The sequence below is a fragment of the Peromyscus californicus genome, unplaced genomic scaffold, assembly GCF_007827085.1.
Source record: "Peromyscus californicus insignis strain IS unplaced genomic scaffold, ASM782708v3 Scaffold_22__1_contigs__length_63687245, whole genome shotgun sequence".
In the NCBI taxonomy this organism is placed as follows: domain Eukaryota; kingdom Metazoa; phylum Chordata; class Mammalia; order Rodentia; family Cricetidae; genus Peromyscus; species Peromyscus californicus.
In genome coordinates, this window is record NW_026294525.1 from 23,308,795 (window position 1) to 23,380,883 (window position 72,089).

Here is a 72,089-nt window from a genome sequence, read left to right on the forward strand (position 1 = left end):
GGAAATCTGGAATCATATTTTGAATGGCTGAGATGCAATGGATGTATTTAATTAATGAAATGCTTCTGGAATTGAACTTTGGTTTATGCAAGTAGTCTCATGTGCACAAGCTTCAGATTTCAGGATTAAAAATCTCATACTAAATTGTTGGGCTATCATTAGAGCTGTTCCTTGTTCCTTTGTGACATGTTACTAGGGAGAATTCACTCCGTTGAATAATAATGAACCTGAGACACATTTAGCTTTCAAAAGCTGATTAAAGCCTTTCCCTATTATGAACACCTAATTTATAAAATATTTTTGTCCTCTTTTGTAAAGAAAATTTAGTGTCAAATTTTCTACTCATTTCTACACATTATGCACTGGTATATGCTCAGTTTTCTTTATAATATTAATAGAGATCTTCTAATATAGATGCACAGGAGCTGATAGGATATGAAGCCATATGTGAGATGGTTATATTAATATCCTACCTACTTACTTAATTGTTTGAGGTTTCTGAGTATTATAAACTAAACAAATTAAAAGCATCTCATATTCTCTCACAGTTTTAGAGTGAACAGTTTCCCCAGATTTATATGCCAATGATACTTCTCAAGGTGCAATGAAAGGTTCTATAAGTATCCTATAGTGACTTATTCATAACAAATGTTGCTGTACATAGAATGAGTAAAGGCCAACTCCAGTATTCATGCTTGTAACTGGGGATCCATACAATTTAGTATATGAGTTTATGTGCAGCAAATTTCAAATAGCAATGTTACTATATAAAATGTACACATGCTTATGTGATTTATTCATTTATGAGGAGGCAGGTTGCTAATGATGTTAATCATAACAATGGTAGTAGAAGTTAATAACTGGTTAAAGGCCATTATGTGAAATACAATGATAACCAACAGAGTCTATTGAGATAAAATTTATGATAATAGTAAGCTGAAAGATTATTTATGCCAATTAATTCATTGGCGTTAAAAATATAACTCTAAACTCTTACTGGAAATGTGAATGGGCAGGAAACAAAAAAGAATGTCTTCTAATGTTGCTTGTCTAAAAATCTTCTCATTAGTTGTCAACTAATGTAGGGAGACCTTGACAAAAAGTGAGATCCTAGTGGAATGAACTACTTTGAATTAGTACACAGAACAATCTGGAATCAAATGCTGTCTCAGGTATAGCGTGGAGGATTTCCCTAGAGGAGTAACATTTCAGGAACTCAGGTGCAGCATCAAACTTGTAAGCTTTGAAGCCTGTTTCTCAGTTGATGAATGGTTCTGGTGATTTATCTTTCCTAAAAGAGTCAGAATATAGGACTACTTTCAAAACCTAGTCTGTGTTTTAATGAGACTTTAGTAACTACATATGCCCTTAGAGCCAAGTGTTCTGCAAGCAGCTGTTTGTGACTAAATTCAATAAGCACTTCTGTATAAATATGTGCTTGAATCGGATGTATATTTTTTTGTAAGACTAAAGGTGTGGAGGGAATTATCAAAGTTATTTCCTGACCAGCAAAGTGGCTTAGCAGGTAGAGGTGTCAAGCTTGATAGCCAGAGTTAGGTCCCCAAAACACACACGGAAGGTGGATACACTTCTTTCCATGTAAATACCCACATACATACACAGGCTCGCGCGCGCACACACCCACACACCCACACACCCACACACACCCTCATACAGAGTAAATCAATCGGTCAATAAATGTAGATTGCTATCTCCATGACTAACTTTATTATTGATCACTTGATCATTTGAGTGAAAAGCAAACATTTCTTTCTGAATGTTTGGAACATTTGGCAATACCCAGGATAATTACATGATATTGTATATTACACTTTTGTATAAATTGGGAAAATAAAAGCCAGAACACTTCAGTTGATAGAAAAATCCAAAAGACACACAGCTTAGTGAGCAAACATCTATGAATGGATCAGAAAAAAATTGTATCTTTTAAAATATGAAAAATTTAAAATAGACGTGTATAATTTTTGTTTGACAATAGGACTTCAGCAATGTGATATTTCAGTACTTGTATACAAAGTGTAACGATCATATTATGTTCACTTTCTGCCGCTAAAACTATATTCCTGCAGGTGAGCAACTTAGCAAAAAATGCTTATTTTGGTTCACAGCTCTGGAGGTTGCAGCCTGTGAATCATTTACTTGTATGTACTCTTATGATTGTCCTTTATTTTGCTTCTTATTCTCAAGACTAGTCTGTTTCTAATCCCTGAAATCCTTGATATGTAATTCAACATATTTATAGGCAGTTATACTTTTGGATTTAATGTTTACTGATACTCATTTATCAACTTGGTACCTTTAAAGGGAATGCCACTCAGACTACAATTTCTCAACTATTATGTCATTTTCTTTTGTTGCTGACAGCAACAAGACATGTACCTGATCACTACACTTTTCTATGTAGGTGCTGAAATATCAGGAAATTGAAATGTCATCCTGCACTCAATGAACCCAAAGGGTAGAAATAAATAGAATGAAGGATTAAGGCAGCACTCTGATTAATAGTCTGAGTTTGAGCTAGTTATGATGGATTTTAAGAAAGATATTTATCTGTATGATTTGTCATTCCTATTCTATTGAGAACAATTTCCATTGTTTGAAAGACATTTTTTGATAAAATATCAAGTTATTAACTAAAATGTCCAAACAATGTAGTTATCAGTAAAGAGAGGGGGGAAAAAGGATGAGAGATGATTACAATTCCAAAGGAAAAGGTCTTGGCCTTAACCAGTGGAGATTGTCTTCAAGGAACAAGGCAATTTATTTTTCCACCTGGGCTCATTCAAATTCTTGTCTTCTCTGGCAATACCATGTAGGTTATATGCAGTGGACCAAATTCATAACAGTCTTTTAACCTCTGCAGAATACTTTGTGACTGAGCATATTGGCTTTGAGGAGAGCTTTTCCTATTTCATAATGGAGATCTCCATGCTAACAAACCTCTGGAGAATCATGGGGGATGGCCTGGGAGAGAGAATGCAGCAGCGGGATTTTACCGCAGGATGATCTCCACTAAACAAGAATGCACACGCAATGGAGACAGGGTTCGATAACAGTAATTTGACCGTGTTTAAATTTGCAAGTATCAAAGCCTCTATGTGAAATGGTAACATTGTAGACAGTCATCTTTTATGTTTATGGTAATTCGTTCAGTCACGTATATTTTTATGCTCCCAAATTTGGCAGATGAGAAAAATTACAGTGTGGCTATTGTTTGACTCTTCAAACTGATGTTCTGCTTGTAATATAAGTGTGTGGTTAATAAGACACACAGAGTTATTTCATTACACTTTTTTCATACTGTTTTGTAATAATTAAGCCAGGTTTACAGAAGGATGGTAAAAGAGATTTGTGTGTGTGGAGTGTCAAGCTAGCTCCTTTTGTGATGTGACATTACTCCTCTGATGATTATACCTATACTTAGGAAGAGTGGATGAAATGTTGTACTGGCCACAGAACCGCCCCATTGTCCTTCTTTTGTTCCTCTGGTTTGGTTATGTTTTGCCTTTATGCTTGTCTTCTGAGAGTTAGGAAATGAAACCAGCACTCAGTAGGTGGCGCTAACGAGACACACACCATTTAACTGTCAAAGGCTGCAGCCAGCAATCTGTTTGCCAGTTAAATGATGAAGTTCAGTAATAAGGATGCTGAGGGTGAAGACAGATTGGTCGCGTTGTCTCTCATTTGGGGAATGCTTATGAGATACCAAGGGATTTCAGTGATTTGTCCAATTCCTGATATATATGGAATTTGAAGATGATGCCTATTCTTTGTGCCCGCTTCATATTTGTTGAAAATAAAACAATAATCATTTTATTTTGCTGAAAATCAGGGTGAGTGTTTTTTTAACCTATGAGCAGAACTTGGTAATCATACACTACAAGGGGGGAAAACTGGACTATACTGATGATTCCACTAAATATTTGCATAGGATTCACATGAGAGCCCTGACAGCTACAATAATGAAATTATTACCTTGTTCATCTTTGAGGCATATCTAGAAGGTTGCCTATCTAGGCTAAGTGCTCCAAGTTGGAAAATGACTCTCTTTCTCAACTCTATTGTACATTCAGGACAGAAACTGGATACAGAGTGACAATTTAGTGTACTTACGAAAAGCAAGCAAATACTAGTTAATGCTAATGGATTGAGGTATTTGCTTATGTTGTCTATTTTAGAATTAAACTTCAAAACAGCTTTGGCTTTGTGCTGGAAGGTACTATACTATTCCCAAGAAAGCTGAGAACTATTGCATCAGAAAGAGTTGTTTTTAAATGGAGAGTGAGAGTCATTTATTGAGTACGGGTTATCTGAAGTTACAATTCCACGTAGATTTCATCAACGCGGACATTTCTCTTATTCTAAGATTTTCACTGTTCTTTGGATGCAAGTCAGTCTCATCCTGGTCTATGCTCTGATTTGAATAAATCTACCCATTTCACATTTTTTTTGCAACTATTTGAAACAAGTGGTTGGATGAAACTATTTTAAAGTGGTTCCCTAGTATTACCAATCCTTAAGTAACAACCTGATTCATTTTCACAAGTAATATTTATATTTAAAAACACATAGAAACCTCACTGTATAGCCAAAGCATCTTTTCTCATTAAGAAATATTCAATGTGACTTTTAGCCATAAATAAAAAATTTGCCTGTTGAACTCCTTGCCTCTTTCTAACAGAAATGATCTCTTCTCAAGTGTGTGTTTTAATCGTATGTATTAACACAAACCAAAGGCCATTGCCCCAGTGAGTTCAAGACCCCAGCATTTTGTAAGCCTTGGTGCAGACCTATCTTTTATTGTTTTTTAGGATTAAATTGAAAATATTTTCCCAAAGGGAAAAGTCTTCTAAGGTAACCCCACCCACTTCTTAGTGGGGGTTACCTGAGAAACAATTTATGTGTTTCCTATTTCTATATGTTTCATAGTCAGTCATGTATTATTTTGAACTTATGGGTCAGAGCTGTCAAGGAGATTAATATAAAATCCATTCCCCACTTAGAAACTTCCATAACTTAAAGGGTCCAATAGATTTTCTATAAACGGTTTTGGAAGTAAACATGATGGGCTAAAGGGTCTGGGAAGTTCGCTCCCTCCCCTACTTCCTCCTTGTTTGTGTCTTAGAAACCTTACAGTGACACGGTCCATATATTATGCCATTCAGCCCCTTAAAGTGTACAATTTAATAGTTTGTACTACAGTCCCAGGAGTTTGCAACCATCACCACAATCCACGTAGAAATATTTTTCTCTTACCCCAAAGGAACCTTGCGTCATTACCACTTCTCCCATTTCCTTCCATTTCTTCTTAATTTCCCTGGTCCCGAGAAACTGATTTATTATCTGTTTTAAGATTTTCAATTTCTTTAATTTTTGTCCTATAGTCTTAGTGTTTGCTTTATGGATTATTATACGCATATCATTAGATCCACTTCAGATTCATATGAACAGTTTTGGCAAGTTATAAAATATTACTGTTTAATTTCAAATTACATCTCATGTGTGTGTGTGTATGCATGCACACACATGCGCCGAAAGGCACATGAGTGGTCAGAGGATAATCCATGGGAGTCTGTTCTACCTGTGAGTCCCAGGAATCAAATTCAAGTTGACAGACTGGGCAGCAAGTCACTGGACAATCTGAGCTGCCTCACTGGCCCCCAAACACTAGTCATATATAGCTCCTGTTTTTGGTGATAATATTATCAAAGACATTTCATTTGCATATGTTACCAGCCCAATAATACATTGTTGGAATTTTTATGTTGCGTAATTTATTTTAAAACAGAAGTGGTAGGAGTCAGGATAACTACATCATTATACAGTTTGTTATGCTAATTCATGTGGATTTGGATTGCTGTCAGTTGATTCCTGACTGAAGAAATTCCCTTAGTTTTTTTTCATATTCAAAGTATTTATTTAACAAAATTATTATATAATTAGAAATGTGTATAATTATATGATAAACAAAAACACTTACAATGAAAATATAATTCCCTATTAAGATTAAGGAGAAATGTAATTAAAAATCTAAGACATATTTCCTGTTTTATATTTCATTTTGCTTTGAGAATTTCATGCGTGAATACTGGATTTACACCATTTCCACTGCAGTGTCCCTTCTCCAGCTTCTCCTTTGTCCTCGGAATTCCATCTCAAATTTATGATCTCTCCATTATTATTGCTACACTCCCACACCCCCTCCACTTATATGTTTAAATACAACCTACCAAGTCCACTTAGCATTACTCATATGCATATGTGTTTAAAGATAATTTGTCAGTGGATCTATCCTTTGAGAAGACTGCTTCTTCCACTTTTACCAGCCAATTAACTTCCTATTACTCCTTATTTGTGGCGGGGCTCTGTAAGACACCCCACTTCCATAATGGGAATACAACTGGTAGTGTCATTGTGCAGGTCTTTTTTTAGGTGACAATATTGTTACTATTTTGTGGGTGTGGCTTCCCTACTATATTGTAGCAGATGCCCTGGCCCTCTGTCTCATACAATCTTTCTGTTCCCTTATCTTCAATATTTGGTGAGCCTTAGGTGAGTGAAGGGGTTATGCTGTATTTGTATCATTTGGGGATGGCACTTATATTTTGAAGGTAAACAGCAGCCATTTAATTAGACTTATGGCGCACTCAATAAGAGGAAATTTATGCCCAGTACTGTTAACCAAGCCAACTACCTGTGACTCGTTAGTTCATGTACTGTAGAGAGAACCTACTATTGCCTCTTCCTTAAGACATTGTACTTCCTAAATATATTCTAAAAACACATTCTGATACACACAGACAGGTGTAGCTCTCGCCCTTATCAAATAAGCAGCTTCTTTTTGCAGTAGAAATCACCACTGAAATGTCCTTAGTGTTCCTTTTCATTGATACTGCTGCCACAAAATACTGTTTTTGTCTTTGAATGTATTTGCCTTCATTTGAAAGGATAGCTTGGCTGATTATAAGATTCTTGTCTGGCAGGTGTTCATTCATTATTGTGAATATGACATCCCATTGGAGCGTAGACCTCCATCCTTTCAAGAGAAAAAATGAGCTGTTACCCTACAGATGTTCCCTTGTCTTTGACAAGCCATTTTTCTTTTGCTGCTTTCACTATTTTATCTTTGAATATTTTTATATCCTTAAAATGCCAGGGTATAAATATTTTTGTGCTGTCCAGTTGGAAGGCTATTGGGTTTTTTTTTTTAACGTGTTTTAAATATGTTTCACCAAATTTAAGAAATGTTCATCCACTATTTCTTTCAATATTTTATGCTTCCTTTTATCTGTCTGCTATTGTGATATGTATATACTGTAGTCTACTTAATGACATGCCACAAATTCTCCAAGTCTGTTCACTTTCATTTTGCCTTCTCTTGTCTCCAGATTATACATTCACTACAGTCTGTTCTCAGTGTTACTGACTTCTTGCCAGTTCAAACCCAGTGCTGAGGACAACAATGAATACGTTATGTTAATTGTTTCACTTTTCATCTCTGAAATTCACATGGGTTTTTTTTTTTGAAAGAATTACCTCCTTTTCAACATCCAATATTGGATGAGACATCCCATACCTTCTATTTTTAAACCATGGGTTGTTTAGTTATTTAAATATATTGAGTATTATATTCAGCTAGTATAGACAAACTCATTATGAAACTATTAACATGAACTTTTCATGTGTTACATTTGATGTTTCACTTCTCTCATCTGCTCTTTCCTATAGGTATGTCTTGTTTCTTTTCACATCTCACACTCTTTCATTGAAAACTAAACAGTTTACGTTGTATCCATTCTGTATTCTGACTACCTTTAAATCTATTGGCTTGTCTATATTTGTTAACTAGGTTGAACTGTTTGGGTGATGTCTCTATTCTTCACAGTGTGCAGTCGCTGATGTCACTCCTCAGAGATGGAAGCTGTGTATGTGGACAGTCATGCTAATATGAAGTGGTTTGAGCAGTGTTCTTTTGCTGTTCTTTGTCCCTGAACTCTTCAAAATTTATATTTTATTTAAAAAATTATATGTATGTGTATGGATACATTCACGTGAGTTCAGGTGCTTGCAGAGGCTAGAGTCATTAGACCCCCTTACAATGGGATGATGGGTGGTTTTGAGTACTGGATACCAAACTCTAGTCCTCAGCAAGAGTAATAAGCACTCGGAAGCTCTGGGCCATCTCTCCAGCCCCTCCATGAACTCTTTATTAATCTGTCTGCCTCAGTAAACATCATATCCAGCTGTTAGCTTCAACTAATTGCTGACTGTTGCTCTATTGTTTTTAATAGTACCTTGGGGGCATTAAATGCTTCACAGTATGATTCAATTAAATTCAGAACCCTATGCAAAAGATATACTCTGAGGTCAGTATTTCAGCTTTGTTCTGTCCTGTGTCTTTGGTTCTCTCTTCTTAAGTAAGTAGGTGGTTTATGATTTAGCTTATTGTTCTTAGAAGCTACAGGGCATCATAATCTTCACTGATTTGAACAATGTCCTTCATCTTATAATTTCCCAAGTCTTGTTCCAGTGTTAGTGTTTCCTTGAGTAGGACTACTGTTCTTTTTCTTTCTTTCTTCCTTCCTTCCTTTCTTTCTTTCTTTCTTTCTTTCTTTCTTTCTTTCTTTCTTTCTTTCTTTCTTTCTCTCTCTCTCTCTCTCTCTCTCTCTCTCTCTCTCTCTCTCTTTCTTTCTTTCTTTCTTTCTTCAACGCTCACATTTATCAAAAACTACTGTTTCATCTCTGAAAGCAGGGCATATGGCTTGTTTTTTTTTTTCTGAGTAATACCACTACCACTGCTTTACAGGCAGAACAATGGGCAAGGCAGATATTCTAATTTTCTTCACTTTGCCCCTCCCTCTTCAAGGGAACCAGAGTGAAGGTGAGTATGGTAGGGCCCCAGTATTTGTAGACTGCTACACTTGGAGCATCACTTCTGACATGCTAGTTGTAGATCATGGAGTAAGATTGCTCTGGACTACTCAGCTGCCCTTGGCTGGACTGGACCTCACATATGTGGGGATTGATAACCAGTGGTACTCTGATCCTCCTGGGAAGAAACTGTATGGTGTCTTCTGTTGTGGCTTCTGGGCGTCATGAGGACTAGAGGAGGTGGGTTAATTCTCAAATGCCACAGACTTATTCTGGTTTTACTTAGATTTTTCAGGTAGTTTGGACAATCTTCTCCTCTTCCTCCTCCTCTTCTTTTTTTTGCACTATGGATAATGTCAAAAGTTATTAATGTTTATGTGTATTAATAATGTTTACCAGTTCTGTTCTCCCCTGGGGGTAATAGGTCTATTGTGCTCTTGTTAGCAGTTTTCTGTTTGTGCTCTTATAGAAGGCTGCTTCAGTATCTTTCTAACCATTTGTCTGAAGGATTCCCTTCTTCCAATTCCTGTAATAAGCTACATAGCATTAACACCTCTATTTTTTTCTTCTTTTTATGAGGCACTGAGGGTTCAACCTAAGGCACCATGCACACTACTAGGCAAGTGGTGTACTGATGAGCTACATCTTCATCTGAACACTTTTTTCCTTTTGGGAAAGAAAAAAAAGACATTTATCAGAAACAAGAGCTTACAATCACTTCCATTCATTTTAGACTAACATAACCATGGGGTATCTTGTTCTCACAAGGCCTGTTCTTTCCCTGAATGTATCTCTTCACAGAAGCAAATTATGTTAGCTGTAATTTTTCTGTGCTAGATACTGTTTACACTAAGGTTTTCTTCAGCCTAGTAGTAGATTTCTTATTTGATCTAATATATATGTTATGTCCATTGTGTGATAACTTCTTGAAATTCAGAAGCAATTACACATAAGAAATGTGTTTCTCAAGACAAAATCATTAGACAGCGGTTAACCTTGACTGCTCTATTATCTATGTGTATTGGAGTGTTTCTCATAGATCACCTAGACTACAGATTCCATCTCTAGTACTTGAGTTTGTATGTGATCCCCAGGAATACTCTGGCTTCAGTTACCACCACATCATTTTCTTTCTTTCTTTTCTTTTTTTAAAGATTTATTTATTTATTATGTATACAGTATTCTGCCTGCATGTATGCCTGCATGCCAGAAGAGGGCACCAGATCTCATTGAGTTGTGAGCCACCATGTGGTTGCTGGGAATTGAACTCAGGACCTCTGGAAGAGCAGTCCATGTTCTTTACCTCTGAGTCATCTCTCCAGCCCACCACATCATTTTCTAAAAGGAAAAAAAAATTGTATGTATTATTGTCTGAATGTTTGTATGCCTCAAAAATTCATATGTGGAAACCTATGAAGAAGTATAGATAGGGGCTTGAAATGGTGATTAGGTCACTAGAAAAGAAGGAAGAGTGCCCTTACTGGAGAGGCCCAAGGAAGCTTGGCAGTCTCTAATAACCTGTGAGAATACAGAGAAATAATCCAGTATATAGTATTTTGTTATCATAGCCCAAACTGACTAATATATTTAGAGACTGTTGACAAGGCACAACTTAAAAGATGTACTGATTCCACACATATACCCCCAATATATTAATATAACACAGTTTATTAGTATACTCAGCCAGAGTGGTATATTTGTTACAATTAATGAACCTACTTTGAAATGTTATAAATCGCAAAAAGACCACTTTATATTAGGAGTCACCCTTAGCGGTGTATGTTATATGCATTGGACACGTAATTATGGTATCATACAGAGTATTTTTATTAACCCCAAATCCTCTGTACTTTGCATATTCAAATTTCCCCTCACTCAGCAACTGGCAGCCACTGGTTTCCTTATTGTCTGTAGCTTTGCCCTATACTTGGAATAATACAGTGTGCATCCTTTTCAGATTGCCTTTGTTCACCTAGTTATACATACCCATTTTCTGACTCTTTTTACAGTTTAGAACTTATTTTCAGAGTTTTGCTTGATCTATCATAGTTTGCTTTTTTTTTGTTGACTTGCAGAAAGACATCTTAATTGTTTCCAAAATTTTACAATAATAAGCCTGATGTAGGCATCCACAGGCTGATTTGTGTGTGTGTGTGTGTGTGTGTGTGTGTGTGTGTGTGTGTGTGTTCTGGATGCACTCATTCTAGTTGATAAGGACTGGCATTGAGGTGCTGTAAACTGGAATAAAGAGAGCCAGATTGATCTTGGATTGTAGAGAATATAATTTATTGGGAGACCAATTGATGGAAGTATGGTCCTAAGTATTAGTAAGACCAGCTGAGTTCCCATATTTTGGGTGGGTGAGAAAGAGGCGTATATATTTGGGTTAGAACAAAAGTAATGTTATCTTAGCTTGTGTGTTGGTACATGGTGTGTTATATCAAAGAATGAGGCACCCCTCTGCATGAGCAGTCTGGGTTGTAATGCTCACTATCCTGTTCTAACAGTTGGTTTGTTGGAAAACTATTCAGGGAAACTAGGTAGGGTTATTCTGGGGCAATCATGGCAGTTACAAGTCAAGATGGCAGCAGTCAGGTCAAGCAGAATCCATAGAGCACATGTTTTCAACTCCTTTGGATAAGCACCAAAGACAGTACTTGGACCATATGCTAAGAATATGTTCAGTTTTGCAAGTTAACTGCCAAGCTGTGTTCTATATTTTTGCATTCCTGCCATCCTTGAATGAGTGTTCATGTTGTCCCAAATTTTCATTATTTAGTGCTACAAGTCTTTTGGATTATAGCCATTCTAATATGTGTATAGAATCAATCATTGTTATTTTAATTTGCTATACCTTAAAATGTCATGCTGCAAAATAATTTGCTATACATTAAAATATTATGATGTTGGATATCTTTACATGTGGCATTTTTATCTGTTTATCTTCTTTTAATTTTTGTAAATAATGTTTTAATTTACCATTTGAAAATGTCCTACATGAATATAAGGTATTTTAATCTGATTTACTCCTCTCTACCACCTACCAACTGCCCCTAGGACTCAACATTCCATCTTACACTCAACTTACATCCTTTGTAAAAGATTATCACCATTATTAATAGCATTATGTCCTAGTAATTGTTCTATTGCTGTGAAGAGACACCATGACCATACCTGCTCTTATAAAGGGAAGCATTTAATTGAAGCTTGCTTACAGTTTCAGAGGTTTAGTCTGTTATCAGCATGGTGGGAAGCATGATGGCACACAGGTAGACATGGTGCTGTAGAGGAGGTGAGAGTTCTGCATCTGGATCTGCAGGCAGCAGGAAGAAAGAGAGCCACTGGGCCTGGCTTGGGCTTTTGAAACCTCAAAGCTCATGCCTAATAACACACTTCCTTCCGTAAAACCATACCTACTCCAACAAAGTCGCATCTTCTAATAGTGCCATTTCCTGGTGATCAAGCACTCAAATCTATGAGCCAATAGGGGCCATTCTTATTCTGATCACCATACCTCTGCCTGAATCAGATTAGTGCTGAACATGTGCAAACAGGCATGGTGCCATCCACTGGGGCATGAATAACCTATCAGAGGCCACATTGATGTAGCCGAATTTCTAAGCGGTCTTATAAAATAAAAAACATGGAGCCAAATATAGGGGTGAAAGCCTTAGAGATCAGGGAAATAGTGAGAGCCACCAACCAACCTTACCTCACCAGCTCTGCAGCTTCCAAAATGCCACGACTTCCTGTCTACCCAGGCTTTTATTGCCTTGCTGTTCTGCCCTCTCATTGGCTCTTAGCCCAGCTACCTCACTTCCTTGTCACTGCCTGTCTGTACCGACCTCCAGGTCTCTATGGTTGATACTAGGATTAAAGGCGTGTGTCACCACGCTTGGCTCTGTTCCCCAGTATGGCCTTGAACACACAGAGACCCTGCTTGCCTAGTGATCGGATTAAGGGTGTGTGCTACCCCTGCCTGACTTTTGTGTTTACTTAAAATGGCTTGCTATCTCCTCTGATCTCCAGGCAAACTTTATGTATTAACATAGAAATAGAATATCACCACATTTCAGCACAAATAAAACATTACCACACATTGGCAAAGTAACATTTCCTCCCTCAGCAGCCATCATCTGAAATAGCTCCTTAGCCAAGAGTAGAGCCTTGAGAGCCCTCCTCTTTTCATGCTGGAATTTTTTACTGGCTTCATCTTGTGAAGGTCTAGTGCAGGCAACCACAGGTGCTGTAAGCTAATGTGTGCACCAGCCATGCCATTTTGTGTAGCTATTTCATCTGAATTGAAATAGTCACTTCAGAAGGGAGGAAAAGACTCAGGAGACAAAGGAAGTAATCCAACTCTCATCTGGGACAGCTGAAACTTGGAAACTGCTCAAAGGCTCCTCCCTTCTCAGCATTATATAGAAGCAGTAAACAACTGTAGGTACGGTCAAGTGGGCTTGGGTCAGGAGGAGACTGACCAGCCAACCTGTTAAAATGATGTCTTTTGGAACTGTAGAGCCCCCTGTAAACTGTGCAGCAAACTCCAGGGATGCAACTTTTATGAGTCACCAACAGTGTTGAAGCGTAATCCCAGCTTCTGTGGGTCACCCTTCAACCAAACTCCTGTTGTTAACAACCTCAAACACACAGGCCTCAGGGTTCACCAACTTGGGTTTTGGAGCAAATCATTTCTTTTGTTTGTCCTGGGTTCCCTTTACAGAGTGTGTAGACATGTGTGTTATTTCTCCCGAGGAAAAGTCTGTCGCCCAATAGTCATGTCAAGAAGACAACATTGGACAGCTCGTCTCCTAATCCTCCAGCTCTTAAATTCTTTAAACCTCCTCTTCAGTGATATTCCTTTCAACTTGAATGGGGGAGGTTGATATAGATGAACTATTTATGACTGAGCAATTAGTCATTTATTTCATCACTTTAATCAGTTATAAGTCTGTGTTAATCATTACCCACAGCAAAAATAAGCTTCTCTGACCAAAGTTGAGAGCGGCACAAATATGAGGTATAGACAAATTTATTAAGAAAGAAGTCATATTGGACAATATGACCATTGAGTGAAACACCAGTAGATTTGCCATTGGGTCGTATCATAGCCCCAGTCACAAGCTTTTGATCAGGTTTCCAATACTCGAAATTAAATCCTTCCTGTGGATTGGAGGCTTCAAGTCCAATCAGAAAGTGGTTGGTTATACCCACAACCATCTTGCCATTATTGTTACAGTGGGTACAACTTGCCTGGCGTGTTGGTATTGTAGCATTTATGGTCCAGTGCTATGTGAATCAACTTTTCTTCCCAGCAGCTTACATTGTACCTTCCAACACTGTTAAAGCCACTAAAAATATGACAGCAAAGACAAGCATAACAATAGCCAGAATAAGAAATCTCATGATTTTTTGTTAATATTTTTGCTGTGAACAAAATGTCTAATGTGTAAGTCCTAATGTCTTCCCACGTTATCAGCTTACTCTCCCTCTTGGCACATATCTTTCTGATGGATTTGTTGTCTGTTTTTAGATGTTTTATTTGTCTGGTAGAATCTGGTTGTCCTGGACAGAGGCATCAGACCAGGAGCCATCTGGGAGTTTGTTCTTTTTCTGAAAAGACACAAGCATAACCTCACCTCAGTGTTAGGACATCAGGCTCTTTATTTTTATTTAGCACTTACTTTAGGTTGTGTTTCCTTTAGGGCAAATGCTTTTGGGCAGCAGAAAAACCATTATCCTTTAAAATGTAAAGAAATTTTTAAAATTTAAAGTTAACATAATATGTGAGGACTTAGCTTCCTACCCCCGCCCCTTAAATTTTTTTTTTAATTTGTTGATTAAGTATTTGATGGTGTCATTTCATAATAGTTTGACCCCCCCTCCTGTGGATAGTAAGGGACTTCAGTAACATGATTCATATTAAAAATTTTTAAACCATTTGTTAGCACATGCAGGATCATTACCCTTTTTTAATTGTAAGGGTCCTAGAAAGGAAATGGATAAGGAGCTATTTGACAAAGTTAGGTTTCAGACAAGATACAATGGTATTTTAGTAGAGTTTCTAGGGCCCTGGGTCATGCCTGATGCTGTGTTCCATAGCTGACGAGTTAGGGAGAGGCACTGTGTGTGCCTGAGGTGCACCTTGAGCACAGATCTTTACATACTCGACAGTAGAGAACGTCCAAAACACAGACAGTTGTATTGTCAGATATCAAGCTGTGTCCATTTATTACTAATGATGTATTAGAAACTTGGAGTATTGTATAAAATTAGTCTTTACACTGCATAAAATAATGCCATTAATAAAGAACATGCTCTCATGAGCTGCTTTTTACTATTTTTTTTTGCCAGAGTTTGATTTTTTGTTTTTGTTTTTTGTTGTTGTTTGTTTTTTGCTTTTTCTTTTTGTTTTTCTTTTGTTTTTGAGACAGGGTTACTCTGTTGCTTTGGAGCCTGTGCTGGAATATGCTCTGTAGACCAGGCTGGCCTCCAACTCACAGAGATCCTCTGCACCTCCCCACCCCGAGTGCTGGGATTCAAGGTGTGCGTCACTGCCCAGTTCAAGTCATATCATATCTGATATCTTTTATTAGACCAAAGGCAAGCATAAAACTAAAAAACAAACCAAATCCATTCAATTAACAATGGTCATTAACTTTTAAAGATTTAAACTTAAGAATTTTAATTAAAGATTTGGTATCTTTAAAATTCAGGACAATCTTAATTCTGAGGTTAAGAAGACTTTTTTGTTTTAAACTAGGTAACAGAATTTTTAGAAGTACCTAAGAAATAGTCATAGAAAACCCTAAAGTAGAAAAACAATTGAATTTTTTTTAACTGAAAATGAAACTAAACTGTGAATAACGTCAAAGCCAAAGAGTTCCATGGAGGAAGAGCTTGTTGGAATTCTTAGTTTTTACTACATTCTATAGGCAGTTTGATGTAACAGATTCTCAAGCTGTACCAAAAATAATTTTGGATGAAACCTTTAAAATAACCTATTTTTTTTGTTTTGTTTCTTTGAGACAGGGTTTCTCAGTAGCTTTGGAGCCTTTTCTGGAACTCACTCTGTAGACCAGGCTGGCCTCAAACTCACAGAGATCCACCTGCCTTGCCTTCCGAGTGCTGGGATTAAAGGCATGTATCACCACTGCCTGGCTAAAATAACCTAATTTTTATTGATGATTGTAGTTTTTGTTTAACTCCTTTTGGCCTCTAAGAAAATTTAAGAAAAAATGTAATTATATTTATATTGTTTGGCCACCATATTTTCCAGAAGGAATATTTTAAAACTTTACCTGATTTCAATTTACCTCCATTCTCCCTTTCAAATCCATCCCAAGCCTGTCTACATGGTCATATCCTTAAATTTTTTTTGTTATGTTGTACAAAAATAAGAATTCAAAAACTTGACCAGACAATCCACACCAAGCATACCTGATTCCAAACAAACCCTGTGACTATCTGCTGGCCCCAGGCCCAAATCTGAAAACATTCACAGAAGGTCAAAGCTTGTCTTTGTAAATGAATCAAATTTGTGCTTAGCATAACTACAAACTTAGTTCTGAACACGTTAAAGAATTTCATCATTTATAAGGTGATTGGTTGTAAACTTCTATGTCTTAATTATCTTTTAACAGTTTATAACAAGTTAGTAACTTTTATAAGATTAAAATTTTGCAATTTTAGACATGCGTCTCCAAGTCAATTTCTGTCAACTCAAATATACCTTTATAAACTTAGGTATTTATCATCACACAAAAATCCATTCTAATCCAAAAAAATAAGAAGCAGAGGGTTCGTTAGGACTAAGAAAACTTTTTAGGATGTTGCTTTTTTATCAAACACAGCCACAGTAGTTCTTGACTTTTCCTTCTAGGCAAGTTTTTCCTGCCAGTGTTTAAAGCAAATGACACTGAAGGAGCGTATTAAGCCTCTTTTTTCCATTTCTGTGTCTTTCTTTCATTTTTCATCTCCAAACTACTCATGTCCCATTTATGTTAACTTTCTGCTCACTAGACTCCTTCTCAAGTACCCAATTTCAATGTTTCCTTCCTCCATGTCCTTTCTGCATTCACAGTCTTTCTGCAGTATTCTTTTTCTCTCTTGTTAGATTGCTTTCTATTCTCAGTGCATCTCTGCCCTTCATGTGTTAATTTATATAGGAGGGCAGTTAATGTTCAGCCTCAGCCTTCCTTAAGGATATACACATGGGTGAGGATGTGCAAACTCGGGCTCCAAAGTTGTCTCTTGTGACCATAAGACTGATTCTTCTTAGTCCATCCAATAAGCTATTATCCAAATTTAAATAAACAGAAGAGTCAGTTAAAATATTTAATGGCTGGGAACATCTAATAAAAGCTGATTGATTACAGCAAGCTTAGATTTTTGAGCTGTATAACCCAGAGTGGGTACAATCTTTTTATGGAGCATGTGGAATTTTTGTGTAAACATGCTCTTTGTACTTGTCAGGAGCTATCTATAAAAGCATTAAAAACAATCTCTATAGAATTTTAAGAAGTAACTTTAGGCAATACCCAGGGAGTATTTTTATAAAATCTTAAAAAGAGGATCCTTTTTCATTTTTATAGATCCCAAGTAGCACGTTAATGTGACTTGCCAGATATTAACAGTGTGGAACAAATATTTTTCCTGCATTTTATTTAGTGGAAAAATAATTTTTGTAGGCTCTTTATCAGTAAGAGATTATTTGTTTGAGCTACTGCTTTAGCAGCCATATTGCTTAATAAGCTAATAACCTTCTCTGTGTCAGGCATTACATTTTTTAAAATAGAATTTAACCAAGAGTTTTCAGAAAGTAACTTAAAGAGCAGAGCCAAATCCTCAGTAATGATAAACAAATAAGAATGTTCCCAATGATATAGTTCAAAATTACAAAATTTACTTTTTTTAATTTATTTACCATGAAAATTGGACTTTCATTTAAGCATTAATTAGATGATCAAAAGAAAAGAGCATCCTCCATATAATAAATGCCTAATACCTCTGGAAATTTAAACAGTATTGACTTGGTATTTTATGCCTTGGTTGTGATTGTTTCTGTACTAGAATTTGGGCTTGTTTTAATTTTTTTCTCCTATAAAGGGACCTTTAATACTGAGTTATTCCCACTATGAAGGGAAAACAAACAAACAAACAAACAAAAACATTTAATCAAAAAGCAAGCAAGCAAACAAACAACGTGAGCTCTAGGACAGGCTAGCTCTAGTTCAGGTTGTGGTGGAAGATCTCCCCGCTGCCATTAAATCCTTGGAACTCAGGTGTGACTGCTCTGTGCTGAACAGCCCTTGGCAGAAGGCGGTGACAGGTATCTTGCAGCAAAAGCTCTGAGTTCCAGCTACCATTAATTTTTTTTAACCTTTTGAAATAATTCTATTCTGGGTAGGACAGTATTTAAAATCTGTCTCACATAGGGTGAATGCATTTCATATGTCTCCACTGCTTCTTTAAGTTGCTTCAGATCTGTCATCTTTGTAGGTTTCCAGTTAATCTGAACATAAATATTTCCCTTTTTTCTACAGGGGAGGTCCCCTTTCCTTTCCCTTTTTCTATCAGAAAAAGCCCTTTTCCTTTCTTTATTCTTTGTCTTTGGAGCTTTTGTATTTAATAACTGAACATATTGTCACTCCTGAGATGGCCATGTCCCTGCCAAATCCTCGAGTCTCACTTACCATGAGCGAATGTTACCTCCAGTCCTGGAGTGTCCGTATTCTCTTTTATTCAAGCCCCACATTGGGTGCCAAATGTCAGGTTTTCTGTGTTGTGCAGGATGACCAAAGAAAGAAGGTCATTACAGAGTGTAACTAAGGCTCTCTGGCAGCAGGGAGGAACAGTTTTGAAGAACTGAACCCGGAATAGCTGTGCAAAGGGGTATTTATCGATGGTTACACTAAAGTTCTGTTTTGGGCAAAACAAATTCTTCATATCAAAGTCACTGATCTATATGTTTTCTGAAGGAAATCATCACATCCCTGAAACTTCAATCCGTATTGTGCATTGTTTGCAAGTACCCAATAATGCAAGATGCTCCAGGTGTCCCAGGACCATCTTGCAACCACAGTCATGCAAAGGTTGTAACGCTCCTTCAGAAAAACAACTCTATAGATAACAGAAAACAATCACTGTTTTCCATAATTTCTTCAAGGTCTAAGTGCTTCTAGAAAACAACTATTCATTCTGATGTTTACCCTAGATACAGTGAAAACAACTATTTCATTCTAATGTTTACCCTAGAGACAATGATTCTACTATTTTTTTCTCTCAGTTCTCTTTAGTCTTTGTTAAAGATATTTGTTTTTCTGTGGGAATACTTTCAGGACCTATCTTTTATTCCACCAATGGACTTTTCATTCTTTTACCACCATCACACTATTTTTACTACTACAGATTTGTAATACGTCTTCAGGTAGAATCAATTCTCTGATTTTATCCTTTCCTCCAATTCTGTTTTCACTATTATTGGTCTTTGGGAAATCCATGGAAACCTTATTGTCATTTTGTTGATGCTCACATATTACCTTACTGGGCTATTAATTGGGTTGTATTGAATTTATAGATGAAGGTACAATTATGGATATATCATGTTGTTCTTCCTATCTATAATTATCAACAATTGTTTCCATTTATTTAATTTTCTGATTTCACTTGCTATATTTTTTCAGTTTTCCACAAATAGATATTATACATATTTTATTAGATTTGCATCTATGTATTTCTTTTTGGAGACTCAGTACAAAAGCTTTAGTGTTTTGAATTTAAAACCCACTTAATATTGATAGTACATAGGAAAACAATTGGCATCTGTACATTAATTTTAAGTCTTAAATCCTGCTGTAATTCTTTATTATTTGCAAGAAGCATTTTTTTCCTTGTCAGTTTTCATTATCCTGGATTTTCTACATCAACTTATATATCATCCATGAACAAAAGTATTTTTATTTCTTTCTTCCCAGTTTACTTTATTTCCTTTTCTTGTCTTATTGCATTATTGAGGACATTTAATACAGTGTTAAAAAGGAATGGTGAAAGGAGGAACATCTCTCCTTCATTACTGATCTTAGTGAGAAAATGACAGTGCATACTGTGACAAATATATCTTCATTTGTTCTATCTGGGATTTATTGAGCTTCCTGCATTACTAGGGATTTAAGCTTTTAATAAATACAAAAAATTGGGAGCAGTATTTCTTCAGTAATAATTTTTTCTGTTTCATTTTCATCCACTTCATCATTAAAGTGATATTAGGCTAACTAAATACCCTGTGGTACATTAACACTTGATTAAATTTTTGGTTTGCATTTCATTTTAGGTAGCATATTTTACTATATTGAAATTCACTATGTGTTTTCTCTTGCAAATTTTTTTTCTGTTGCTAATTGCATGAAGTTTATTTTTCATAGTAGACATTTTTTTTTTCTGAAATCAATATACATGTATGTTTTATTTTCTAGGTCTTTCCTGAGGATGCATTTTCCTTTTCTGACTAAATGAAACACAATTCATTTTTCTTATTATTAATCTAATATTATACCATCTGTATAATTATTGGTTTAACTTCAATGAGCTGAATTTCAGACCTTATTAAAAGTTTTCTGGTTGGAAGGATAGATAAGAAAAGCCTATATAGTTTTTTGTCTTAGTTAGGATTCCTATTGCTGTGAAGAAACACCATGGCAACTCTTACAAAGGAAAACATTTAATTGAGATGGCAACTTGCAGTTTCAGAGGTTCAGTCCACTATCACCATAGCAGGACACGGCAGAGTGCAGGCAGATGTGGTGCTGGCTACATCTTGATCAGAAGGCAACAGGGAGTCAACTGTGACACTGGGAGTAAGTAGCTTGAGCATCTATGAGACCTCAAAACCTACCCCCACAGTGACACACTTCCTCTAACCAGGCCACACCTCCTAATAGTACCACTCCCTTTGGGGGCCATTTTCTTTCCAACCACCAAATGTATCATTAATTTTTCCAACTTTGGACACAATAGTTTGCAGAGTAATATACCAGAGGCTCTGAGTATTCAAAAGCTTTTACACTGTAAACTGCTAAGAATGTAACATACTTAAAGTTCGTATTATCCCATGAGTTGTTAACTTACTATTTTTGGATAGTTATTTCATACATTTGATTAAGTATAAAGCGCTCGCTCCTCCAATGGAAATGAACATTTACTTTTAAGTTATTTTCTCATGTCTTTCCCTGACCATATTGACTTTAATTCACTGGAATTCTAACATATTTAGTGTTATGTAGAGACTCGTTCTCATAATGTGAACTGGTTTTCCAAGCATTGCCTATTAAGTAGTCTGTACTTCTCTGTGTTCATTTGTTGCAACACACTCTTTTTTTTTTTTTAAAGATTTTTTTTTTTTTATTTATTATGTGTACAGTGTTCTGCCTGCATGCCAGAAGAGGGCGCCAGATCTCATTACAGATGGTTGGGAGCCACCATGTGGTTGCTGGGAATTGAACTCAGGACCTCTGGAAGAGCAGCCAGTGCTCTTAACCTCTGAGCCATCTCTCCAGCCCCCCCTTTTTTTTTTTAAAGATTTATTTATTTATTCATTATATATACAGTGTTCTGTCTGCATATATGCCTGAATGCCAGAAGAGGGCACCAGATCTTATTATAGATGGTTGTGAGCCACCATGTGGTTGCTGGGAATTGAACTCAGGACCTCTGGAAGAGCAGCCAGGGCTCTTAACCTCTTGAGCCATCTCTCCAGCTCTGTTGCAACACACTTTTAAACACACGTTTCCATAGAGACAAAACTGTTTTTGAACTTTCTGTTGTCTTCCATTGACTTTAACTCTTACTCTACCTGTTTCACTGCTCTTTCAGGATTTTACATTGTGTTGCTCTCTCACTTCTCAAACTTCGTACATTTTCCTTTCTGTTACCATAACATTGGTTGCAAAGGCCTAAAATTATTAGATAGCAATGATAATTATAGATACGTTGTTTCCAATGTTCTTAAATGTGATACTGTAAAATGCTGTAATATATATATATATATATATATATATATATATATATATATATATATATATATAAAATATTTGACTTCTTCGTAATACTTTGAAGAAAAATACATTGGGAGAGATAAAGATTATCAGAGTACTATGAATTTCAAATTGTTCTAATTCACTTATAGAATAAATACGTTAACAAATTTGTAACAAGGACATGGTTCTTTACTTTTTTTGTATTAGAGACATAAAATTTATAATGCATATTTTATGAGCATTCACTACCTCACAGTCAAAACCCACCCTTTACTTAAATTGTAATTACATTTATTCATGCATTTTAGTTTTTAATCTTATTTAATTTTTAACCCATCATTTGTGTGTTATATTTACATGTGGTATGTGTGTCTACACTCTTGTCTATGAATATGTGGAGGCCTGCAATGATTTCATTTATCTTTCTTCATCACTCTCCACCAGTTTTTGAGACAGATTTCTCATTGAAACTAGAGTATTTAGCATGAATCCTAAAGAGTCTTATTAACAAAAACAAACCCTAAGCCAGGTATTGGGGTGAACACTGAAAGATCAGAGAAGCAGAACAAGCCACAGCTGCCTCACCTTGCCAGTTCCTCAGCTGATCCTGTTTGCTCAGACTGGAAGCCTCTGAGTCCTCATCCAGAATGAATCTCAGCTGAACTGCTGCTCAAAAGCCTAAAAACCAGTTTCTAGTTCCTGGTCCTCATGCCTTAAATACCTTTGTGCTTTCTGACATCACTTCCTAGGATTAAAGGCTCATGTTGCCATGCCTGGCTGTTTCCAATGTGGCTTTATATTCACAGAGATCCAGATGGATTTCTGCCTCTGGAATGCTAAGATTAAAGGTGTGTGTGCCACCATTTTCTGGCCTCTGTATCTAGTGGCTGTTCTGTTCTCTGACCCCAGATAAGTTTATTAGGGCACACAATATTTTGGGGAACACAATACCACCACAAGAGTATTCCATTTTGACCAAATTATTCCTTCAGAAAGGTCTGAGGATCTGCCTGTCCCTGTCATTCCACTGCTGGTGTTACAGATATGTACCTTTATGCCCAAGTTTTACGTAGTGCTGGTGTTCTGAATTCTTGTCCCCAGGCTTATACAGCAAAACATTTTACCCATGATCTTATTCATGTATTTGTTTTTCTTTAGGAACAAAGAAATGTAACAGACATTAGACTCATTAAAATAAGCTTTAGAATACAGTTTTATTGAGTTGTTTGTAAAATTAAGCAAGCCATCTTACCTCAATCATTTAGTTGTCTTATGTGAAATGTAAGACTTAAGTATGCCCAACAAAGAATATTTATAGCAATTAGTGAGATATGAATATCAGAAGATGGATGGTACATTGAATAAAATAAACAATTTGTTCCTTCAGTGCATGCCTGTTTCTGATGCGTGTTAAAAAGTAAAATAACATTCATATTCTATTTAAAATTTTGTGTTGCATCTAATAGTTGTTACATAGCCATAATCATTTAAAAGAATTTCATAATAGTCATTATTGACATGTTGTCTAAAATCACCATTACCGTGAACCTTAATCTCTAAGTAAATATACATAGAGATTTATTCAAAAATGAAAAATAAAACATCCAATAAAAATTCCTTCTTTCTATGAGTCCCATTACTTGAATATTTGCTATCACAGCTTTTGGACTAAACATTTTTCTCATCTAAATGGTTATGAACATACAGACAATCAGAAGAAGGTTCAATAGTTTAGCTTTCCATATACATTCATATACAAACACTGAACTATGATAACTATAGAATAACATAGTACCAGGCACAAGAAACCTTTTGATGGGTTGGTCAGGGTAGTCCACATTATTTCCAAAACAATATAGATTATCGATGTAGCCCTAGGTTGCCTCTTAGGGGTTGAGGTTTGAGTGTGGGTCCCTATTGCTGAAGATACCATTCATTTAGGATACACAACTCAGATAATTCAAGCTGGATCTGACCTTACAGTCACTTTCCTATAGTATATTTTCCTTGTTTCCAGGAAATACTATGTAAGCTAAGAAGAGACTAAATCAGATAAATAGTCTCATCTAGCTGCAGTACCTATGAACCATAACAATTACTAGCATGGTAAGTTATTAATGGGTGTGAGAAGTAGCTCTCACATGTATGTGGCAACCAACAGCTGTCTAATTAGATTTAAGGTCCACTCAATAGAGAGAACTCATGCTTGGTACTAACTTAGGCAGCTTCTCAGGGATTGTAAGGTCATGGACATAAGAAAAAAATCTATTACCATCACTTTGATAGTTCAGCACTAATTCTATATTGTATTCTAAATCTTATCATTATACTCACAGACAAGTGTATCTACAAATCCTCATCAAAGAGGTTTCTCATGGTAAATGGAAGCCATCTCAAAAAACCACAACTGGACACAATGCAGAGATCATGGGGAGTGCAGTCCCAGTGGATACAACTACATCACAGCTCCTGCATCACAGTTCCCTGTGGCATAGGGAACATCTAGGAAGAAGTGACAGAAATATTATAAGAACCAGGATATCAGAGTGTTTTCTGTGAAGCAGTCTTTCCTAAAAATGGCTGCATAAATAGTACTAGAACAATATCAGTATCATTAGACCTGCTAAGATTAGTAGAAGGGGGAAATACTTCACAGGGTCTTACTCCTAGACAAAGAACTACAAGTAACCAATAATTACTGGGAGAGGCATAATTAGTTTCTTTCAGGGTTGAGGCCCCCCACCCTTTATTGGTTTTCCAACACGGAGTGGTCAGTCTTGAAATCATGTACACACAAACAACAAAGACAGATTCAGCAAGTGATACATACTTACACATGCACAGACACATATGTAACAAATATAATAGAAGAAAAAGAGTGTAGTTGGATGTTTTTCTGTGTCCTGCCCAGTCCAGAGCCTCTCAGACCCAAATAAACACACAAAGGCTTATATTGTTTACAAATTGTATGGCCATGGCTCAAGCCTTTTGCTAGCTAGCTCTTATATCTTAAATTAGCCCATAATTATTAATCTATGTATTGCCACACGTTCCCTGGCTTTACCTGCATCTCACTACATGTTGTTCCTTGGGCAGCTCGCTGGCATCTCCTGACTCAGCCTTCCTCTTCCCAGAATTCTCCTTGTTTGCTTATCCTGCCTATACTTTGTGCCTGGCTACTGGCCAATCAGCATTTTATTAAACCAGTGTACAAATGCATTATCCTACACCAAAAGAACCTATCAACCAGAGAGGGGCATGGGAGTAACTAGCGGGAGGCAGTGACACAGTTTTAAACATGAAAAAAATCAGAATCAATAAAATAGAATACTTTGAACTTGAAAGTTTGAGACCTCTCAGGATTTAGATTTAAAAAAAAAAAAAAAACTTTACTTGGCTGTGGGCTTGGTGGTGCATGCTTTTAATCCCAGCACTCAGGAAAGGCAGGCAGATCTCAGTGAGTTCAAGGCCAGCCTGGTCTACAAAGTGAATTCCAAGACAGCAAGAGCTGTCATACAGAGAAACCCTGTCTCAAAAAACAAAACAAAACAAAACAAAAAACTTTACATAATGAGACTGAACATTGTAAGAGAAATTTAACCTTGAAGATAAAATTTCTAGAGACATATTCTAATTTATAAGTAATATTAGTTATCTTGCCAAAGTATAATGGGCAAAATAAGGAAGAATATTTGTTTATTCAAAGAAATGTACATGAAAATCCCACTTAGCCAATCTAAACTTTGCAATGAACTTACAGTGAAATTCAAGAGTAGAACATAGACTTGAAATTTAGTTAGAAAAAATTGATTATAATCCCAATATCCACCTTGCTGTGTGAAATCTTCTTTGGTAGGTGATGTCTGAAAAGCTGCTTAATTAACAAATGACTTTGCACCTAACTCTCATTTTATCAGCTCATGGATAGATCATTAAAGGTGATCCTTGACTGACTTCCAATTGTTAAAGTTTATCTTCTAATGCTCAAATCCAGACACACATTTTCTCCAATGACAAGAGTGTTATTTGTCTAACTTTGGAACCATTATATCTGGGAAGTTTTAAAAATATTTTATTTATTATTTATTATTATGTTTTTGTGTATGTATGGGTGTAATGTGGTTTGCACGAGGAAATCCGAGACAGCACATTCCAGTTGCTTCTATCCTTCCACACCGTATGTGGCCTCCAGGGATAAATTCAGGCTGCGGTCTAACACTACAGCTACTTTCTGTGTTGAGCCAACTCATTGGCCCTGAGCAGTCTTTGCAAAATTCTGATGATGGTGGTGATTCGGGAAATTAATTTTTTTCCTGTTGACAGATTGTGAACCTGTCAATTTGGGTGCAAGGTTAGGTCCAATAGTTCCAGATTCTTGGGAAACTGAAGCAACAGAGTCACTGGAGCCCAAGAACTCAAGACTACTTTGAGTGACGTATAACATATAAAGTATAACAGAAAATGAATATATTGAATTTTAAGTGTCTAAATTTATGAGTGGCATTATCAGCTATAGGCATATATATACATATATCACACTAATATAAAAAGAAAAATAAGTTGGTAATTCACACTAAAAAAAACCTTAAGTTTTACCACATGTGAACATAAGCTCTGAGACTAGCAAATTCAAGTTTGGAATTTATCCAAGTGTGTGCACCAGAAAGCCATGTGCAAAAATGTTCATAGAATCTTTATTTGAATCAGCTATAGTTGTGAAACTTCCAAATGTTAGTGAACACGAGGATGGATAGGTAACAGTTGTGAGTTTACAAAAGGCGGCAACACACAGCCAAGGAGGGAAGAAGTTAGATATTTGTCTTCTGAAAAGATTCTATGAACATTTTTGCACATGGCTTTCTGGTGCACACACTTGGATAAATTCCAAACTTGAATTTGCTAGTCTCAGAGCTTATGTTCACATGTGGTAAAACTTAAGGTTTTTTTTAGTGTGAATTACCAACTTATTTTTCTTTTTATATTAGTGTGATATATGTATATATATGCCTATAGCTGATAATGCCACTCATAAATTTAGACACTTAAAATTCAATATATTCATTTTCTGTTATACTTTATATGTTATACGTCACTCAAAGTAGTCTTGAGTTCTTGGGCTCCAGTGACTCTGTTGCTTCCCTGTGATCCTCAAGAGAGAGCCAACCAAGGGGAAGGCACGCACAGTGGTCCTTTCTACCAGACTGCTTGTTCTGACAGCAAAGCACACATCTAAGAGATGTGCACTTTATGCACGCTATATCCCAATAAAACATGTTAACAATACATCAACTGTAGGAAGAGTTTCCAGATTTGGGGTGGTGGTGATGGGTTGGCCAGAGGATGATAGAATAAAGTGGAGAGCCGCTTCCATTGACTTTGTCCTTTGTGCCTGGCTGGCTTGCTAAATTCAGTGTTTCCAACACTGGGGACTTGCCAGCTCAAATCTTCAATCCTCAGAGGCTCACAAACTTCCTGCGTGGGCTCCTCCTGCTCGGAGGAGGCGGTTGAGGATGGATGTATATGGGGACGCAGAATGAAAAAATAAAAAGGACTCAGCTCCCCTTCAGACCCACATAGCAGTACAACAGGAAAGGCAGAGAGAAGAGCAAAGCTGTGGGGTGAACACAAAGGGCCCCGCTCTAGTGCCAGCGTTTCAGCTGCCGCTGGCTGGCTGGACAGCTCCTGGATGACTTCCGTTCCTGGGGTGGACCAGTGGGACAGGTAGGGTTCTTGGTCCCACAGGGACTGACCTCTATTCTCCCGTTTGCTAATAGCGGGAACTAAGTCTTAAAGACGGGGTAAAGCCTCAATGGCTTTGCTTGTTTTTGTTTGATTTAAATCGCAAACCTGCAGTAGTGAAGGGAACCTCTCCCAGGGCGAAGCTCCCGAGCGCGCCGCGCAGACTTCTCTGCGGGACCAGCGCGGTGGTTCAGTCCCAGGAGCCACAAACTTGCCAGGATTAGAGACACATCAGCTAAATTCACGTCGTGCTCATTGCACTTTTCAAGACATTCGAGTGCATGAAAACTCCTGCGGGTTCTCTGGGAAAAGAGATCATGCCCCCCAGGGCTCTTTCCAACCTCTCTTTGCCCTCCTCGGAGGCGAACGAGAGCGAGGTGGTTCCTGAGGTGTGGGAAAAAGATTTCCTGCCCGGCTCTGATGGGACCACTGCGGAGTTGGTGATCCGCTGTGTGATCCCATCCCTCTACCTAATCATCATTACGGTGGGCTTGCTGGGCAACATCATGCTGGTGAAGATATTCCTCACCAACAGTGCCATGAGGAGCGTCCCCAACATCTTCATCTCTAACCTGGCGGCTGGGGACCTGCTGCTGCTGCTGACCTGCGTTCCAGTGGACGCCTCCCGCTACTTTTTTGATGAGTGGGTGTTTGGCAAGCTGGGCTGCAAACTCATCCCCGCCATCCAGCTCACCTCTGTGGGGGTTTCTGTATTCACGCTCACTGCTCTCAGCGCAGACAGGTAAGAGTATACAGGTAACAAAGGGATAGACTGGAAAAGGGATGGATAGGGACAGGGGGCTAGGATGGTTGGGAATTGGGATGCATTAGCCAAGGAAAGGATGTTGGGATAGGTTGGGGAATGGAGATGGGGAAAAGAAAGTATATGTATAAAATGGAAGCCTAGTAACTCGAGCTGAAACATGAGAACAGAAGTTTAAAAACACATAAAAACTATTTAAATAATACTTAAAATTGCACTAATTTTAAACTTGCACACCTGCATTTCCCCACACACTTTGGAAACCTTACTATGCACTTCACAGAATATCTACAACATAAACAAATTAAAGTTCAATTGGGATTTTATTTTATTTTATTTTATTTTTCTGTGTGTGTCTGAACTTGAGCAGGCTCTTTCCTGATTCAGTAGGGTGGCATTCTGGTATGTTAGAACACTAAGTTTAACTTGAGGAAACTGTTTAGTTTAGACTGTGCACCATTTACAATGTGAAGTAGATACTGTTCCTCTAAGTGAAAACAATTAGAACTATACGTGTTCTTCAAAACTAGTCTCTCACATCTTCTTGTTTGAAAATCTTAAGTTCTTCTAGTTCTTGTTAAAATCAAGTAATTCCCCCCCCCCAGATAATGCTAAATTTTAATGTCTTAAAACAATACTGTGGGCACAGTCTTCACTATCCAATCCACTTTCACATACTCTAGCAGTGTGAAGTATCCATTATTTGACTTGGCAGATCAATTGGTTCAACTTTGTCATTTTCCATGTGTGGATCCTGAAGCTCAGAAAATGTAAGCCCTCCTGTGATTGCTGGGCAGAAAATCCAGGCTTCCTGAATGGAGGCTGATCCCAGGCTGTCTGCATCATGCTATCAAGTCTCTTATGCAGGAGGAAATGTCTGGGTTATTGACTTGGGGGTGGGGGGCAATATTTATAATTAGGCATCATTATTGGACCTGTGCTCTCATTCTCTTGGGAATGAAGGACTGACTGAAGTTATTTAGCTAAACAGTTTAACTTGGACATAAAAATGGTATTTGGCCTCCTTATTAATTTTCATATTGAATTATTAATGAGTCTGGATCTGAGTTTCCAGGAGCTCACTCTACTGTCTTATACTCACTTACACTAATTTGGAGTCGCAGAGTTAATATATACTGGGAGTAAGACAATATTCAGGGGAGAGTTTTTGATGCTGTTGTTAAATAGATACTTAGTTTATATAACACCCTATTTTAAATCACCCTTGGAAAGGTGATTAAAATTTTAAAGAACTTACGAACTTTATTTTGTCTTCTCAGCACCAGTTCTACTATCTTTTAAAAAGTTTTATTTGAACTTCAAATCTAAGATATGACGTTTGATCTTGACTGCTCTTCTTCAAGCGAACTACTTTAATTAGACTGCTAAAGAAATAAGCTTAATTAGAGCCAAACACGATGATTAGCCACTACAGTAGGTGAAATTGACACCAACCATTCATTTCTAAAGCATGGCATTAATAGCAAGACTCAGAACTTGAGTTTATCTCACACAAGTTTATTTCCAATCTATTGTCATGGAAGCAAGTACGTTTGCCCTGACCAGAGGCAGAAAATTGAAGAGCCTCCTGTATTTAGGACCTTTGGGGGGCATCATATGCATACCATAGCAATTATGGAGTCAGCATGATACTCACATTATAAAGACAAAGACTGGTGCATCGCCTCTCTTGGACCATTGAGTACCCTGGCTGTTTTCAATTTGGTCCAATTAACAAAGCTTAAATAAAACTGTCAGTAACATAACAGGGATAAAAAGGGAGGAGAACAAGTGTAGGGAAAATGAAAAGTTGAAAAATATAGGATGACCCATACTTTCACAAAAGGTAATTAATTTTTCTGAGAGCTTCCGAGTTGTCATCCCAAAAGAAAAGTTGCCTTTTATAGTAAGAACCCAGCTGTGATTTCTGCAGAACCATTATCACAGAATGAACGGTTATTTCTGCACCTAATTCATTACATCTGTATTAAATAAAGTGTGCTATATTATATTTGACTGCAGTAAATTATGTCTTTTACTCAATTGATTTCAATCACTGCTAGATCGCTTCCATTTTCCTTCTCATTAGAAGTGGCATCATTGACTTAAAATGCACTGTGTTATTCCTGAGTATTAATACTGTTTCCACAATTCAGTTAGAGCTATGTGATTATTTGTCTAATTGTGACACACATGGTGAGGTGGGAATTGCCAGGCTGGATTTTGTGGCAGCTGGGTCCTCATTGAAGCCCTTATAAACATGTATTTTACCTAGAGAAGGGTGACAACATAACACAAAACTTATGCCCCTAAGGTAGTGTTTACCTAATATGAAAAACAAGACGAAAACCTGCAGAGAAGGCATCTGATTCTCTAAACACCAGACTTCTGTTGATTCCAGAAATCCCCTGCTGCTGTGTACCCATTACTCCAGTAAGCTTGCAGGAAGCCTGAGGCAATGATACCCACTGCTAACTGTTTCTAATCATGACCTATGTGCAGCCTTGAAAAAAATATTAGTCGAGTAAAGGCAGAGTCTCTCAATTCATATCCTAGAGACTCACTCTGTCATTCCATTTTTGGAAAAACTCAATTTGTCCTTCTTGCCCCACCCCCAGTTCTTTAGGTGATTCTGAAGCTTGATGTTCATTGAACATCACAAGACAATCTCCATTGTACACCACCGTGCCTATTTCCACCTACTACAGCTCCACTCACCACAATTGATTTTAATTAATGATACCCTTAATACTCAGGCCAATAACCATTTACTGAAAACACACTGTGTGCTCTGGACATTATACCGGGTACTAGTGAAGCAACAATGAGCAATAACTTTGCTTCTGTTAATCTATGGTTCACACCTGGACTCCTTGTTGGCATCCTTCCTGCACCATAAAGCTTGATAAGAAAAAAGATGATAGTTTAACCAGACATGCTTAAAGAAAGAGATTTTTGAGACGTTCTGATGATTTTTGCAAGAAGTAAAAATTATCTAATTTTCTGTTTATTTTATAGTATGATTAAATTCAATTTTATATATACACCAAATTTATACTACATATAAATATCATAAATGAGATTCAAGTTGATGAAGAAATCTGTTCATTGATGCTTAATATATGGATGGTGAATGTACTTCTCTATGTCTGTCTTTTGATTGGTTATTCCTTAATTCAGTTTTCAATTAGGAATATCTCTCTGAGACTATTTGTAAGGGAAAATGTAACATTTTACACATATCTGCTATGCTACTGAGTTTAATTAAACAAGTTTTATGCTGAGGGACATCTTTCTCATGTTTTATGTAAATATTTGAAGAAGGCATGATAAAGCAGGCTCACTTTAATATGCATTAGAAGACTTTACTTATTGCTTTATATTCTTCCAAAGATATACTTGCAGCATTAATATTCTCTCAGAGCTGGGTCTATGGCTCAGTGGTAAAGTGTTTGCCTTGCAGGAATGATGCCCTGGGTTTATTTCCTAGTACTCCCTCCTCCCCCACAAAACAAACAAACAAACAAATACTCATTTATAGTTGTAAACTATGTTACAGTACTGACAGCTTTGGTGATTTGTAGTTTTTCTAGTATAATTCTTTGTGTATCAAATTGCACTGTTGTCTTTTCATTCAGTTGTGTATTATTTAGAGACCCTCCCCCAAGAGACAGCCCTCTTTTCTTGCAGAAGGTGACAAGAATCAATCCTGTTGAAAAGGTCTTCTTCATCTTTGCCATACTCTCCAGCTAGGTTTATTTTCTTAAATGAATTTGACCTATTGCTAGTAATCTTAACACAATGAAAAGTTCATTCATTTTCTAACCCTTTAAGTTTCTCTGTCTTCTTCTTATTGGCATAATACCCATTATAATCTGGAGGTTTGTTATCCTCCTAAAATTCATAAATTGAAATCTTTTCCCACAAAAAAAATGGCAACAGGTAGTGGAAACTTTGTGAGGTGATCAGGTCTTTAGAGTAGGGTCATTGTGGAAACAACTCCAGAAGGGCCCAATAGAAGACACTGCTTATAAACAAAGGCCTTGTGAAACCACTAACTGGACCACTCGATGAGTAGAAAGAAAAACATTTGGAGGAACAAACTTCCAGGCTGCCTGGGAGAATAGAGGCTAGTGGCTGGTTGAGAAAACAAATGGGTTTTATATGATAGTCATCAGGATGGGGGTCTTGGAGCTGAACAGGCTGTTCAGACCATTCTGAAACTAGATGTCCTTGCCCAGGCAGTTGAGATAGTTGACTACTGGGGTGGATAAGGGAGGCAGTGGCTTTCCTGGTAACAGAAACCAGCTTTAAGAGACTCCTGAGAAATGCTGAGTTTAGATTTCTGTTTACCCAATAAAGTCCTTCTGTTTACACAGGCAGAGTCCTTCTGTTTAGGACACTGTCATCAACACTGATGTTTTGGGAGCCTGCTTTGGACCTAACACATGCCATCCAGGAAGGATACTCTCACTGGACACTGAATCTGTCAAAGTCTTCATCCTGGTCTTCCTCCTCTTCAGGACTGTAAAATAACTTTCTAGGGTTTATAAACCACCCAGCCTAGATTATTCTGATTTAGTATTTCAAATTACCTAAGACTATGTCTCTGCAAGAGTATGTACTAGATGGTGTGGAGAGGGACATCTTCCTTTTATTTTTTGAAAATATCAAGGATATTTAGAATGTCCTTTGTGGTTCTTGATTACCTAAAAGAAGGTTTGTTATGGATCTTTATTATCTGTCTTATCCATCCTCTTCCATCAAAAAATTACAATCAGCAGCTTTATTTATTTATTTATTTTTCATTTATTTATTTATTTATTGTAATTTGCCCTTATCAGATGTCTGATAACCATTATAAGTCAATAAATATGTAATTTTTGGAAGGGAGATGTTTTTATCTGTACTTTAGAGTGAAAATAAAAAGACCTTAAGTGACATTTCTAAATAATATAGAGAATGATGAATTAGTCTGACTGAAATCACTTTTTATTATATTTTGTTATTTATCTCTTAGATATATTATAACTTCAGATCCTTTAAAGACAAATACAGCTTGCTTATATACAATTTGGTTTGTTTGCATTATCACCACTTCATTTAAAGTTTGGAGTTGGCCGTGAAAAGTTAAGGATGAAGACACTGTGTCTCAGGATGTGAGTCCTTTACTACCTGTCAGTCCCACACATTGCCACTAATATACAAGAGGTGAGAGGATAGGCTTCTATCTGGTCTAACAAAATAAAATAGATCTATAAAAACAGAGGACTCTTCAATTTTCAGTTCTTTCAATTGGATTGTGGAGGAAAAAAATCCCACTCTGGACTAGTATCTAGGGTTTATTGTTTAGTAAACTGTTAAGGAAAAATGTTGAGAGTCTCAAACTCTGAAGCTACAAGACCAGAATCAAGGTAAAATTTAACTGCATTGCTTTTCAGACCTTTAACAACTCAGTTATTTTCCTTTGATAGCAAGTATAATGATAGATTGGAAATGAAAAAAATTTAAATAAAAAATCTAATAGCTGATCAAATTCAATGAAAAAATGATACATATACTGTACATTGATTGAAGATAAAATCATTGTGAAAGACCCAATCACCACTGCTTAGGGGATTCTACTTTAAAATATTTTCCTCTCTCTGCTTGTGCTCTGTGCCAATAAGCCCTAGAATGAATTGGAGACACTGAGATGCCAGGGAATTTGTGTCTTCCATATATTAGGAAACAGCCAGGAAAGAAAGAAATGTTGGTACTGCCAGTGAGATTTATTTCCCTCTTCCCTCCCTCTCTCCTTCTCTCTCTCTCTCTCTCCTTCCTTTCTAACTTTCTTTTCTTTCATTTATCCCCCATTCCCTTCTTCCTCCTTCCCTCTTCCTTTCTTCCCAGAGAGTAACTTGAGCCTCTTGTCCTAGGTACAGAGCTATCGTGAACCCCATGGACATGCAGACTTCTGGTGTGGTGCTGTGGACCAGTGTGAAGGCTGTGGGCATCTGGGTAGTCTCCGTGTTGTTGGCTGTCCCTGAAGCTGTGTTTTCGGAAATAGCACGAATTGGTAGCTTGGAAAACAACAGTTTCACAGCATGCATACCCTACCCGCAAACAAATGAGTTACATCCAAAGATTCACTCCATACTCATTTTTCTTGTCTATTTCCTCATACCTCTTGTTATTATCAGCATTTATTATTACCACATTGCAAAGACTTTAATTAAAAGTGCACACAATCTTCCAGGAGAATACAATGAACATACCAAAAAGCAGGTAAGCTGGGTCAGGGTGTGTGTGTGTGTGTGTGTGTGTGTGTGTGTGTGTGTGTGTGTGTGTGTGTGTGTGTTATTTTATGAGTTGTTAATCCCAAGACATACAAAGGCAGCCTTTGGGCTTTCACTTGCCTTAACTGGAAGGATTCCTGGGGAGTTTCTTATATGTGTTTGTGTCACATATAAATGGGATCTACTTCGATCCCATTTACCAGGCATCTGAGCCTCCGACAAGAACTGGAATATTATCAGTAGAAACTAATGTCTTTGTGCTTGGTGACAGTTATGTTGGTAAAGAGCCTGCTTAGCAGTATGAGGACTGAGTTCAGATCCCCTGAAGCCATGTAAAAATGTCAAGCATGGGCTGTAACTAACAGCAAGAGGGGGAATTGTGCAGACAGGAAATTCCTTGGAGCTTGCTGGCCAGTTACACTACTGTCTGTGCAAAAGGTTCAGAGAGAGAACCAGGTTCAAAAGATTAAGTAGAGAGTGATAGTAGATACACTAAGTTGGCCTCTGGCTTCCACACACAAGTGCATATGCACGCACAATATACAGATGCACACACATATACACGTCAAGGGATAATAAATAAAAATTGATGTTTATTTGTTTTTTAAAATATTTTTTATATGAATATACTTTCACAAAGATGAAGATCATCAATCTGAAAATTCCACATTTTAAGTGTAAATTGACTATTATCTTTTCCTGGTGTCCCTGTAAGGGTAACTGGACATGCAAAGAAGGATGTCTCTGTAAAGAGAATAGGGCAGTGCCTAGGGCTGGGCATGGGGCTTGAGTGGGTAGCAGAATGGGTGGCTCTAGGAACTTCAGAGATGCAGAGGGAATGAATGTGATGCCCAAGGGGGCTGGTGGTTGCGGCTGTTGGCCTACTGCAACTGTACAACCTTCCCCATAGACAGCACACATTAGTTGAAAATTGGTAACAGAGAGGAGGGAAGTGGCTCAGTGGTTAGAGACCACTGACTGATGTTCCAGAGGACCCAGGTTCAATTCCCAGGCCAGGGTTAAAAAAGAAAAACAAACAAACAAACAAAACAAAACAAAAATTGGTAACATGTAGATTAGCTACAATTTTTTTTTGTTAAAAAGCATGCAATAAAAATTTCAATTAAAGTTATTCTTGTGAAAGTGAAAGAATTGTGTTTCCAGTTGTGTCTTTCTATAGTCCTAGAGAGAAAAATACTCTAGTGGGCTAGAACTTCTATAATGACAAATCTTACAGGGAGGCAATGGATGCTTGTTGCCAATGTGAAGGCAAACAAACTTAATCTGAGATTACTAGAGTTAGTGGCGGGTATAGATGGAGTGAGAGAATGGAGCTTTGAGCCACCAGTCAGCAGCAGGAGCTGGCAGAGGTTTCCATGGTGCAGAGTAGTCTTCATTAATTAATGACTATCAACATGAAGAGTTGACATTCATCTTAGCGATTCTGATAGTGAACTGATGTCTCAGACAAATGAATCATTTGTTGTCTAAGTATCTGGAATCAGGGAAGCAAAACATCTATGCCACAGGCTCATTGTACCCTTTACATAACTAGGCACTTTACTCGGAGTTTTGTAATCCAACTTGTATCATAATTGGATGTTTGAGTTTTGGTTTTTGATTTTCTTTAAGTTGAGTTTTTCAATAACCACAGCTTTTTTTTTTTTTTTTTTTTTTTTTTTTTTTTTTTTTTTTTTTTTTTTTTAGTGCTGTCAGTTCTGCCTTACTTACTTGAATTTCCAATTGGAGATTTATACGCCCTGATTGGGTAACCAATTCTTGACATTTTCCAAGACATCATCTCAAAGCCCAACTTAATGGACTTGAATCTTCAGTTTCAGACTGCCATGATAGTTTTACCCCCATGCTGTGTCATCCAGGGAGGACACAGGGAATGCTCTACATTCCATCTTCATACTTTCTAACATGGTTGGCTTGTCTAACTTAGGGCACCAAGATGTATCATTAGTACCACTGCATTCTATTTCTCTGGGTCAGCTATACTTGGCTTTCAGTCTTTCCAGTTCTTTCTTAAGTACTCTAGCTGCTGACCAATGTCTCCATCTTAGAAAATGTGAAGACTGCTGTTAGCATCTTCTGATAAACTGTGTCCCTACTCACACTGCTGTACTTAAGCATTTAGGAAAATTAGGAAATAAGATCTAAATTTTGTACTCTATATTTTTACCAAAGAATTTTTAAGTTAAAATAGTAAATTTCTGACTTTGAGTTCTATTTATTACAGACCTGAAGATTTTCTTATGAAACAGTAAGCATAGCATGAATTCTATGAAAAAAAAATCCCTAAAATATAATCCAGTTTAATAATGTTACTAGAGTTGATAGTTACATCGGTAGTTTAAAAATTATTGTACCCATCATCTATCTATCTATCTATCTATCTATCTATCTATCTATCTATCTATCATCTCCATCTATTCTTCTACATATCTATCATTTATCTATCATCTATTTATCTTTTTATATTTGTGTGCCTACATGGGCATGCCATAGTGAGTGTGTGACAATTTGAGGAAAACTTCCTGGAGTTATTGCTCTTCTTCTATCCTGGGAGTCCTGAGTATTGAACTCAGTTCACTAGGCTTAACAGCATATGACTTTAGCCACTGAGCTCTCTCTCAGATAATCCCAGCAAATTTTCATTATTATGTTGAGCCAGGGGCCTAAATCTCAATGTTTATTTGTTTGTTCATTTTTTTATTATCTACGTGTGTGTGTGTGTGTGTGTGTGTGTGTGTGTGTGTGTGTGTGTGAGAGAGAGAGAGAGAGAGAGAGAGAGAGAAAGAAGAGAGAAGAAATAGTAAGAACTATAAAAAATAGTCAAGTCCTGTTTCAATAGGTCATTTTTTTCTTGTTTAAAATACCCTGATATTTGGAAAATATGTCCACTTGTGTGTATTCTATGTTTAATTAATTCAGTTTATTTATTATAAGCAAAATAATTTGGATTTTTACTAACATGGCCCTACTGTAAGTAAAAGGAAAGCATTTTAAGGCATTCATTAATGCTATTGCTTTGACATGATGTGTAATTTATCATCTGACCTAGTATAAATCCTAAATATCTTTAAAAGGAAATAAGGTAGTGGACAAAATAGTGTTGGTTAAGCTGTTAGAGCCATCACTTTGATGAGGTAAAACAACAGTTTGTATGTTTGGGAGTCATCACATGCCCTGATAAGCTTCCTTGCTTCTGGGAGGTGAGTTTGGGCCGCGGCTCTCTCTGCTTCCCATTGACCCATGGGCATCTGCTGCTTTCACAGATGGAGACCAGGAAACGCCTGGCTAAGATTGTGCTCGTCTTCGTGGCCTGCTTCGTCTTCTGCTGGTTTCCCAACCACGTTCTCTACTTGTACAGGTCTTTCAACTACAAGGAGATCGACCCTTCCCTGGGTCACATGATTGTCACCTTAGTGGCCCGGGTTCTGAGTTTCAGCAATTCCTGTGTCAATCCCTTTGCCCTTTACCTGCTCAGCGAAAGCTTCCGGAAGCGCTTCAACAGCCAGCTCTGCTGCCGGGGCAAGTCCTATGCCGAGAGGTCAACCAGCTACCTTCTTAGCTCTTCAGCCGTGAGAATGACTTCTCTGAAGAGCAACACAAAGAACGTGGTGACGAGTTCTGTCCTGCTAAATGGACATAGCATGAAGCAGGAAATAGCTCTGTGATTGGAGGCCACTCAACTCACTCTTGGAAACATTCCTTACAAACTTTGCTATTATTATTGAGCAAAAGCAGAACTAAATAATTTCCACATTCATACTGTTCCCTAGCTAATTTGTCAAGGGACTTCATGACCGAGTCAAGTACAAGACAAATATTTTTCTCTGAATAGAATTTTACATTACACCATGGACATCTATATTAAACACACGTAACTCACATATATCTTCTGTTAACATTGATTTACAAATTCCCTCAGGATTTAAGGCATTGCAACAAGCAATTGTACCATATTTACTTCAAATTCCTTTTATCCTAAATCATAGAGAACATTTCCATAATGAGTCAGTAATTCGGTAATTCAAACACCTATAATTTGAAATATAAATTACATCATTCTGATGAGTAGATTTTATTTATATATGTATATATATGTATTAATTTGAAAAAAAGTCCAAAGTGGAGCTTAATCATAGTTCATTAATACTTATGGTTCTATATATAATTATAATTTATAGAAATGTTTGTAAGTTCCAGATATAGTATTGGAAAGTATGATAACTTTTATTATGAATTGTCATATGTGAATGTGTATATGTAAAACAGGTATCAAATGCTCCAAATTCCAATACTAAGACTCAGATGTTTGCATGACCGTTTTTGACTTAAATTCTTGACAATTTGGCTGCTTCTGTGTAGGTCATAAGATTTGTATAATTCTGATGAGTTCTCATTTGCTCTTGCATCTGCCAACTGACAAGTGTATGGGATCTCAGACACTTTTCTCTGCATGATATCACAATTTTCTCTGAATAAACATCTTGATATTTTCAGCAAAATATAAACGTTGTCTTTATTAAATCTCCAAAGCTACTCCTTTCTTCAGCCCATACCAAATACCTAATTCTTGAGTTCTTCATACCAAGTTGAATTCTAAACATATCAAGGTGACTTTGCTGGCACATTAAACTTCCCTTTAAATATTCCTAACCCACACTACTGAAGATATGAAACCATCATTTGGACACAGCAATTGAAAAATAAATGAAAGCAAATTATCTATAGCATATGATAATAGGAATGATAATGAACACTTATCAAGTGTTTGATATTTTTTAGTTTATTACCAGAGCTTTATACTTAATTTTAATTATGTATATGTAATTTTAATTTTTTTCTTATGTATAAACTCTTAATGAATGAAAGAAGGATCTAATTTTCTAGTTATAAAGATGCTCAAATTGTGGGGCATCTTTATTTAAAAGATAACACAATTTCACAAATCCAATGAGAACCTCAGTACATTGCCAGAAATTTGGTCTTTAGCCTTCATTAACTTCATGGAAAGATCACATGTGAAGTAGGTCTTGGTTTCTTTATTTTATAGGTTGGGAAATTGATGCTCAGCTATATTTAGTGACTTAAGGAAGATTATCCTGTCATGTAGACAACTTGGAATATAAAACCAGATACACCACAAAGTGTGTGCTCCACCACTCCACTGCCATTCAGCCGTGGCTTTCTACCACAGATCTCAACTCCCAGGCAAGCTGCAAATCTATTTACCATAAAATCACACAGTGTGCACAAAGTTTACATTAATTTTGGGCATCTTAAAAATCATTTAAGGCCCATTTACTGCAATTTGTAGAATCAAGGTCTAAGAATTAAAAATCCCTGCAGAATATTTCTCATTAAGGATGTTAAGAAGATAATTGACACATAGGAAAGATTGTAAGAGTCATCTACATATGTCTTATATGTATAGAATAGATGAAATATTATAAAAACAGATATCTTGTAATGCATTTTCATGAGCTTAAAACTAAAGGGACATGTATATAGCATTATCCATGAATTCCTAATAATTTAGAGTTCAAGAGAATATAATTGTGATATAACAATCACAAATTTTGTAAGGATGGAAAGCATTTATTTATGAAATGCTTTCAAAAAATTTTTCCCTAGACATTTTACTAAAACATTGTCCTGTAAGATACCAATGTCATATGATGGCAATACGAATTTATATCTTCTTTTTACTAGAAAGTTTATTAACAATGAGCACAGTTCTGAATATAGTATCACAGTTTGGCTGCATTTAAATTTTAAACAGAGTTATTTTTATTTTGTGTGTATGAGGTTTTTGCCTCTATGCATGTATGTGCACTAGTGTGTGCCTGGTGCCTGTGGAGGTCAGAAGAAGGCACTGGGTTCCCTGGAACTGCAGTTACAGATGGTTGTGAGCCACGTGTCTGTACTGGGAACCAAGACTGTATCCCCTGCAAGAGGAGTAAGAGTTTCTTTTTTTAAACAACTGAGCTATTTTTCCAGCCCCTCAAAAGTTCTCTTTTTTTTTCGCCTTAGACATGAAGAGTTACTACATTAGTATGTATTTTATAATGATGAAATGATAATAGCTGTTATATTTATCAAATGGTTGACAAAACAATACTTTTTCCATTGTATACATATAGCCACACTTGAACAAGTGAGACTGTATTCATATCAAAGTTAGAGTTTGAAATTCTTTTCACTTGTTGGATTTTGTGTGCTTAGTGTATAGGTACTTGTTGATGGTCTGATTTGTGATAGTTAGACATACTATTTTTCCACTCTACAATTGTGTAAAGTTTATATGCATTATGTAGAAAATATTTCTTAAAATTTGAGCTTTTGCTGAATTCGTGGTTTCACCCTATGACTTGATGCTAGACAAGAGCAGCAAACTAGAGGTCTATATCTACCATTTGATCCCAGGGGTAAAAGACAATAATCTATAGTGTATTGTACTGAATAAGTCATATGTAATAAAAAAAAACTTTTTATTAGGCCTATATTAAATGTTTATTTCCTAACTCTAAGCCAATGTAAATATTCTAAACATGTTTAATGTAGCCTAGGATGTTTGGGAGGGTAGGTGTATTTTTGTGGGGACAGGGTCTGGCTGCATAGTGTTGGTTAGCTTAGACACTCTATTTAGTCGAGTTTGGCCTTGAACTCACAGAGATTTGCCTGGCTCTGCTTCTTGAGTACTGGTGTTAAATACATAAACAACCATGCCTGGCCTTAAATACATTGTTGATTTGATATTTTCAATGTACAATGGATTTGTCACACAGACTTATTGGATCACCCCTTTGTGGCTAAGGAGCATCTATGCTTGTTTCTGGGTGTTTGACTATTTCATAGCTCTTGCTATGGGTGAACGTTCTTTCAAAGCTCCTGTATTGGAAACTTAATCCCAGTTCAATTGTGTTAAGAGACATAATCTTTTAAGAGATGAGTAGAGAATGAGGGTTCTGTCTTAAAGAATACATTAATGTCTTGATCACGAGAATGAGTTCATTTACATAGGAGTGGCATCTTTATAAAGGATGTCCACTTCCTTCCTTCCCCATCGCTCACATGCTCTGATTTGTGACACTTTCTGCTGTTCATGATGTGGCAAGAAGAGTCTCCAGATGTTGCCATGGATCTTAAACTTGTCTGTTCTGGAACTGTGAGCCGGTTAACCCTCTATTATTTACAAGTTAAACAACCTATCCAGCAAAAAATAAACAAAGACAGCTTCTTATTCCCAAACCATGATAAGGAAGTAAATTAGCCCCAAGTTTGCCTATGAAGTGCACAGAACAACAGCAAACCAAGTGAAGGGGGCAAAGCAGGCAGAAGTAGAGTGGATATTCTCACTTCTAATAAGCTTCTGGGATATGCCTTATTACTAAAGTATCCTACTTAAAACAGGAAATGTGAAGGAAACAAAAGGATTACCCTTTCATATGCTTGAGACTAGGTCCTATCTTCACAATTATCTCCTGCACCTAAGATGGATTAGTGACATCACAAAGATTAAATATGTGATGTAAGGTTGTCAGGCAATGCCTGGCACAACAGTAAATATTCACTGAAAGGTACTATTTAGCATACTTGAAAATTGACTCCCATCATCCAGTGGCATGATAATAAAATTTATTGCACATTTGCTATGACAGCTAGTACTGTGTCCTTTATAAGGATCATTATGTCAGCTCTTGAAAGGAAACATCATTCTAATTTCCATCCAATGCATAAGGAATTTGAATGTTAATAGAAGGCAAAACACATGAGGCAGCACTTATCATTAAGCTCTTACTGGTTTCTAAATTCTTATAGATTCATCCACTATTTAAGGATATTTTAGTCAATGTGGAGCTGAACATACTATGATGAACCAATTAGATGAAGTCATCTAATAACATCATAGCTGTCATTGTTAGTGTAACTACATAATATGATATTCCACAATGATGACATCACCAGATGATATATTTCTAGGAATGTGTTGTTGTTTCTAAGCAATGCATGAATGTAAGCTCTCTATAGTTAAGAATCCCTGGGATTTCAAATTCAGTTACATCTTTGAAAGAAAGGATTAAGTGTGTTAGTCTCCTCCCTGAAATGTAGGGCTTATTTTACAAGGAAACAAGAATGGCACTTTGAGTTTAGCTTGATCATTCTAAGAAAAAACAGCTTAAATTTTAAGTCACCTTCCTGAGTACATCTACAAAATGACATCTTGTATATTAAAATGTGGAAATGTAATTTTTCCCCCAAATTCTTTTATCAATTTTGTGTGTGCTACATAAAAAACGTGGGAAAGGAATAAAACTTGGTGAATTTTTAAAAATACAGTACATATTTCATTTGTCTGTTTGCTCATTAGAGCATATGCTAAATATTGATTAAATCCCATGGAGCTCCAGAATAATTAATAGGGTTTGAACAAGTGTAATCCCCATGTACTCATATTTTATTTTTAGCTTCATTGCTCAGTCAGAAAATAGTTCTATGTTTCTAAGAAAGAAGCTACTTCAATCACTAGACAGCTATTAAAATAGAATATGCATAAGGATTTCAACTTCAAATAATTTAACATTGCAGTATGTTTTCCTTAGCCTTGCTCAAAACAGTAGGGACAGCTGCCACAAAATATGGTCCAGCTATGGGGTTGGAAATTGTCTGTGTAAAGTTATAAAAGGAACAAAAGAGAATAAGCAAGAGAAGTGTGTTTGTGACTGTGGCACTAGAGACCATTATAGGAAGCCTTGCTTATCAGCATAAGCCATGGTTACAGCATTTCACACCATTTTAGTCTCTAAATTATTTTGCCAAGTCATTTTATTGTCCATATGTTGCATCTTAGCAAGCTTTTGGACAGGACATTTTCCTGTATCCCTAACTCAGTGTTAATCTGTAATGGACAATTTGAAATCAGATACAGCAAACCTTAGTGAATATTTTATTTCTAAGAACTGACTCTCCTCTTGGGTAATAAATTGGTAATAATTATCCCTTCTGCCACATAGTGAAAGAAATATATAAATTAAAGCCATTTGGGAATTTTATAATTTATTTACTGATCTTCAACAAAACTATTTGAATTGAGAAACCTACAGTCCTTTGAGTTATCTCAAGTCAGAAAAACAAATAATCGATTATCCAATCTAAAATTCAAGTTATAGAATGCTTCAATGGCTGTTTTTTAAAACTATAATGAAAAATCACTTGGAAACTTGAGTCTATGCTTAAAATTTTAGTTGTCTGCTTGATGTCAGGAATCTGCTATGTATATAACACTCTCTTCCTTCCTTCTAGGTACAACATACAAGCAAACTCTCAGCTTAACCCGTCAGTTTCCTTGTTCTTGTCTTGGAGATAGGTTTTCTTCTCCGTGTATCCCAGGTTAGCCTTTAACTCCCAGTTGTACAATACCTGTCTCCTGTGGTGGGGTTGCAGTCATGCTCGACCACGTCAGACCTAGAATACCACAACCTTTACTATTTTCTGATCTTAACTTATGTGCATATGGAAAATGGAGTCCTTTCTTTTCTTTCTCAGAACTGTCTCATGTGAGAGTGAAGAAATAAAGAAAAAAATCCCACAGATCATTTTCATCCAGCCTTCTTCTATCTTCACTAGACTTATTGATCATACTAAATTTGTGGTTTATTGCATAAAGTTTCTTCACGGCAAAGTATGCCAATATTGGCCAAATGATGATATCTTGCACATAATAAAATTCAATGTCAGACTGAATTTAGTACGCTCTTATCACTCAGTTTGAAGCATAAATTTATCCTAGTAACAAATTAACAGCAGTATAGTTTCTGCTTATCTGTTTAATCAAATTCATCTCTGGGGATCAGTGAGGACCATATAAAAGTAGATGTTAGAATGCAGGTGTGTTTGATCTGTCTGTTTTACTTTTGTGTTTCAGCCTAAGCTATAATAAGCTTTCAAGAGTGTTTAGAAATTAGAGCCTTGTTCTCCTGTCTGGCATCTTGCCAAAAACAGCACTAATGAATGCGATGTGTTGAATTCAATGGCTCTGAATATTTCTTCAAACAGGACAAGAGATTACATTTTACTTCAGGAGAATTTATGATTAGAGAAATGAAGATAAATGTTTATGCCTTTACAGTGCTTACAATAGCTTAATTCTTTATTTGATTTTTATCTTCCACTTTAAAACACCATGGTGATTTATTTTTAACTAATATGATTATTTAATAAAATCAGTGTGGAAAATTCACACACGTGAAGTCAAAAGTCATAGTTCTACAATCTTCTTAGAACACTTTGAGGTGTCAAGTGGAAGAAATTTCTGCTTAAATTCGTTCATAATTATATCCTATCTAGAGTTTTTGTTGCTGTGAAGAGACACCATGACCACGGAAACTCTTATAAAGAAAACATTTCACTGGGGTGGCTTGCTTACAGTTTCAAAGGTTCAGTGCATTATCATCATGACGGGGAGAATGGCGGGGTACAGGCAGATATGGTGCTGGCTGCATCTTGACCAGAATGCATCAGGAAATCAACTGAACGTCACACTGAGGGAATCTTGAGAAAAAGAGACGTCAGTGCCTGCCCCCACAGTGACACACTTCCTTCAACAAGGCCATACTTCCTAATAATGCCATTCCCTTTGGGGGCTATTTTCTTTCAAACCACCACATATTCCTTACTAATACATCCTTATGTTATTAAAATCTAAATATCACTATCAATGTAATTTCCTGTTAAGGGAATTATATAACTGTTTGGTCAAAACTGAAATTCTGCTAATACTCATAAAATATTTTCTTTTTCTTCCTGCAATCATTGAACAAAAGTAGTATTATGCGACAGTGGACATGATTTCACTACCCTTATGTGCTGTCCTTTCTTTTTTTTTTTTTTTTTTTTTTTACTCTTTTTTTTTTTTTATTAATTTATTTTGCAATACAATTCAGTTCTACATATCAGCCACGGATTCCCTTGTTCTCCCCCCTCCCGTCCCCCTCACCTTCCCCCCAACCCCTCCCCCCATTCCCATCTCCTCCAGGGCAAAGCCTTCCCCACAGACTGAGGTCAACCTGGTAGACTCAGTCCAGGTAGGTCTAGTCCCCTCCTCCCAGGCCGAGCCAAACAATCCTGCATAGGCCCCAGGTTTCAAACAGCCAACTCATGCAATGAGCACAAGATCTGGTCCCACTGCCTGGATGCCTCCCAAACAGATCAAGCCAATCAACTGTCTCATCCATTCAGAGGGCCTGATCCAGTGGGGACCCCTCAGCCATTGGTTCATAGTTCATGTGTTTCCATTCATTTGGCTATTTGTCCCTGTGCTTTATCCAACCTTGGTCTCAAGAATTCTCGCTCATATAAACCCTCCTCATTCTCGCTAATTGGACTCCCAGAGATCCACCCGGGGCCTAGTCATGGATCTCTGCATCCAGATCCCTCAGTAGTTGGATGAGGTTTCTAGCACAACAATTAGGGTGTTTGGCCATCCCATCACCAGAGTAGGTCAGTTCGGGCTGTCTCTCGACCACTGCCAGCAGTCTGTTGTGTGGGTATCTTTGTGGATTTCTGTGGGCCTCTCTAGCACTTTGCTTCTTCCTGTTCTCATGTGGTCTTCATTTACCATGGTCTCCTATTCCTTGTTCTCCCTCTCTGTTGTTGATCCAGCTGGGATCTCCCGCTCCCCCAAGCTCTCTTTCCCTCAACCCTCGCCTTTCATTACCGCCACTCATGTCCAGGCTGTTCATGTAGATCTCATTCCATTTCTCTGTCATTGGGTGATCCCTGTGTCTTTCTTGGGGTCCTGTTTTCCAGGTAGCCTCCCTGGTGATGTGAGTAGCAGACAAGTCATCCTTGTTTATGTCTAGTATCTTGCTATGAGTGAGTACATACCATGTTTGTCTTTCTGAGTCTGGGTTACCTCACTCAGGATGATTTTTTCTAGATCCATCCATTTGTCTGTAAACCTCATGATGCCATTGTTTTTCTCTGCTGAGTAGTATTCCATTGTGTATATGTACCACATTTTGTTTATCCATTCTTCAGTTGAAGGGCATCTGGGTTGTTTCCATGTTCTGGCTATTACAAACAATGCTGATATGAACATAACTGAACAAGTGCTCTTATGGTGTGGTTGAGCATTTCTTGGGTATATGCCCAAGAGTGGTATAGCTGGATCTTGGGGGAGATTGATTCCCAATTTTCTAAGAAAGCGCCATATTGATTTCCAAAGTGGTTGTACAAGCTTGCATTCCCACCAGCAGTGGAGGAGAGTTCCCCTAGCTCCACATCCTCTCCAGCATAAGGTGTCTTCAGTGTTTGTGATCTTAGCCATTCTGACAGGCGTAAGGTGGTATCTCAGAGTTGTTTTGATTTGCATTTCCCTGATGATTAGGGATGTTGAGCAGTTCCTTAAATGTCTTTCGGCCATTTGAGTTTCCTCTGTTGAGAATTCTCTGTTTAGCTCTATAGCCCATTTATTAATTGGACTGTTGGGCATTTTGATGTCTAATTTCTTGAATTCCTTATATATTCTGGATATCAGTCCTCTGTCAGATGTGGGGTTGGTGAAGATCTTTTCCAATTCTGTAGGCTGTCGCTTTGCCTTGTTGACCGTATCCTTTGCTCTACAAAAGCTTCTCAGTTTCAAGAGGTCCCATTGATTGATTGTTTGTCTCAGAGTCTGTGCTACTGGTGTTCTATTTAGGAAGTAGTCTCCTATGCCAATGCGTTCAAGACTACTTCCTACTTTCTCTTCTAGCAGGTTCAGAGTAGCTGGATTTATGTTGAGGTCCTTGATCCACTTGGACTTAAGTTTTGTGCACGGTGATAGATATGGATCTATTTGCAGCCTTCTACATGTTGATATCCAGTTTTGCCAGCACCATTTGTTGAAGATGCTTTCTTTTTTCCATTGTGCACTTTTGGCTTCTTTGTCAAAAATTATATGTTCATAGGTGTGTGGATTAATGTCAGGGTCTTCAATTCGATTCCATTGGTCCACATGTCGGTTTTTATGCCAGTACCAAGCTGTTTTTATTACTGTAGCTCTATAGTAGAGCTTGAAGTCAGGGATCGTGATGCCTCCAGAAGTTGTGTTATTGTACAGGATTCCTTTGGCTATCCTGGGTTTTTTGTTTTTCCATATGAAGTTGAGTATTATTTTTTCCAGGTCTGTGAAGAATTGTGTTGGTATTTTGATGGGGATTGCATTGAATCTGTAGATTGCTTTTGGTAGGATTGCCATTTTTACTATGTTAGTCCTGCCTATCCATGAGCATGGGAGATCTTTCCATTTTCTGACATCTTCTTCAATTTCTTTTTTCAGGGACTTAAAGTTCTTGTCATATAGGTCCTTCACTTGCTTGGTTAGTGTTACCCCAAGGTATTTTATGTCACTTGTGGCTATAGTAAAGGGTGATGTATCTCTGATTTCCTTCTCCGCTTCTTTGTCCATTGTATATAGGAGGGCTACTGATTTTTTTGAGTTGATCTTGTATCCTGCTATGTTGCTGAAGGTGTTTATAAGCTATATCAGTTCCTTGGTGGAATCTTTGGGGTCGCTCAAGTATACTATCATGTCATCTGCAAATAGGGAAAGCTTGACTTCTTCCTTTCCAATTTGTATCCCCTTAATCTCCTTATGTTGTCTTATTGCTCTGGCTAGAACTTCAAGTACTATATTGAATAAGTATGGGGAGAGTGGACAGCCTTGCCTCGTTCCTGATTTTAGTGGAATTGCTTTGAGTTTCTCTCCATTTAATTTGATGTTGGCTGTTGGCTTGCTGTAAATTGCCTTTATTATGTTTAGGTATGTTCCCTGTATTCCTGATCGCTCCAATACCTTTATCATGAAGGGGTGTTGGATTTTGTCAAATGCCTTTTCTGCATCCAGTGAGATGATCATATGGTTTTTTTCTTTGAGTTTGTTTATATGGTGTATTACATTGACGGACTTTCGTATGTTGAACCACCCTTGCATCCCTGGAATGAATCCTACTTGATCATGGTGGATAATTGTTTTGATGTGTTCTTGGAGTCTGTTTGCCAGTATTTTATTGAGTATTTTTGCATCAATGTTCATGAGGGAGATCGGTCTGTAGTTCTCTTTCTTTGTTGTATCCTTGTTTGGTTTAGGAATTAGGGTAATTGTAGCCTCGTAGAAGGAGTTTGGTAATGTTCCTTCTGTTTCTATTGTGTGGAACAATTTAGAGAGTATTGGTATTAACTCTTCTTTGAAGATCTGGTAGAATTCTGCGCTGAAACCATCTGGTCCTGGGCTTTTTTTGGTTGGGAGACTTTTAATGACTGTTTCTATTTCGTTAGGGGTTATTGGACTATTTAAATAGTTTATCTGGTCTTGATTTAACTTAGGTATGTGGTACCTATCCAGAAAGTTATCCATTTCTTTTAGGTTTTCCAGTTTTGTTGAATAGAGGTTTTTGAAGTATGACCTGATAATTCTCTGGATTTCCTCAATGTCTGTTGTTATGTCCCCCTTTTCATTTCTGATTTTGTTGATTTGGATGCTCTCTCTCTGTCTTTTGGTTAGTTTGGATAAGGGCTTGTCTATCTTGTTGATTTTCTCAAAGAACCAACTCTTTGTTTCATTAATTTTTTGTATTGTTCTCTTTGTTTCTATTTTATTGATTTCAGCTCTCACTTTGATAATTTCCTGGCGTCTATTTTTCCTGGGAGACTGTGCTTCTTCTTGTTCTAGAGCTTTCAGGTATGCTGTTAAGTCTCTAGTGTGAGATTTCTCCAACTTATTTATGTGGGCATTTAGTGCTACTGCTTTCATAGTGTCCCATAAATTTGGATATGTGGTGTCTTCATTTTCATTGATCTCTAGGAAGTCTTTAATTTCTTTCTTTATTTCTTCCTTAACCCATTGGTGATTCAGTTGGGTATTATTCAGTTTCCATGAGATTGCAGGTTTTCTGTAGTTTTTGTTGTTGTTGAAATCCAACTTTAGACCATGGTGGTCTGATAGAACACAGGAGGTTATTCCAATTGTTTTGTATCTGTTTAGATTTGTTTTGTGGCCAAGTATGTGGTCAATTTTAGAGAAGGTTCCATGGGGTGCTGAGAAGAAGGTATATTCTTTTTTGTTAGGATGGAATGTTCTGTAGATATCGATTAAGTCCATTTGAGTCATGACATCAGTTAAGTCCTTTATTTCTCTGTTAAGTTTCAATTTGGGAGATCTGTCCAGTGGTGAAAGTGGGGTGTTGAGGTCTCCCACTATTAATGTGTGGGGTTTTATATGTGATTTAAGCTTTAGTAATGTTTCTTTTACATATGTGGGTGCCCTTGTGTTTGGGGCATAAATATTCAGAATTGAGACTTCATCTTGGTGGATCTTTCCTGTGATGAGTATGTAATGCCCTTCTTGATCTCTTTTGATTGATTTTAGTTTGAAGTCTATTTTGCTGGATATCAGGATGGCTACACCCGCTTGTTTCTTAAGACCGTTTGATTGGAAAGTCTTTTCCCAGCCTTTTATTTTTAGGTAGTGTCTATCTTTGAATTTGAGATGTGTTTCTTGTATGCAGCAGAAAGATGGGTCCTGCTTTCGTATCCATTCTGTAAGCCTATGTCTTTTTATAGGTGAATTAAGTCCATTGATATTGAGGGAAATTAATGACCAGTGATTGTTCATTCCTGTTATTTTTTGGTGGTGATGTGTGGGTACTTCTATACGTTGGGGTTTACTGCTGTGGCTTTATCTGTTGCCTGTGTTTTCGAGGGTGTATCTGACTTCCTTAGATTGGAATTTTCCTTCTAGTGCTTTCTGTAGGGCTGGGTTTGTGGATAAGTATTGTTTAAATCTGGCTTTGTCATGGAATGTCTTGTTCACTCCATCTATGGTGATTGAAAGTTTTGCTGGGTATATTAGTCTAGGTTGACATCCATGGTCTCTTAGTGTCTGCATTACATCTGTCCAGGTTCTTCTGGCTTTCAAAGTCTCCATTGAGAAATCGGGTGTTATTCTGATGGGTTTGCCTTTATATGTCACTTGGCCTTTTTCCTTTGCTGCTCTTAATATTCTTTCTTTATTCTGTACGTTTAGTTGTTTAACTATTATGTGGCGAGGGGACTTTTTTGGGGGGTCTAGTCTGTTTGGTGTTCTATAAGCTTCTTGTATCTTCATAGGCATTTCCTTCTTTAAGTTGGGAAAGTTTTCTTCTATGATCTTGTTGAATATATTTTCTGTGCCCTTGAGTTGGTATTCTTCTCCTTCTTCGACCCCTATTATTCTTAGGTTTGGTCTTTTCATGGTGTCCCAAATTTCTTGGACATTTTGGTTCATGACTTTGTTGGCTTTAGTGTTTTCTTTGACTGATGAATGTATTTCTTCTACTGTATCTTCAACGCTAGAGATCCTCTCTTCCATCTCTTGCATTCTGTTGATTATACTTGCATCTGAAGTTCCCAATCGTTTTCTCAGATTTTCTATTTCCAGCATTCCCTCTGTTTGTGTCTTCTTCATTTTTTCTATTTCCCTTTTCAGGTCTTGGACTGTTTCCTTCATTTGTTTCATTGATTTTTCTTGATTTTCTCTCAGTATTTTATTGTTTTCTTCCAGGACTTTATTGATTTCTTCTAATTTGTTTGCCCTTTCCTCTAGTTGTTTACAGCGTTCTTCACATTTTTTTGTCTTTTCCTCTACGCAAGCCTCTAGCTTCTTCATGATGTCATTCATAAGGCTGTTTTCTTCTGCTTCTTCCAATTTCTGATGTTCAGGTCTAGGTGTTGGAGGAGGGCTAGGGCCAGGTGATGCTGTATTGCTATTCATTTTGTTGTATATATTTCTGCCTTGACGTCTGCCCGTCTCCTTGTGGTTCGTTCTTGGCCTTATCCGCACACTTGGTTCAGACAGACCAGTGTTCCAAAAGGGAAGTCAGTGTTCCAAAAGGGAAGTCCGGAGCAAGATGGGAGCTGGGGGCCGGCCTCTGAGTCTCAGGAAGAGGCTTGGGGCTCAGGCGGATGGGCATGGGGGCAGGGCGTGGAGACTGCAGGGTCTGCCAGGGGTCTTGGAGAAGGGGATCCTTCCCGGTGGGGCTAGCAGGGAACCTGCCCGGTGGCCAGAACCTGGGGCCGAGTTGGGCAGGTCTTCCCTGGAGTGGCTGGTGCCCAGGGATGGGGTCTGGGGCAAGGAAGGGTACTCACGAGTGTTCCAAAAGGGACGTCCGGAGCAAGATGGGAGCTGGGGGCCGGCCTCTAAGTCTCAGGAAGAGGCTTGGGGCTCAGGCGGATGGGCGTGGGGGCAGGGCGTGGAGACTGCAGGGTCTGCCAGGGGTCTTGGAGAAGGGGATCCTTCCCGGTGCAGCTAGCAGGGAACCTGCCTGGTGGCCAGAACCTGGGGCCAAGTTGGGCAGGTCTTCCCTGGAGTGGCTGGTGCCCAGGGATGGGGTCTGGGGCAAGGAAGGGTACTCACCAGTATTCCAAAAGGGAAGTCCGGAGCAAGATCGCTGTCCTTTCTTTTTAAATTTCAAAACATAATGAATGTTTCTCATTTATTAGAAAACAGTGAGGCTTTTGAACAAACACTTAGGTATGTGTCCTAATTCAGTGCAATGTGCAGAATAGTACAATTCTATCATAAGATTGTTTTATGAAGATTCTACCAATTGGGTTTTTGGGGTGTGCATTAGAAAATCTTGGCTCTAAGACAGAAGCTCTTAAGTTGTTCATGTTGAGGGTCATAGATTGATAGTAGCTTGAAGTATTTATCAACAAAAATTGTTCTGTACATGACAATTACATTTTTAGCTGCCATTGATATAATTCATCAAGCTAATATGACTATGTATAATTAAAAAATTTAAGCTAATATTCATGCTATTTGGGGTCTTAAAGAAGAGATGTTATGGTAAATTTTTTTAAACCACTACGTGAAAATTTGGCAACACAGAAATTATGGTATTTTGCAGAATAGTGGAATTGATTCTATTTGCTATGTTAATTTAGTTTCTCATATTTTAAAAGGGTACTCAATTTTATTCAAATAAAATTAGAATCTTGAAGAAGTTTTTCTCTTTGTTTTAGTTAGAGTTTCTATTTCTGTAATACCACACTGTGACCAAAAGCAACGTGGGGAAGAAAGAGTTTAATTTTCATCTTACATTTCTCAGGTGCTACTCTATCAGTGAGAGAAGCCAGGGCTGGAATTCAAGTTAGGAATCTGGTAGCAGGAACTGAAGTGGGAATTATGGAGAAATGCTGATCACTGGGTTGATCAGTTTGACTTCTTTTACAACACTGGACCACTTGCCTGGGGATGGGACTGCCCATAGTGAGCTGGGTCCTCCCACATTAATTGTTAATCAAGACAATACCACATAGGCTTGCCTCCAGGATAATGTTACATGGAGGCGTTTTCTAGATTGAGACTGCCTTTCCCCAGACATGTCTAGGATTGGGTCAAGCTGACAGAAAGCAACCGGCACACATTTCCATCAATTTAATGCAATAAATATTTGTAGACTTATTTATTCACTTTTGCATTTTTCAGACAGGCTCCCACTATGCTGGATAAGGTGGTTTTGAAGTCATTACACATTAACAGCCTCACAAGTGCTGTAGTTATAGGAATACAAACAACAACTGGCTAGGCTATACTTTGATTGTTGTGTCTTTTAATGAATGAATGCTCCCTGATGGAATATTCAGAAATCATTGATTACCATTGTTCTCTTGTTTGTTGGAAGAACTATCTATCAAAATTTGTGTCTTATTCTTGTGATGACAAAACACATACAAATGAAATTATGAGATTTGTAGCTGCTTGCCAGCTCAAGTTCAGAACCTGCAGTGTATAAGGTTTACAGAAAAATTCAAGTCATCTCTGATTACACAGTTTAAGTGGCTGTTGCATTGAGCTGTCTGTGGGTTACATGAATCATATCCACAGTTTTATACTGATATACCTGCCATCTATAACAATTGATCTGTCAATAGAGAAGGCATTCCCCCCTGTATATATTTTCCAGAGCTGTATTTTATTATTCAATATACATTAGTTTCAGTCAGTTTCTTCTAATGAAGGGATTGCCACAAAACGGTGAGAAGTGGAAGTGTTGTAACAAACTTTCTTGAGATCCCTAGACACAATGAGAAACGGAACTAGAAATTGGAAGCAAAACTTACAGATCTGGTCTGTCTGTCTGTCTATCTGTCTATGTATCTATGTATCTATCTGTGTATCTATCTATGTATCTATCTGTGTATATATCTATGTATCTATCTATGTATCTGTGAATTTATGTATCAATCTATGTATGCATGTATGTATGTGTTATCATCATCATCATCATCTATATATTGTCTTCAATACATCCCAACAACAGTTTCCCTTCCTCCTTCTCCTCCCAGTCCCTACCTCCATTTCCACTCTCTCTCAGACACACTTCCGTTCTGTTACCTCTCAGAAAAGAGCAGACTTCCCAGAGATATCCACCAAACATGGCATAACAAGATACAGTAAGACTGGGCGATAAACCCTCACGTCAAGGCTCAGTGAGGCAACCCAGTAGGAGGGAAAAGATTCCAAGAGCAGACTAAAGAGTCAGAAATAGCTCCCACTCCCACTGTTGGGATTCCCACGAAAATACCAAGCTAACAACCATAACGTATATGCAGAGGACTTACCCCAGACCCATACAAGCTTGTGATTGCTGCTTCAGTCTCTGTGAGCCCCTAGGAGCCCTACTAACTTGACGTCTGTGGGCCATCATGTTCTCATGTCCTCAACCTCCTCTGGGTACTACAATTCATCTTCCCCCTCTTCTACAAGGTTCCTGGAGCTCCAAGGGAAGGGACCTGATGAAAATCTCCAATTTGAGGTATTTCTCTACCTAATGTTTGTTTAGTTGTGGATTTCGGCATCTGCTCTAATCGGAGGTCTTTCTGATTACAATTAGGCTAGGTACCAATCTATGAATATGTAAGAATATTATTAGGAATCATTTTATTGATGTTTTTCTATCATAGGTGTCTGGTCTATCCAGCTCCAGTTTCTGGTCATTCGGGTTGTGTCAGGCATGCGCTCCCTTTCCTGTAGTGGGCCTCAAATTAGAACAGTCATTGGTTGGCCACATTATGCGCCACCCCAGCACCTCTTGAAGGCTGGACACATTGTAGGTCGAAGGTTTTGTGGCTGGGTTGGTGTCCCAGTCCCTCCACTTGAGGCCTTTCCTGGTTACAGAAGATGGCTGGTTGAGGCTCCATATCCACGATTCCTAGGAGTCTTCCAGGGAGTTTCCATTGCACTAAGTTTCTACCTTGCTCCCCCAAATGCCCCCCGATTCCAGTTGTTTCTCTCAGCACTCTCTCCATTCCCTCTCCTCCCCAATCTGCTCCTTCCTGTTCTGCTCCCCACCTGCCCTCAGGGCACCTGCTAAGTCTATTCTATTTCCCCTTCCCAGGGAGATCTATGTGTCCTTTGAGCCCTCATTGTTAGGCTTTCTGAGTCTGTGATTTGTACCATGGTTATCCTTTACATTACAGCTGATATCCACTTAGAAGTGACTATATACCATGTTTGTCTTCCTGGGTTTGGACCTGTTGTTAAAGAACACATTTCCCTTCCTGAATATTCTTCAGAGCTGTATTTTACTATTTAATGTATGTCAATTTCAGTCAATCTCTTCTAATGCAAAGACTGCCAAAAACTGGGACAAGTGGAAGTGTTGTAACACAAACTTTCATGAGGTCCTAAGATAGTGAGAAATGGAACTAGAATCTGGAAGCAAAACGATCCTGTCTTTGATTATTCTTTAAGAGATACTTTACACTCATTTTTATTACACAGGTCTTATGGTAGGATTCTTGTCTTCCAGCAATTTGAAAATCACAATATAAACTAAACTAATATTTTTTGGTGTTTAAATAAATATGTATATGATTATGAGAACTAACCTAATACCTTATTTTGATATTTTAATATTAATGCATATTCAACTTTATTAATAGGTAATAGCAGCTATAATAATTATGTAATTAGGTTTTATGCCTTTATTAAGTTGAAGCAGTTATTTCAAAATGTATGAAGTTTATTTTTAGAATATACACAGAACTTCTTTCTTAGATTCATTTGCGTGGAATGGCTTTTCTCATTCTTTTACCTTTAAGGTGGTGTCTATAGTGAGTTGTGAGGTGTGTTTCTTGTAAGCAGCAAAAAGATGGATCCTGTTTTCTGATCTAATCTCTTAGTAAGTGTCTTTTTATTAGGAAATTTGGACCACTAATATTTAGAGTTATTACTGAAAGATGTGAGTTAATTCCTGACCTTTTGTTTATTTTATGGTATTTTCTCAGATTTCATTTAATTATCTGTTTATTTGTCCTTGTGAATTCTTGGATGTGTTTATTCTTGTCTTCCGAGGAATTATCCTCTGTAAAGATGGCCTAGTAATCATAAATTCTTTCAACCTATTTATATTTTTTTAATGATTTATCTTACTTTACTAATGATGATTAAAATAATCATGGATTCATGTCTTAATCTAAACAAAGGTTAATTATGCAATGATATTGACCACTGAAAATAATGATCATTAAAAGCTTTTGTGACTTTTTAAATTAGATAATGAAGATGCCAGATAAACAAAAGCAACTGTAGGAAAGGAATCTTTTTCTTAAATGCTACTTTTTTTTTTGTGTGTGTGTGTTTTCGAGACAGGGTTTCTCTATGTAGCTTTGGAGCCTTTCCTGGATCTCGCTCTGTAGACCAGGCTGGCCTTGAAATCAGAGATCCACCTGGCTCTGCCTCCCAAGTGCTGGGATTAAAGTCGTGTTCCACCACCGCCTGGCCTTATATGCTACGTTTTGCAAATAGGTGATCAAGATTCACAAATATGATGAAAATCAGAAATGGAATTGATGAGGGATTATTTTACTGGGTGTTTTTTTTTAAACTGGGAACAACTATCAAAACAACTCTTTTGTTTTATGCATTTGAAAAGCATTATCTTTAATCTAGCCTGCTCATAGTTTTTAGGGCATTCTCTTACGGATGTTGTAGAGCATCTGACCTTCATGGCAGCTCTATTGGTACAAACCTGTAATCCTATTATTGAGGAGGCTGAGGCAGCAAGATTGCAACACTCCCAGAAATAAACATATATCCTTCCACTCCAGGCACCTGTGGAATTTGATAGTGTTGTATTTTGAGCCACCTCGAATATGGGCATACTTACAAAATATCATTCGGGTGCTTGTCTTTTGAAGGAATTATAAGAGAACACAGCAAATCTGGAAACTTTGTCCTAAAATCCACAACAAAAGTCTACACCCTGAGATTTGTCTTCTTCTTTTTTTTTACATAAATTTGCTATTTTTTTTTCATTTTTCTTTATTAAGAAATTTTCTACTCACTCTACATACCACCGACAGATCCCACCTCCTCCCTCCTCCCACCCCCCCCAGCCCTCTCTCCCAAGCCACCCCACAATAAATTTGCTATCTTTTATTCATGTATATACCCATTCATCCATACTGCATACATGCCGGGCACTGTGCTTACTCTCCGGCATGGGGACATGAATAACAGAGGAATTTTCACTTCAGGAAAGATGTGTGTGAGAAGTACGTGCTCCTGCAAGTAGGATGGACTGTGTGCTGCTGGGAAAATGATTTTAGGGTGTGCCTCTCCTTTCTAGGAGCCTTTTCAGCTGTTGTGCTGAATTCCAAGATGACTTTTGAAAAAATTTAGATTTATTTTACTCATAGGAGTGTTTCGTCTGCACGTATGTAGGGGCACCATGTACAAGCCTGGTGCCCACAGAGGTCAAAAGAGAGCATTGAATCTCCTGGGAACTGGAGTTTCGAGGATGTTGGAACCAAACTTAGGTCCTCTGCAAGAGCAAATGCTCTTACCCACTGGGTCCAACTGCAGCACCCCGTCCCCTGTACATTTGCCTTCTTAAATAGCTATGGTTTGAAATGAGAAGAAAGATCAGTTATCGATTAGGAATCAGCTTTTCCAGAGACTTCCTATTGGCTATGGTATTTGATTTTGAGAAATCTTTTTTTAAGGCTAAAACAAGACACCTTGTGATGTGGGATTGTGGCTCACTGTAGCTGGGAGGTAATTCACTGGCTTCTATGTTATTTTCACAAAGCCTCCTGTATTAATCGGTTTGGTGTTACTGTAATAGAATACCAAGGCAGGCAAGTTTTGAAGAAATAAGGTTTATCTTGGCTTATACTTCTAGAAGCTCATGTTCAGAGACTGTATCTACTTACCATCTTGATAGAGGAGTTCTGACTTAGGGAAGGACGTTACATAGCTGTTGATAAGGAGTGTGTCTGTCAGCTGTCTTATTCTTGGTATTAAGTTAGAGGGACTCAATCATTGGATACAAAGTGATACTCATCATGGTTTTGTCAAAGACTAAACACATCATGTTAGAGTTTGAGTATATTCACATCCCACTAATAGTACTACTATGTGACTTTGGAGTTAAACTGTGGCTTGACTTTGGAGAAAGCAGTGGGTTGGTGGGTAGGAAGGTGTATGAAAATCATAGAAACTTCCTTCCCTTTTGTGTCCTTATGCCTAAAAACTACCCCATGATACAGTACTGTAAAGTGAGAAAAAGAGGAAGGGAGTCACTGTGTAAACTTAGGTTGTGTTAGGGTATTGATAAAATGATTAATTCATTTTCTAGGGCAATAAGTAGAACCTAGGAAAGAGATTTGTCAAATATGTACCAATTAAATTGATTTAGTGGATAGACACAGTAGAGTATTCAGGATCTAGAGGCAGTCATGACACTTGGGATCATGACTGTTTGGCTCTCTGACCCAGTTCTGGTTTTGAACATTCTGAAATTCTGAGTGCTACATATTTCTAATGTAGTGTAATTTACTATTCTTTTACTGATGAAATTTGAATTATTTTAACCTCTGTGATATAATGGTGCCCAAAAGATCTGGTCCACTAAAATAATGTAATTTGATAGAGCAGTAATGTTCTAAGTACAAAGAATTCTTTATAATAGATTTTTTTAATTGTTAAATTTGAGACTTTGTGACAAACGAAGACTTCAATCCAATGGGAAAACACATTGCTAAGACTTATTTATTTTCTTGTGTTGGAGACATCTGGGTAGAATCTAATACATTTTAGTAAAGAGTAAAATAAAATTATTGTTCTCTAAGTTAGTTTTCTGGGGAAATTCCTCAGAAAATAATTATTACTAAAGGCAGAATAAAAATTTTAAGAAAACCTTATTTTGGTATACAGACTCAGGATCCAGTTATGCATCAGGTTTTAAACTTTGGCCTTAGGTATTTTTTTAAACCTTTAATTATAGACAACTTAGTCATACATATATCATTTTCTACCAGTTTTGACTTTGACAAATCTCTGTATGACATACTCTAGCTTTGTGTTCACCTGTTCACTTCCATTTTTGAAAAATCTTTTATGTTAGAACCCAATATTGTTTTATTATACAAAGTCATTTCTCATCTAAAAGTATTTAATTTCTCCTTTAACATCCTTTAAAACATATTTTATGTGTCTAACTTTTCACATATCTTTAGAATTTTTTTCTTGATGATTCCTCTCATTTTTCCTCGCAAAATTTTTGAATTGAAAAAAATAATTTTTAACACAATAATCTTGTGTTTTAGTGACAACCAAGGAAGCCATGTTGGAAACATGGGCAACACATACCCATGATACCTCTGGTTCCTTTATCAGAATGTTGAAACAAAATAATTTATTGAATACTTAAGCTTTACTATAATGACACTAAGTGATTGTTGTCAAAAACGCATGGGCTTGTCATCTGGGTTCACAAGGCAAAGTCAGGATAAAGGTCTGGCATCTCTGTCTTCAGTCTCTGTCTAGCCCCTTTACTCTGAGTCAGATTAACTCAGCATACTAATTACTCCATGCTAATCACTTATTTAATCATCATTTTAATGCTTAAAGCATAAAGATAAGTCATGACCTTGAATTTATAGTCACTTATTACTTCAGGAACAGCAAAAACCCCCACCACTAACCATACCCTTTGAATGAAATTACCCATAAGGACAAGAGAGAAGTTTCCTGGGAGGGAAGAAACTATCCAGAAAACCAGCTTGTGTCTGCATTCAACATGAGCTTTTCAGACTACCTTGTATGTGCAGGGCTGAGCTAATAAAAGGAGATCTCTTATTAGCTTTGCTTAGTCATGAATAACTTGTATCCTTTCTGTCAATTTTTACATTCAAAGCCATTGTCAGTGCTCTGAAGATGGATATGGGTTACTGGACCCTTTCATTTGTTTCTTTCAATGGAGCCACATTGACAAAATTTCCTCTCTTTGCTCCTCATCATTACTCTTCTCTTTAATTGGCATGTTGAGACAGGTAACCAAGCTTAGTCTGTTGGGGCAGTTGGATCTGGAGATTCTGTCCTAAACATTTTGTTACATTATTTATTTAAAGGAATTTAGGCTAAGCTTACATGGAGGCTACTTACTTTTATAATTTTATTTGTTAATTGAAAATTCATAAAACATCTGATATCTGTCGCCCTGCGTCACTTTTAAGTCAATTTGAATCAAGCTGCTTTAAAAATACTTGCATGATTATGTTTTATTCATTTGTACACACGTTTGTGCATATGTGCAAATGTGTGCTAGTGCCTATAGAAGTCAGAACAGAGCATCACATCTGGAGTTACAGGCAGTTACGAGAGCTACCTCCTGTGTGTGTGCTGAGGACTAAATTCTGGTCCTCTGAGAGAGCAGCATGCTCTTTTTTTTTTCCACTTTTTTTTAAATTTGTATTTTTATTTTGCAATACAATTCAGTTCTACATATCAGCCACGGATTCCCTTGTTCTACCCCCTATGGCTCCCCACACCTTCCCCCCAGCCCACCCCCCATTCCCACCTCCTCCAGGGCAAAGCCTCCCCTGCGGACTGAGATCAACCTGGTAGACTCAGTCCAGGTAGGTCCAGTCCCCTCCTCCCAGGCCGAGCCAAGCGATCCTGCATAGGCCCCAGGTTTCAAACAGTCAACTCATGCAATGAGCACAGGACCCGGTCCCACTGCCTGGATGCCTCCCAAACAGATCAAGCCAATCAACTGTCTCACCCATTCAGAGGGCCTGATCCAGTTGGTGACCCCTCAGCCATAGGTTCATAGTTCATGTGTTTCCATTTGTTTGGCTATTTGTCCCTGTGCTTTATCCAACCTTGGTCTCAACAATTCTTGCTCATATAAACCCTCCTCTTTCTCACTAATTGGACTCCCAGAGATCCACCCGGGGCCTAGTCATGGATTTCTGCATCCAGATACCTCAGTAGTTGGATGGGGTTTCTAGCATGATAATTCAGCTATGTTCATATCAGCATTGTTTGTAATAGCCAGAACATGGAAACAACCCAGATGCCCTTCAACTGAAGAATGGATAAACAAAATGTGGTACATATACACAATGGAATACTACTCAGCAGAGAAAAAACAATGACATCTTGAGGTTTGCAGACAAATGGATGGATCTAGAAAAAATCATCCTGAGTGAGGTAACCCAGACTCAGAAAGACAAACATGGTATATGTACTCAGTCATAGGAGGATACTAGATGTGGAACAAGGATGACTGGACTGCTACTCACATCACCAGGGAGGCTACCTGGAAAACAGGACCCCAAGAAAGACATGGGGATCACCCAATGACGGAGAAATGGAAGAGATCTACATGAACAGCCTGGTCATGAGTGGGGGTAATGAAGGGCGAGGTTCGAGGGAAAGATAACTTGGGGGAGCGGGAGATCCCAGCTGGATCAACAACAGAGAGGGAGAACAAGGAATAGGAGACCATGGTAAATGAAGACCACATGAGAATAGGAAGAAACTAAGTGCTAGAGAGGCCCACAGAAATCCACAAAGATACCCCTACAATAGACTGCTGGCAATGGTCGAGAGACAGCCCAAACTGACCTACTCTGGTGATGGGATGGCCAAACACCCTAATTGTCGTGCAGCATGCTCTTTTAACTAATGAGGCATCTTTCCAGCTCCTCAAACTGTTTCGGAGGAACGTTATCACATAAATATACCATACAGCATATATGTAAAGGAAGCACATAGAAACATAGTTACTGATAAACAAGGTGACTTAACATATACACTAAAACTAAGACAATGGATCAAATCCAACAATTTGAAAAGGAGTAGAAGACCAAACTTACATGAAACAAAATGAACCACAATCACCTGCTTATTAAATACTAAAACTTCTTGTTATTTGTTGGTTTGACTGTTATATAAAAATCTCTAAATTGCAGTCCTTAATACAAGTATGAAACATAGTTATAGGTTAACAGTAGACCAACAGACAAAAAGACATGTAGACAATCATATTAACTCAACAATGATCATAAATAGAATAAAATAATTAGTGAGAGTATGCTATTAGTAGAAACAGTGCATAAAATTTGTTTCTCTAGTACAAACCTTCCTTAAATGAAAACTAAAGGTCAGAAGAGGAAGCTTATTATGTTTAAAAAATTCTCTTTTTCCATTTTAAAAGCTAAGCAGTCAAAGGGAAATGTTCTTAAAAATAGAAATTTGAATTTATTAAAAAAAGTTAGAAAACTGTAGTTTATAAGTTCACAAGAGGTGATCTCAAGTGATTTAACAAAATTCAGGGTCTCAGCAAACCTCATAACACACACACACACACACACACACACACACACACACACACACACACACACACACACCATGGTAAACTTGTGGCGGTCAGAGGACAATCTCAAGTATTAGTTACCACTGTCAGCATTGAGACACAGTCTCTGTTGTTCACCATTGAGTATTCTGGGCTAGTTGTTCATGGATTCCTGGATCCTGAGACACAGTCTCTGTTGTTCACCACTGGATACTCCGGGCTAGTTGTTCATGGATTCCTGGATCCTGAGACACAGTCTCTGTTGTTCACCACTGGATACTCCGGGCTAGTTGTTCATGGATTCTTGGGGATCCTCTGTCTTCACCACTCATCTTGTCACAGTGCACTGGGATTACAGATCCATACTGCTATGCCTGGCATTGGCTTCTAAGGATTGAAATTCAAGTCTTTGTATTTACCAAGCAAGTACTTTACCAACTGATCTATCAGAAACCTTATAACAGGCCATAGCAATCTTTTCTGTTGAGACAGATTTTTTTCTGTTTGAATGTTAGTAGAAAAAATGAATACAAGAGAGCAAGATTAATGAGAAAGAGACAGAGAAGAATACATGAGAGTAAGCAGTTAAGGAAAGTTAGATTCCTTTGCTTTATTTTTAGTTCTGAAACATCCTAATGTCTTACTTACCAATCCCTTCTCTTCTATTGATACAGTGTCTAAAACACTTAATATTTTTTGTAAACTATCAATTTTATCAACTCTTTTCTTAGGCAATTTTTAAATTCTCATTAAAGAAGCTGCCCATTTATGACCTCTAGTTTTATTATGTAGGACATCTAGTTTACCGTGCACATCAACCCACACAAAAAAATTAACTTTGTGAATATGAAATTTCCCCATATTTTAATATTTGCAAGTTAAATTACCATAATTATACAATATAAAACCAGCCAGAGTGACAAATCGTGTTATCTTTGTTCTCCCCAAACACTTCTTCCCTTAACTTTCCAATTTCTGTTTCAGTATCTTTTTTTTCCTTTCCTGAAAATTTCAAGTTTCTATGCTATCTGGTGTTTTGGAGGTTTAAGTAGGGAAAGGGGTGAAAGGGTTGGGGAAAGGAGGGTTTTGGGGGGAGATAACTAACACTAAGGAAGTTCGTAAAAGCATATGGAATCCTATCATTTTATGAGCTTCATATATATATACATATAGACTTCATATATATTGTATATTTTATACATGAGTCTAATTGGACTTTACTTACAAGGTAATTATTCTCATCCCATAATTCACAGGTGGTCAAATAAATAGTCCAGTGCTCCATGTGGTACTACTGAACCCATGAATGGGTGCTATGGCTTCTCCTTGATTGCTACTCTGAAGTGTCAAAGAGGTCCCCCTTCAAACAGTGCCGTCAATTGCCATTGCTCTTGGTTGCCCACCAGAACTCAATGGCAAGGCTCTATTGCTGAAGATGCTGCACATACTTGCCACAGGATAGGGAAAAATAAAGTCAATACTGAACAGAAAGCTTCTTCTCTTCTACATAGTTTTCATAGTACTGTGAAGCGCTGTGCGGGATGCTGGGGTGGTAAGATTGACCAACAGTCTTATCTAGAGGTGAATCCTGTGAATTGCATTAATGACCAGCTGGTCAAGATATACCCATGGATGCAATAATGGCACAATTGTTATAGACACAATCCACTGCTTTCTGACATGACTTGAGGTATGACTTAAGCAGAAAAAACACACCTGCTATTAAATATCTGGACAAGAATTCGTGAATGGGAAAACCATAAGCCCCAGGGGTGAAACTAGTATTATTTTCCTAGATAGACATAAATTTAAAACTACCCTTTAAATTCCTATATTTTTACGTATAGTTTCAATAAGTTCCCAGAACTCATCAGAAAAGTTTCCTTGTGCAGTGGCTCATGGTTAACACAGAAACCCACAGCTGGTCAAACTGCAGAGAATAAATTAATGAGAATTGCTCATCCAGAGATGAGACATTTATATTACACTCCCTCTTCAAAGCTCAGAACCCTTAGGGAAATGGAGACTGAAAGATTGTAAGAGCCTGAGGTTGAGGAGGACCAGAGTAAAAGATTGTCTTCTGGACTTGACAGGATGGCTGAACTTATGAACTCACATTAAATGTAGTTGATTACATTAGACCAGCACAAAATCAAGCCAGGCAACATTCTAGCATGGAGTGGGAAGGAATTCATGAACCCTCATCCCTAACTCAGGAGATATGGAGAGATGATGTCTTCTGACTGAGGATGAGTCATTTTTCTTTAAGAGCATGGCTCTTGGTAGGTTGGCCATACCCCAGAGGAGAGCCCCATACCAAGAAGTATATAGACATCACAAATGAGAGTGGATGCATTATTAAGTTAAAAACAAGAAAAGAGTTAGATGTTGGAAAGTGGCAGGAGAAGAGATTGAATGCTACAAAACAGATGGTTTGACTTCTTTGACCAAACTATCTGTAAATAGATAAGAACAAATCAATCTTTTGGAAAAAAAAAAAGAGGAAATCTAACAGCAAACTAATAGTAGGTGCACAGGCCACCAGCAACACCAAAGAGAGTTCCAGGATCTGGAGAGAATTCACTAATACCCACGAATAGAGATTATACAGACTGTCTGGCACAAAAGGCCCCTGCCAGTACTTGGTGTCAATTCAGTGGCTCCTCAAATGAAAGGGGATCATCTTTAGTGCCCTACATTCAAGTGCCCAAACTGCCAATGCAAAACACAGCTCTCTCCTTAAAAGGAAGTAGAATATCATTTATACTGAGCCAAATATATGTGACCATGGCACTAGAATATGGGTTCAGGTTTCCCTGGATAACATTCTCCAGGGTCAAAGAGATTACACAAACTTTTATACTCACAGAAAAACACAACTAAATAAAGTACTAAATGAAGACATTTTTGAAAGTATCTTGGTGGGCACATGAACTAGACACTCCACCGCAAAGCAGAGAAAACTATATGTTTACATATTATGTGATGACAATCTTAGCTTTAGGGTTGGTGGAAGCTAATGATCTGTTAAGTTAATATACTTTAAAGGTTTCATCTGATAGATGAAAGGATGCCAGGTCAGACTCAGGTGAGCGGTGAGTGGCTAGTAAGATTAAGTATAAATAGTCCAACATGATTTAGTTCCAAATCTACAGCATTCCAACTCAGAACACCCCCAAAGTTCTAGCCCACCAGCTTTGTAAAATCAATAGCACAGTTACAAACTTTTGAGGGGAAACTGTAATTCACAGCTCGGACTCATACAGCCAGATTTATGAAAATTGGAAAGGTATGCAAAAAGTGAGGAGTAGGACATGGAAATTGGAAATTTTAGGAAACTTTGACCAAGGTAGTGTAAGATGAATTGCTAAACAGTCTTATTAATAAAACCCCGGAGCCAGATATTGGAGTGAAAGATGAGAGATCAGAGGAACAGAATAAGCCACAGCCACAAGTTCTTACCCTAGGAAATCCTCAGCCAAGATAGAGCTACATCCTGTATACTTACACCTATATGCCATTCTGTCCTGCCCTCTTGTTTCCTCTCTCCACCCAGCTATATTACTTTCCACTTTCCGCAAAGTCTATCACTTCTTGTCTGTCTGTACAAACAAGATCTCTAGGGTTGACTACTGTTGGAATTAAAGGAGTGTGTCACCATACTTGGCTCTATTCCACGTGTGGCCATGAACTTACAGAGATCCGGATGAATCTCTGCCTCTCAAATGCTAAGATTAAGGGTGTGTGCTACCACTGCCAGACCTCTATGTTTACTATAGCGGTTGGCTTTTTCCTCTGATCCTCAGATAAGCTTCATTGGGGTGCACAAATAAAATATCACCACAAGGTAGTACCTATATATATTATAAATATTGTATGTGTAGTATTTATTGTCATAAAGTCTGACTTTCTTTTGTGAGGGTAATTGAAGTATGAGTTGGATGTAATGATTGTTCAATAGGTAAAAATCACTTGCTGTTCAAGCATGAAGACCTGAGTTCAAATCCCCAACATTCACCTAAAACACCAACTGTGCCTGGGTTTGACCCTGTAACTCCAACACTTTTTAGGATGAAGGAGCAAGAAGAATTTGTTGGCCTCTAGTCTAGCTGCAGGGTGCAGGGTCAATGACACACACATGCACACACACACACACACACACACACACACACACACACACACACACACTAAGCATGAGTATGGAGACTATTGCAGTAGTACATATGATGGTAACTCATACTAATATGATGGCAATATGTAGGGATATGGATAAATTAAGATATAAAGATGAATATATGTGGGAGAAATTATTGATGATTGCTCCTAGCTTTAATAGAAGGGCATTTGCTTACATAATGGGTATTATTTTCTTATATGTATATATATACATATATTATGAAAATTTTTTAGCCTATTTTGACCATAGATGATAGGAATTTAAATAGAATTAGATTAAAATAATTACTGGTTCATATGTTTTGTAAATGTAAAGATGAATTAGGGAATTCAGCAAAATTGTATCTAAATCCACAAGTGGTTTATGATATATATATATTTTTTTATCAACTCTACCTCTATTTATTTCTGCCTTTTAAAAAAGTATACTGTTTTTATTTCTTGAAACATCAGTCATCATGATCTGGGATGCATCAAATTAGAAATATCAGAGAAAATTTCTCATCTACAAGGGAATCTGGAACTCTCTTGGGGGTCAATGTGCAGCAGTAATTGAGCGTTTCGTCCAAGGCCTGGTACATCTGCCAACCTCTAGGGGGGCAGCAGCTGTTATCTTAACAGAGATGTTGGGGATTGTTCATTCTGCATACCAAAACAACTAGCAAGCAATCAAGCAAGCAAAGCCATGGTTATACACTGTGTCTGCACAGAATGAGGTGGGAGAAAGAAAGTCTCTGACAGCCTGGAAGGGGCCTGGACCTCATTGTTCTGTTCATCATTGAGAATTTTGCAGAACATTAGCATGAGACAAAGCCATGCTATGAACATGAAGATAGAGAGAAATCAGTTCCATTGCATAGACAGTTGTTGACTCTGACCAGAGGTGTGACTTAATTGGAGCTTTTCCTTCAAGTGATTAAGAGGAAGTGGCAGGCAGGCAGGATGGCTTGTGGGAGGAAGAAGCTGTTAGGAAATATGTTGTAAACTAATGCACGGAAAAGTGCAGATGAAAGTTCTATGAGGATCTGAGCTAGGGTGTTGGGATAGAAACTGAAGAAAATGATGAGTGCACAAGACAATTTGGAGATAAATTGGGTACATAGCGTTTTCAATACTTCATGTAATATTGTGCTAGCTACTTATTCTTTGCTTTGATGCATGCCTGTACATAAAACTTCTGGCCAGTACAATTATCTCTTTTATTGAGAGAATCTGTGGAATGGAAAATTATTTGAACTGGAAAGGGCCCAAGGACATTCTGACCAATCCTTAAATTTCAGAAGGAAAAACTTCAAACCAACACAGAGCAGAGAATACACTAGATTACCCAATGCAGAAAATTGTCTCCAGCCATGTAAGATAAACTGCCCGGACATACTAGCAATTGATCAGAGTTGGGGAGTCATACTAGGGCAGAATGTCACACTGATTACAAGGTCAAGGCCAATGGCAAATGACAATTTGCCTTAAGGCTACGTAAAATCTTTTGAGTCCCATTGTGTAATATGCAAATGGAATCACTACTGACATGTTACCAGTCTTTTTTTTTTTTTTTTGGTTTTTCAAGACAGGGTTTCTCTGTGTAGCTTTGCGCCTCTCCTGGAACTCACTTGGTAGCCCAGGCTGGCCTCGAACTCACAGAGATCCGCCTGGCTCTGCCTCCCGAGTGCTGGGATTAAAGGCGTGCGCCACCACCGCCCGGCCGTTACCAGTCTTCTTGTGTACTACATTATTTCATAATTGTCTTAATTAATTAGCCATTGATGAGATGATGGTAACTCCCATTTGAAGACGGTCTTAATTCATAAATTAAACTTTCATTTATTCAAGTAATTACTTTTGTGGAAGCGATATTAAAGTATTGTGGTAAATATCTATCATATACATTTAGAATTTAATTTATAGCTTAATTTAATTTAAACTTACACCTATAATGAGGAAAAGCAATGCTAAGTATGTAAAATTCTATAGTGTTATTCTTCACTCTTTTTTACTCTTTGATTTGGTTGGCATCTTAGCACTGTGGGCTGATTATTATTTGCTACTCACATCCAGCATTTAATTTAAATGACTTTATCATATCTGCATACGTTTTAATCAGCTCTCATTCCATGTTGGACTACAGTTCAATTCTATTAAATAATTCACTCTGCCATTAAATTCACCTTTCATTGGTGTTGCCTGTTAAATATGTGTTTGGGAGAAAAATCCATATTACTGACCATTCTCTGGTGGCATGAATTATCTCCCGAAGATGGTGCTGTGATTCAGTGCCATAAGTTATTTGGACAGCTCTTATGGTAACTCTGTTCTACTCTGTAACACCTCATAACTCACAGCTGTCAGGCGAGAGGGCGGGAGGAAGGCTCCAGGTCCTCCATGCCCTCCTCAATTAGTTCCCTTTTCATTCTTTCTAAGGAGAGAGAAACTCTACCAGAGATCTCTACTGCAGTGTCCACTTCAAGCACATGGCTTAGGTTTTGAATTATTTTGATTCTAGTGATTACATTACCAGAAAGAAGCAGGAAGATTTTAGTCTCCAGTATATTTATCTTTCAGCTTTCTAGAGCAAATGTTTGTGTGAAGATATCCTGACTTCTTCATTTTTCTCTTGAAAAAAAAAAAAAGGTTTATTTGCAACTTGAGAAGATGACCTAAAAGATGTTCAAGTATGTGTCATGTCATTAAACCCTATCTGATGTAAATAGCAGGTGGAAAGCTGAAGGGAGAGGCTTATGGCTGTGACACAGAATTGCTACAGTTCTGCTTCATTTCAAACAAATGCCAAAAGATGCCAGTCTTATTTGTTCAGGACTTTATAAATTTTGCAAGACCCATGAGTCCTTTTTTGCTTTCAACGTGATCATAGCTCATGAAGAAATCCAGAAATTAGATTTGGTTACTATAGAAACCGAGCAACTGATATTCATTTTTCTTTCTTTTTAAAGAAGCCGTTTCAAGATTCAGATAAAAATAACAAAGAATGCTAGAGTAAAAATTGGTAAGGAAAACAAAAATTAATATCTTTCTCCTTATGGTATCATCCTGAAGCCTTGGGACTTTAATAAATTATTTTCGTTGGTTTCTTCTTTCCCCTCCCCGTTGGTTGCTCCTTCCCTCCCTGCTTGTCACTTCCTATCCCTGTGTAGCCCTGGCTGGTGAAGATGTGACATTACCCCTGTCTCTGCCCCCACACCGTGAATACAGTATGAACCACCACTTCTGCCCATTAAATTAATACATACCGGTGTAAGAACAATAAATACATAAACAGGAACTTGAAATGATTTTTTTTCTTACAAGAAACAGATGAGGATTTAGAAAAAAAAGGAGGGGTCTATTTTGTCCTATTCAATACTCAGAAACACAGTTGGATAGTTTCTTTAAAAGAAAATAAAAATGAATTCAGTTGCTACAGGATCTACAAGGTAGGATAATTATTATTAGCTAATTCTTTTGAGGGTGGGTCACACTATGCAGCTCATGTTGACCTCAAATTTGTTATATAGTGGAGTCTTCAGTGTTCAGAAATTCCAATACTACATGACCTCCTTTTGTTTTTGATCAGCCCAATTAATAGCTTCAAGAAGCATATTTAGGGGCTGGGGTTATAGCTCAGTTGGTAGAGTGCTTGCCTAGCATGGAACAAGCTATAGGTTGGATCCCTAACACTAATAAACAAGGCCTGGTGGCATATGCCTGTCATACTTCCATGTCATACATTGGAGGCACAAGAAGGAAGATCAGAAGTTTAGGGCTGTAAGTTCAAGGCCAGCCTCATACATACAGCAAGTATGAGGTCAACCTGGGATGCATAAGTACTAGATATAAGACCAAGTCCAAAACCAAAACCCAAAGAACCTGCACATTTAATGGTAGGTCATTCAAGCTTTCATTTTGTATTTGGAAGTTAATGGAGCTCTTTGTATGTTTAGGAAAGTGACTTCCTTCTCAACATGGTAAAGCAACAATTGGCCATGCACAGTGACAATTCATGAGTAAAAGAGGTGCGCTGCAGGATGATAAAGTGACTTGTTGAAATCCTGCTGTTGAATTAGCACACTCTGCTTGGTTCCCAAGCCCACCTCATAAAACTATCCGTTATACTCCTGCCCTCCATGTTGTGGTTTAGACGCCCACTGAAACTCCCCTGTTCTTCCAAGGCTGCCCTTCACACTTCTCTCCACTGCTTTTTTTTTTCTTTAAGACAGATTATTCTTACTTTTCAGTCTTATCTGGCCTGGAACTGACTGTGTAGACTAGGCTGGTCTTGAACTCACAGAGATCTGCTCTGCTTGTGTCTGCTTCCTGAGTGACAGCACTGAGGGCATGCACTACTGCACTTGACCTCTCGTGTGCATCCTCGAGACTCACACCTCTACTGCGTGTTGTGTCCATTGCTCCCCTGGGCTGTGATCTGGTATCACAAACATGCCCAGGCCTGAGTTTGGCTTGTCTGAAATGTATAGCCATTTCTTCAACTTAAGGTGTTTTAAAGTTATGCCCATCATACCTGTGTGACATTATTAGGTTCAGAATTTGCCTTTTGTTTGAAATACTATATACTGATATGTTAGTGCTCATATCTTTCCTCCTTGGAGACATTACATTGATTGGACAGGTAAATTATTAAACACTTCTGTCAGTGTTCTCTACTACCTGCCCCTCTTCCTATATGGAGGAAGTTGTTAAATGCTCAACAGGGCACCATTTTCTCTCAGGAGTTGTGTGCCTACACCATTTTTTCCCACTAATGTAGTTCTTGGAAAGAACTGTGACTACAGAAAATATCACTGTCATTCACCCAGGTATTTCAGTCAGAACATTGAGAAGAATCATCAGTTTTCAGAAGCTCTTGGCCATCCCTTCCCTTCTTCACTGCCATAGCATACAGCAGCAGACAGTTTTTGCCATCCTTTATATAACCACCTCTTGAATCCATGATGAACTCTATAGTACAACTGAGTTGTCTGCATGGGAATCTCTCCCTTGTTGGAAGTTCTTCGGAGGTTCCTTTTTGAGTAGAAGTTCCTAAACTGTGGACCCTAGAAACACCTTTAGCAGTTCCAAGGAATTTGCTAGTCATGCAGACATTGAGAAGTTGGGGTCCAGTGATGGGTTTTAACAAATCCTTCAGGTGATTCCAATACCCTTATGTTTCAGAACCACTAACTTTTAATGGAATTCACAATCCTTGAGTGGATAAGGAATGTCTAAAAGTCTTCTTTGGTTTTCCTTTCCTGTCCTGCTGAACATTTTTCAAAATTGAACTTGTTGTTTCTGAAACATGAAAATGTTTTTCTTTCCCCTTTGGTCGTCTTTTTCTCATCTGTCATTTGTTATCAGCATTTACACAAAATTAAATATGTAGTAAATAATTCATCTAATTAAAAAAAGTCATTTTATGTGCAAATACGTATGTATTACTCAGCGTTCTCTAGAGTCACAAAAGTTCAGGAATGAATATCTCTCTCTCTCTCTCTCTCTCTCTCCCTATTTTTTTCTCTCTCTCTTTGCA

General features: G+C 37.6%; 1 protein-coding gene across 3 annotated transcripts; it reads left to right on the forward strand.

Moving 5' to 3' along the window:
- The first annotated feature begins 27,430 nt into the window (after positions 1 to 27,430).
- Nmbr (neuromedin B receptor) lies at positions 27,431 to 39,479 on the forward strand. Of its 3 annotated transcripts, XM_052751099.1 has the most exons (4): positions 27,434 to 27,647; positions 28,201 to 28,407; positions 34,347 to 34,695; positions 37,991 to 39,478. In XM_052751099.1, the coding sequence occupies exons 1-4, from the start codon at positions 27,613 to 27,615 to the stop codon at positions 38,390 to 38,392; spliced, it is 993 nt and encodes a 330-aa protein (XP_052607059.1). In that variant the 5' UTR covers positions 27,434 to 27,612; the 3' UTR covers positions 38,393 to 39,478. The 3 variants fall into 3 exon arrangements, with proteins under 3 accessions (XP_052607058.1, XP_052607057.1, XP_052607059.1); XM_052751098.1 differs by having other exon boundaries at positions 27,431 to 28,407; positions 38,086 to 38,411; XM_052751097.1 differs by having other exon boundaries at positions 27,432 to 28,407; positions 37,991 to 39,479.
- The last annotated feature ends 32,610 nt before the right edge of the window (positions 39,480 to 72,089 follow it).

Coding starts and splice junctions, on each gene's coding strand:
- Nmbr (XM_052751097.1), top strand. CDS start 27,947: ATGAAAACTCCTGCGGGTTCTCTGGGAAAAGAGATCATGCCCCCCAGG. Junction 28,408..34,346: donor ACTGCTCTCAGCGCAGACAG/GTAAGAGTATAC, acceptor CTCTTGTCCTAG/GTACAGAGCTATCGTGAACC. Junction 34,696..37,990: donor ATGAACATACCAAAAAGCAG/GTAAGCTGGGTC, acceptor CTGCTTTCACAG/ATGGAGACCAGGAAACGCCT.